The 72089-nt window shown below is 39.5% G+C and overlaps 1 pseudogene across 1 annotated transcript; it reads right to left on the bottom strand.

The window, feature by feature from the left end:
- Positions 1-31000: 31000 nt before the first annotated feature.
- Positions 31001-65465, bottom strand: LOC309858776 (peptidyl-prolyl cis-trans isomerase A-like; annotated as a pseudogene). Its single transcript has 4 exons — positions 65460-65465; positions 58186-58354; positions 55929-56005; positions 31001-31469 (listed from the first exon to the last, which is right to left on the bottom strand). The product of its transcript is annotated as a peptidyl-prolyl cis-trans isomerase A-like (transcript).
- Positions 65466-72089: the final 6624 nt, after the last annotated feature.

Here is a 72089-nt window from a genome sequence, read left to right as displayed (position 1 = left end):
CTGTCCACGCAAAGGGAGCCGTCCAACTGCCCTAACTTGGAGACAGGTGTATCTGGTTCAAGAACAGAAAGATGTCCAGAGTGGCAGGAATTCATGGAATGGGTGAGTGGTAGGATTCCCCCCTCCCCCACGTACCGGCTGAATCCATTGAGAACTTTGAGTAACATTATCATGCAATGTTACTTATGCTTTACAAGGCTGGTTCTGGCTGTGTGGAGACAGGTATCAGGGGAAACGCAGAGGAGAAGAGCAGACACAGTGAGACAAAGTTGATACAGTGACCAGACTGGAGATGAGGTGTCCTAGAGTGTGGCAATGCAGGTGTTATAATCCCAAATAGTGATGTAGTGTTTGCCACACAAGTCATCAATAATTGCTAGTGAGTTATTATTACCTTTATTATCCGGTGTCTCAAAGCTCTACATCCCACAGAGTTCCAAGTTTGTTTCCTAGCTCTTAGGTTGGAAGGGGTAAGGTATTGCCCCATTTTTGGAAGGTGGCTTTTTCCTAGGTCCATGGGGTCCAGCCAAAGGGTCAGGGGTGCTGGGAGGGAGGGAAGGGTGTGTCAGAGAAGGCCTGGACACCCCAGTGTCCACCTGGCCACTCATCATGCACACAGGCCTAACCTAGGAGAAGAGTAGGGCTCTGAGGAACACACAGGAACTAACGAACCCATGTGGGACATGTTCTCTTGCAGGTTATTATTGTCCCTGCGTGGATGTGTATAATTGTCTATAAATAAACATTTTCCAGGGCTGTTACCATAGAATAAATCACTTTAATCCCCACTAAATCCTGTATCCTTTTGCATTTTAAATGAAAACCTGCATTTTTAAAACACCTTTTTTTTTTTTTTTTTAAATGTAGCTCAAAACCACATGGACAATTACCTTTAGCTTGGTTTCCCCTTGATTTTTTCTGCAACTGACTGAGTCCAAGGCTCCCTTCAGTAACAGATGTCCTTCTCCCACCAATTCTTCCACTGCGCGTCTGTGATAATGATGGGCCTTCGTTCCTGTGCCCCTTTTCATCTCCCTTTCCCACTTTATCTTCCTGTAGAGCAAGATGAGGAAAAAAAAAAAAAAAACTAGACTCTTCTAACCAACACGACATTGGTCATTGCTCATTTCCTCCAAGAACATTTTAGCCCTGTTGACACTATGTCTCTTTGACATAAGGATTATTTTTAGGCTGATTACTTTCAGGAGGCAGCAGACACAGGAAAAACTCTGAATACCGAGTAGAAGTTACTTCTTTAGTAAGACATGTTTACATTTGTAAGAGAAACCTCTTTCCTCAGGGTATCTTCCTCTCTGTACCAGAACCAGAAGGATGACTAAATCTGGAGAAACTCATCAGTGAGGATGGCATTGACCTAAATCTGCATAACAAATTTTCCCCTTTTACTGTGCTTTCCCCAATAGCTTCCCCTAAGTGGCTCCCCTGCACCCTGAAAGAGATTCCTTTATCTTTCGCTGAAGGTGGTAATTAAGGTGGTGGCTTGGACCATTTAGGGGAGTTACTCTGTTTTCCTGGGTCTGTCCCATGTATACAGAAAGTATCCGTTTCTTTGTCAGGAGCAAGAATTCCTGTCCTCTCGAAGGTCCTTCTAGTTGGGCTAAGAATCACAGTAACACAAGACAGACTAACAGGAGAATATCAAATTTAGTAGACTTATGCAAGGGGCCTCTACACAGACATGGAAGTTGCAAAGACAGTCACGCAACATGAGGTGTATCTGTCCTTTGGAACTATAGATAAGGGGGTAGGGGTCTGGAACTTCAGAGGAAACTGAAATGTGGTGTCTTTTCTGACTGAATGGGGGCCCCTCAAATGTAGGGCAATGATGGGGTGGTGGGTGGAAGGAGTCACCTGGGACAGAAAAAAGGAGATAGAGGTTTATTGAACACACTGCAAAGGAGCAGGGAGCAGGACAGGAGAGGAGGGGCTGTCTGCAACCAGGCGGGGAGTGGGGATTGTTTTTAAAGGGGGAAGATGTGGAGGGATGGCAAATTACAGAATTTTCCCTTTTTTGGTAACTGGGCCTCATTGGAATAGCCCATTGGTTAGTTAGGGCCTGTGGATATTTTGAGATGGGATAAACCTTCGACTTGCTACCTGGCGACCTGGCCAGCCTGTTCCTCATGTTTGCTACCTGTAACTTCTCCACAACTATCTAGCTCTCTCTAGACTGCTTTTACAGGTGAAAAGGTGGCTGCATGGCTTGGTACTGGACCAGTCTTATCCACCTGGGACCATGGCTTGAACCCATACACAAAGATAAACTCAAAATGGATGGAAGACCTCACCATGAGACAGGAATCCATCAGAATCCTAGAGGAGAACATAGGCAGTAACCTCTTTGACATCAGCCACAGCAACTTCTTTCAAGTCATGTCTCCAAAGGCAAAGGAAACGAAAGTGAAAATGAACTTTTGGGACTTCATCAAGATAAAAATCTTCTGCAAAGCAAAGGAAACAGTCCACAAAACAAAGACACAACCCACGGAATGGGAGGTGATATTCACAAACGACACTACAGACAAAGGGCTGATATCCAAGATCTATAAAGAATTCCTCAAACTCAACACCCCCAAAACACATAATCATGCCAGTTTTTTTTAGAGATCATAATTAAACTTTTAACTGACTTACTGTTACAAAGAAGATAAGTGTAGCAAACAAATGGTTCTGAAATTGAACGGGGGAAGAGAGTTTACATTATAAAGCCTTTTCAAAACCAGTGAGAAGTCTATGGGTAACAAACTGAGGGTTGCTGGATGGGGAGGTGAATAGGGTAACTGGGTGATGGGCCTGATGGAGGGCACATGATGTGATGAGCACTGGGTGTGACATGCAACTGATGAATTATTGAACTATACATCTGAAACTAATGACGTACTACATGTTGGCTAATTGGATTTAAATAAAAAAGGTGAAAAGTCTAAAATATGGTACTTTAAAATGTATTATAATAATTTTATTACTTCCTAATATCTAGAATCAAAGCTTTGAGATATAGTTCACTTATACAATTCACTCATTTTAAAGTATTCATGGGTGCTCTGTCTGTTTACAGAATGGTGCAATCATAACTACAGTCAATTTTTTTAAAGTGTTCATTTATTTATTTGAGATAGAGAGAGAGTGGGAGAGAGCAGGAGTTGGGGAACAGAGAGAGAGAGAAGCAGGATCCCCACTGAACAGGAAGCCCAATGCAGGGCTCAATCCCAGGACCCTGGGTTCATGACCTGAGTTGAAGGCAGATGTTTAACTGACTGAACCACCCAGGCCCCCCAACTCAATTTTATAACATTTTCATCAGCTCAGAAAGAGTCTCCATACCCTTAAGCTGTCACCTACCTACTTCGCATGCCCCAGCCTCCCAAGCTCTAAGCAACTTTCTGATTCTACAGATTTCTCTGTTTTGGACTTTGATATCAATAGACTCCTACAGCAGGCACTCAGTTTCCATCTTATTTAAGAATATATATTATTCTTTCACCTCTCTAGTGACAGAAGCTGCGCAGGCTCTATCAACACAGCAATGCCCCATGTGGTAGCTGCTTTCAGCATGGTGGCCAGAACAACTCCGAGTCACTGTCACCTGGCTAGCAAGGCACTGGGGGTTCTGACTCTAGTGGCACAAAGCAATTTTCGGGGCCATGCTGCAAATTTCTAAACAGAGATAAAACATAAAATATCAGTAAGAGGTGTTTTTCATTTCTACTCTAGAACACAATTTTATTGGTGTGAGTGGAACAAATGTAATTTTCTCCAGTTCTAGAGGTTCTAGGTGAAAATGTGAGCTAACTGGCATCAGTTCTGATTTATTTCAGTTCTGTTTTCATGCCCTTGGAGATTAATGCTCCAGTGACAGTCTCCTTATTCCAGCTCAGTTTGTGCTTAGCTTTCCCTTTTTCTTTTTTAAAATTTCTTTTCAGTGTCCCAGAATTCATTGTTTATGTACCACACCCAGTGCCCCATACAATCCGTGCCCTCCATAATACCCACCACCAGGCTCACCCAACCTCACACCCCCTACCCCTCCAAAACCCTCAGATTGTTTTTCAGAGTCCATAGTCTCTCATGGTTCATCTCCCCTTCCCTTCTCCTCTCCATCTCCCCATGCCCTCCGTGTTATTCTTTATGCTCCATAAGTAAGAAAAATCATATGATAATAGACTCTCTCTGCTTGACTTATTTCACTCAGCATAATCTCTTCTACTCCTGTCTATGTTGATACAAAAGTTGGGTATGAAGAGGAAGAAATACATGGTCCTCTCAATTGATGCAGAAAAAGCATCTGTTTCTGATTAAAACGATTCAAAGTATAGTGTGCTTAGCTTTTTCTATCAGCTTGACTATCCTCTTGTTGAACTTCATGTTCTTGCAGTACCCAATTTCTTATTATTTCCCAACATACTTTGTTCTTTTATGCTGCAGGGCAATGGGAGTCATTAAAAAGCTTTAATCGATAAGGTGACATGGTCAGATTTGCACTTTTGAAAGATGGTTCTAACCACCTATGGTGGATCATTTGGAAGGGCATAAAACCAGGGACACAGGGAGATCAGTGCTTGGTGGACCAGTGTGGTTCAGTGGACCAGCGCCTTACTCCATGAAACAGGAGGTTGGTAGCCAGAGCAAAGATAATAGCAGTAGAGAGGAGAGTTGACATTTTTAAGAGTAGAAATTGATAACTTCTGCCAGAGGGAAGGTGGCTGGGGAGATGGGCAAAATAGATAAAGGATTAGGAGGTACAGACTTCCAGTTATAAAATAAACAAGTCAGAAGATAGAATGTATTGGATAAGAAATATAACTGATACTATTGTAGTAACATTGTATAGTGGCTACACTCATTGCCTGAGCTTTGAGTAGTGTATAGAGTTGGCAAATCAGTATGTCGTGTACCTGAAACTAATGTAACATTGCATGTTAATTATGCTTCAATAATAAAAGGTATTTTTTTAAAAATTGATAGTTGTTGGTGACTGAATATATGTAAGAGGTTAAAAGGTCAAGTTGGCATGCGGGTCCTGGTAGATGGCATCTCCCTTCACTAAGATAGGATACACGGGGAAGAAACTCTTTAGGGTAGAAAATGGCTCATTTAGCCTGAGCTTAAAAGCCCTGAGAAACATCTAAGAAGTGCTGAGTTGTCAGGTGTATATATATGTCATAACTCAGGAGAAAGGTTCTGGTCAGATATAGGTTTGTTGGTATCCAGTATACCTAAGGTCATAACCACCCAGAGTGCTTATGGTCACAATCAGCATATTTATGGTGGCAGTCATCAGGCACATTTATGACTCACACATGTGGGAGACCTATCTGGGACTGAGGTTTAAGAGATGAGCAGAATAACAGGAAATTAAAAAAAAAAAAAAAAAGTCTGACAAAGGTTGGCCAGAAAGCTGGAGAAACCTCTAGAAGGATGTGGTGTCAGGGAAACCAATGGAAAAAGTTATTTCAAGAAGGAGGACCATGGTTGTATAAGTTAAAGCAAAGAATGAAGAATCCAATGCTCATTGGATTTCTGGCAAGGAGGTCACTGGTGACCTTGGTTAGCACCATGTAAGTGGAAGGTGGGCTTGATGTAAAGTTTCAGTGGCCTGAAGGATTTCAGGGAGGTGAGAAAGTGCTAAGAGTAAATATCAGTAAATTGGCTTTATAGGTCAGCAGCTTGGGGATAATATGGAGTAAGATAAAGTATTTGTGAGTTGGGAGGAAATACCCATAACATCATATACGGGCCTCTGCCATTGAACTTACCACATATTTGTGTCTACTTCTGCAACATTTATCCTTGAACTTCTTAAGAACTGTTTTGTCCATCTTAGAATCTCCAGTTCCCTGACATATCCCTGAAAATATTTAATAGCAAGAAGATTGTTAATTTAACAATATTTACTTAACATTGTTAAGCCTTATTTAACATTATGTTAAAATAAAATAAATTGTTTTAAAATAAAAATAATTTAACAGTATTTTGTCAAAGGCTGCTTAACACTAGAATGAATAAGAGGGAAATATCTAGGGTATTCTTGGGTCAAGATCTGCCATTTAGTTTAAAAGGAATAGCTATCAAAAAGCAAAGGAGATTGCCCAAGATGTTCTTAGCTGGAATTTGATGTCTTTAGAGCAAGAGCAATGTGTTTTCATGTCTTTATGTTCAGTGCTTAGCACAATGTCCAGGGTGTACTAGGTAATCTCTGAAGGCTTCTTTTTTAAAACTTATTTTTATTTTATTTAAATTCAGTTAATTAACATACAGTGTATTATTTGTTTCAGAGGTAGTGTTTAGTGATTCATCAGTTGCATTTATAACCTGGTGCTCCTTGATCAAATGCCTTCCTTCAGGTGCATCACCTAGTTATCCCACCTCCCCCAACTCCCCTCCCCTCCAGCAACCCTCAGTTTGTTCCTTAGAATTCAATGTCTCTCACGGTGCTTGAGGGCTTTTCACTGTAAATAGCAGTGAAGTGACCTGCGGGAGGATGGATGGAGAGTATATACAGAGCCTGAATCAGACCTGGGGAAGAGAAGATTCCGGAGCTTGCATTGCTTTCTTTGAGCATTGGAGGGCCTGTTGGGTACCGTGGTACATGAAGCGTGGGTGTCTTTTCCATGACTCCAAAGAATGGAAGTAGAACAAAAGCAGAAGTCAGCAAAATACCAGCCCGCAACTGAATTCAATTGTCATTGCTCTCATCTACGGACCCTGTTGATGGACCATCAACATTGAGATTCATAATTTATAAATATGTATGTTTCTTCCATGAAATTTATTTTCCTTGACTCCATTTCAACAAAATAATTCTTTATGTTCTTATAATAAAAATTTTCATGTTATTAGTGTTCTGTTGACAAAAATGCATTATAAGATTAAAATGTGAAATAGAGTTCTATTCAAAGTCTACAAAATTAGAGTGTGTTTCCAGAAAATGTAAGCTAAATGCAAGCTCAAATGTAAATTACATTTCCATAAACTGTACACGTTTAACATTATTTTGCATATGTTTCTAAAACGTTGCCTTATAAAATATTCCATGTTGCTTTTTAAAATTAAAGTGGAAAATATAATTAAAATTGATTAGTATCAAAAATTCTCAGCAAAATTATCCAAATACAGCTAGTTATTTTTAAATGTGTTTAGATTTTATTAAATAATGTGTAAGAAAACAGAATTGTCACATTTTTTGCATCCAGTGCCTGTCAGGTTGTCAATATAAAATATTAGGATAATGTTCTGTGCATGCTACATCTAAGTTTAAGAATACACAATTTTAGGCAGGAGGTGCATTGTTTAATATTGCAAAATGTTTTTCCATTAACATGTGCAATTACTTCAAATACTCAGGTAATTCTGGGTATCTCTGAAAACATACGTTGGAGTACAAAGAGATTCCCCCAAAATGAATGTTTGGCATTCTTGAGAAACTGATGCTTGATTATGACCAAGGACTATTGCATTCAAATATTGATGTGCTTAATTTATCTTTTGCTTTCCTGTGGCATTTTCACCCCTCGGGTCCTTTGTGCAAATTTGCGTCCACCTCCGTTTACAAATCTTCATGGAATTTGGACTTGGCCTCTCTCATTTCAAGAATATATGGCAAGAGAAACATTCCCATGGGTCCTGAGCAGTGTTAGACATGACAGCTAATGACTGAGTTTATGGGTTGTGCTGTGTGGTTGCTGAGTATCAGATCTCAAGAGACAAGGGTGCACACATTGCACTTTAATATATTTCCTTTTTATGTGTATTTGTGATATGCAGGATCCTCTAAAAATAGGGTTCAGGGCAAGGTCACCTCATGCCAGGGCCTTTGGGAGGTATTAGTGGATATGGTAGGTCAACCCTCAACCTCCCTCCAACCTTCCCCAGTATACTTTCATTTATTTATATATTTTTTGTAAAATTGGTCATTTATAAATTATATTTCCCCAACTCCCTTTAAGTAGGGTTAAGCTAAATTTAGTTTCTGCCAGAGTGGTTGTGCTCCTATGAGATTTGGAAGACAGGTGTGAATCAGAAGTCAGCTTTCTGCTGCAGCCGGCAAGCCCCATCAAGGATTTATTTCTTGCAGCAGCTTTCAGGTTGCTCAGAACCTGGCCTTGGATTGTCCCAGTGCAGAGCTGGTGTATGTGGAATGACCCAGTAAAGCCTCTGCCTCTTGGTCCCTGGAGCACAGACAAGGGGGTGTCTTCCTGGAGCCAGCAGGCACAAAGGCAGCCTCCCCACCTTTCGCTTTTGCCTCTGGCAGAAGTAGAAGCCCTCAGAATGCTAACTGGTGCTTCTGACTTCTGTCCTGTAAAGGCAGCAGTGACAAAAGGCTTGAGCAGATACAGCTTGCTTGAGAATGCATGGTGTAAATGCCATTATTATTGCTGAAAGACTTGGTGGGGGCTTGCTTTCTGGGTCCTCTACCACACCCTTGAATTTCCGGCTGTACCTCATTGAACATCACCTCAATCCTGTTTTTTAGGTTGGTGGGCGAAGTCAAACAGTTCACATGGATTGCAGTCCAATGATGAGTAGTTCCTGTCCAGTTGCTTCCAAAATTATCTTCTCAGTGAGTCCTCACAGCAAAGCTTGGAATATTGATCTTCATTTTACAAATAAGGAAATTGAAGCTTAGCAAGATTAAGATCACATGGTCAGCAAGTGGCAGAGGTGATTTGGGACTTCTGATTACCAATTCCAACTTCAGAACCCTGTCTCCTTCTATCCCACGAGGGACAGAGATGCAGTTAAAGCATGTGAATGGTTCCGTTGGCTCTTGTAGGCTACTGGGGTAATGCGTATCCATCTTCTGCAAATCCACAGTGTGTACCCTTTGCCCATAAAATGTACTTGTTGATCGGCCTTTATAAAAATTGGTTATTGATTTTTTTCTTGTTGTGAAATCTATTTGCAATAATTTAGACCGTACATGCAAGCATGGAAAAAGACATAACTGTCCTGAATCCCACTTCCTCCTAATGACCACTCTATTCTTTTAGTTGTGCATCCATCCTTCTAGGCTTTTATTTTTTTCTGTGTAAATGAGTGTACACCATCACGGTTGTTCAGCTCATACTCCTTAATAACCTGCTCATTTCACTGAACAAGTGCTCATAATGACTTCTTGTATCATGATTTTTTCCTTGATCATCCATCTAACAACTACCCGCTATTCCTTCTTATTGATGTACCTTCATTTATTTCACTGCTATTGTATTTCTGAACATTTCTTTCCCCATTGTCACATGCTTTGGCTGTCATAAACAATTGTACACCCTGATATTTCTTCATGTGCATTATTAATTATTTAGAAATAGGATTTAGGGGTCAACCTACATTTATGGAGGTTCATATACAGGACCTTGTCACCTTTCAAAAAGATACACAGTTTCATCAATATTTTGTAAGAATGACCTTCCTGCATCTCTCCGTCTCTGTGATTATTGGTTTTAATCATAAAAATACTTAGCATCTTAAAGAGAAAGTTACTGCTAATTAAGTTGAAACCATGTTAATATTGAGTAGTGTGTAGCTCAGGGGAAACACTGATTTTTCTCATCATTTCACCCAATCCCCATGGAACTTGGAAAAGAGATCACCTCTCTCATTTATATTCCCTGTCGAAACTTCATGTCAAGACTTGTCCCCTCCTCACACCCCAAGCGAGGTTTATCTCCACCATCAGGATGCGATAGCTATTCTGTCTGGCGTGCTTCAGGACAGGCTTCCTGGCACCCAGACCTCTTTGCACGGGGCAATAAATGTTTGATCAGTCTAAAAGAAGAGATAAAATAATCCCTAAATATATGAAATAGATCAGCAGATTCTTCGAACTGGCTTTAGTGTGTCTGTTTCTACAAATCAGTTTTTGCGCCTAGCACTTTATGTTCTTTTCCAAATTCCTTTTGCTATGATCAAAATCAGTGTTGATTGAGGTACATGGCAGAGCTCCAGGATGCTTCTGGGAGGACTTTGCCTGATCATATACATAGGGTAGGGGGAAAGAAAAGTATACGTAGGATGTGAGGTTTGGAAGGGAAACAGAATGCCACCTGGTCCAATCTCTCTTCTGACAAAGCATTCCTCAATATTAGTGGTATTTACATCATGCACTCTCAAGCATGCAACTATACAGTACCTCATGTGTTCTTGCATAGTGACCTGACAAAGTGGGCCAATGATTATTTCCATTTTACAAAGGAAGATCAGGAGACACAGAGAGATTAATTACCTTGCTTATGTCACATAGCTCTAAAGGCAGAGCCAGGTGCAAACTCAAGGAGACCACACCCCCAGCCACTTTGCTTTTTATCCCTGGTGGTGGAGAGTTAGCTGTGTTTCGAGCCAATCAGGCAGACTCAAGTTGGATCCCAGATCATGATCTCTATCCTTGATCTGCCCTCCAAGCTGTGTTGTGCTCTGGAATGCATGGATTGGTAGGATGGTGCAGAGAAAGAGGGAGGACTTAGAAAAGTGTCTAAGAAACAGATGGCTAGTGAGTTTTCTCCTTCTTCTTTTTCTTCTCCTTCTCCTCCTCCTCCTTCTCCTCCTCCTCTTCCTCCTCCTTCTCCTTCTTCTTCTTCTCCTTCTCGTCCTTCTTCTTCTTTTTGTCATGAAAGTACCTCCAATATCCCTCAGCTCAGTCTTATTTTGCCTTTGCTAAACAATCTTAGCTCCATTAGCTTTTAATAAAAAAACTAAATATTTACATCAGCTTTACATAAATCATCCATATAGTTCTCACTGCGGTTCCGGGGCAATGACAGTAATGATAATGTTGTCTACAGTTTATGGAGGAGAGGATGGAGGCTCAGGAAGATCAGAGGACCAGTCCAGTGTTGTAGCAGCTCCACATGACTGAATCTGTGTCTTGAAAACAGGTCATCTGACACCAGAGGAAGAATGTTTCCACCACAGCTTCCTTCCTTCCACTTCTCACATGACATATTTTCCACCCTTTCCCTTACTCCTCTGATTTCTTTCTTCTGGGTCACAGCAGTTGTCAATGACCCCGAGGAGGAGGCTCGCACTGAGTGCAGTACTTCTGATGGGCATTTTAGCCTGTTCCTGTCATGATGCTTGCGAGAATGGGTCTAAGTTCTATCCCTGATGTGCTGGGTGACTTAAAATTGCTTTAGCTCTCTAGTTCTGTGCTTCCTCAGTTGAAGAAGAGAGGATTTATTTATATAAAATAAAAGAAGAAAGCCTTCTATATTGTTGGCTTTCAGTAAGTCTTGCTTACTGAATGGATGAATGGCTAGATGGTTTCTTCAGTCCTCATACCTCTGAATTTTAAAAGCAGATATTCAATAATAAGCACAGCTCTATCTATATGATTATTTAATTTCTTTTGAAACACTCTAAAATGATATGATTCTTTTTGGAGGCAAATCTCCTTCCTCCTTGGCTTCATTTTCGTGTAGAAAGTGCTTCATGTAGAGTAACATTCTGACATCTTTCTCCATCTCCAACCTCAAGAAAAAAAAAAAGAATAATTGAATAGATTGGTTAGTTGTTCATTTATAGTCCATCGTAGCTCTTTTGGGGGACATATTCCTGCCTATGAAGAGGAAGCCTCTAGTCCATGCTCTCCATGATGCCCCGGTTTGAGTGGGACAGTCTTCATATGTCAAAAGGGGAAATAGTGTCTTGTGAGTAAGTTCAGTTTAGAGGGTGTTAGCAAGACCATTGGCCAAATGTGGAAGCCATGCCAATAAATACATCCTCTGCCAATTATGAAGCTGATATTCTGGTCTCTGTCTCTCTAATCCTGAGCTCATATCTCGCTGGGCTCCATGATTAGAAAAGAGTGAGTTGTTATGTATTGACTAAAAAATTCCTGTAATTTGATAAAAGCAGATGATCTTGAACCACAGATAAGAAGTGACACTTGGAGGCAAAATAAGAGGTGTTGCAATAGAAGGTTTGTTGGCCAGGGACACAGCTCTGGGTGCAGAACTCTGGATCATGGTGCCAGTGGAGATTCTGACTGGTTTGCATTGACTTGTGTTGTACTATGGGGATGGTTTCAGTTTTATGCTTGTGCAGTTGACCTTCTGGAGGCTTTTTCTACAGTCACAGACAGACTTCTGAATATGCTGGCTATTTAGATCTTTATTTTGGGCTGCTGTAAGTTAACCTTAAACCACACACATAGCCCTTGCATTATAATCTCAGAGCAGCTGAGACAGACACTACAACTTTTTGGTCTTGATAAATTGCACATAATTTCTGCTTTTCCTGAGGTCTGCAGCCAAGTGTCAGGTCTGTAAGTGGTCACTTTAAACTGTAAAGGCAGTGACATTCTACATAGATTATGGAACCTAATGTGTAAAACTTTCACTTTAAAATGTTATAGCAGGGGCGCCTGGGTGGCTCAGTGGGTTAAGCCGCTGCCTTCGGCTCAGGTCATGATCTCAGGGTCCTGGGATCGAGTCCCGCATTGGGCTCTCTGCTCAGCGGGGAGCCTGCTTCCTCCTCTCTCTCTGCCTGCCTCTCTGCCTACTTGTGATCTCTCTCTGTCAAATAAATAAATAAAATCTTTAAAAAAATGTTATAGCAGGCCTAGGTAATACCACTAAACTTGCCACCCTAAATTCTCTGCTGCACCAGGGCTACGTGGAGGAACCCAGAATCCTAAGCCCTGTTAAACACCAGTTTGTTGGCAGGTTCTAGAAAGTTGCTCTCCACTATATAGTCTTAAGTTTGTTCATTTTGTGGTTCTGACCAGATCTTCAGTTTCTCAAGACAAAAAATTGTGGCTTTATGCATGGAACAGTGATAGACCTTATTAGTAAATTGGTAAAATGAAAGGAAAGAAAAGGAAAGGAAAGGCAATTGGAAAGGAAAATAAGCTCTTCCCTTGGAGGAAATTCATAAAAATCCAGAGCTTAGGAAGGCAATTACAAAGATCACCTGCACCTTGTGCAGGTGGATTTTTACGAATTTCCTCCAAGGGAAAATCATGGATGGAACTAGAGCGTATCATGCTTAGTGAAATAAGTCAAGCAGAGAAAGACAACTATCATATGATCTCCCTGATATGAGGAAGTGGTGATGCAACATGGGGGCTTAAGTGGGTAGGAAAAGAATCAATGAAACAAGATGGGATTGGGAGGGAGACAAACCATAAGTGACTCTTAATCTCACAAAACAAACTGAGGGTTGCTGGGGGGAGGGGGTTTGGGAGAAGGGGGTGGGATTATGGACATTGGGGAGGGTATGTGCTTTGGTGAGTGCTATGAAGTGTGTAAACCTGGTGATTCACAGACCTGTACCCCTGGGGATAAAAATATATGTGTATAAAAAATAAAAATTAAAAAAAAACAACAACAACAGCAACAGAAATAAAACAGGAAGAAACTGTCACAAAAAAAAAAAAAAAGAAATCACCTGCACCTGGAATATTTGGCATCTAGAAATAATTTTATTTCAGAAACCAAGGAGGAAGTTGAATATCTCAACTAGCTTGCTTTAGTCTTACAGTCTCAATAGGAGCAGTGGAAGAACAAAAATCAAGCACAGGAAACTCCATTAAAGCTGAGAGACAGCTCCTTAGGAACAATGTTAACATCTTAGCGGAACATTCAGGCAGCTATGAAAGGGAAATGAGATATTAAGGGCTTGATAAGCAGATATAAAAGGTAAAAGTAGCTGCATCTAGGTGTAATTGCTTTAAAAGAGGGCATTAGGAAATAAGCCATTTTAGTTGTTATTAGATCAGAAAATGTGACAGGTGTACAAAGAAATATAACAGAGGGAAAGAGGCAAAATCTTGGAAGGCAGCCTGGAATGAATGCGCCAGCATGCCCGGGATCCCTGAAGGCGACCATAAAAAGAACTGACACCAGAAAACATCCCCTGAAGACTAGGAGAGACATGTAAGTGATTCAAAAAACTTAGACAAGAGAAATCAGTAGGATACACTCAAGAGAACTTCTGGATCAATTTCACAGTGACATGAATGTTACAGGTGGGCTGGCAGCTGTTGTCGAAACCATTAGGAAACATGTTTGGTATATTTCTCAATTTAGGATTCTAAAGCTACCATCCACAGCTAACTCTCTGCATTTAAGTGATTAGATTAATCACAGGATAGTATAGATAATCTTTATTTTGATTAACGCAATGTCAACTGATGAGTAACATTAATTATATCTTCAGAAAGTCTTTGCCATGTAGTGCAACATTAATCACCAGTGTGAGATCATATTTATAGTCTCAGGGATTAGGGTGTGATACCTGGGGATTTTTTTTTTTTTTCCTTTAAAGATTCATTCATTCATTCATTCTTTCTTTCTTTCATATATTTAACCAGTCTCTACTCACAACCCCACGGTCAAGAATCACATGCTCCACCGCCTGAACCAGCCAGACATCCCATCTGGGGACTGTTTCTGGATTCTACATACCACAGCACATACTAAAGGGAATCTAAGCAAAATAATGATAGATTTAATCCAGCCTGGGTGAGATACAGACTGATTTGAAACTGTCCTCCGGGTGAGATGGTTTAACTTAGGAAATGATAACTGACAAGATTTATTGTGTTAGAAGCTTTCTGCAGACCCAGAAATTATTAATTTCATATCTCTCATTGTGTGGGACTATATGAGATAACATTTAAAGGGTGGTGTTGGATGAATACATATCTTAGCCAGAAAGCAGAGAAAAAATTCAAAGGAAAGAAGAAAGGAATTCAATTCCAGTAAGTAGCAGGATGTCACTGTTGGAGAAGGAAAGTGGCCAAGCTACGAAGCAGATTAAGTAGTTAGAAACTCAGTTGTGCATTTACATGATACTCGGCAAAAACAGAGAGTAAAGAATCATCAGAAACACCAGATGCATAATTTGCTTCTGTACGAGGTTACTGCAGAAAGAAATGTTATTCAAGACCAGGATTACTCAGGCTGAGCTAAGCCTGGTTTGAAGGTCCCATGGCAGAGGTGGTGGTACTCACTAGGTCCCCAGAACAAACATTTCTGATGCATCAGCAGCAACCACGGTTCTGAACTATGTTGAAGGTGATTATTGAACTGAAACAAATGTTTGCATGAGGAGAAATAGAGGATCCAGATTTCTAAAGGCCTAAGGAACTCCAGAGTAAGGAACAAGAACCACCACTTCAGAAATGAAAATACTTGCTCACAGAGATGATGTAAAGGCTGTGATATCAGTTCCATTCAGGGTGTCAAATATTGAGTTCAACATGGGCAAAACAATCAAGAGCATCTGAAGAGGGTCTGAATTAAGAGGAGCTTCTACCAGTGGGTATTAATATACTTTGGAAGAAGGCAAGAGTTTCATAAATGCAGCCTTTGAAGAAGGTGGGTTGTACAGATTGGTGGGACTTTTAACCCCTCCCCCCACTGCTTGTAACAGAAAATATGCCATTAACACTTGATGGGAGATTTCTCCTGAATGAGTTGTAGACTCTGGAGAGCTTAAATAGATTGACTCACCTCACTGTGAACCTGCTGCTCATGCTTCTCAGAGTCTCTGCTATCCCGTGGGGCAATGAAACAACTGGAAGAAAAGTAAGCGACTTAGAGACTAGAGATTTATGCTTTCTAAATTTTATGGGTGTGTTACAGGTGGTAAAATAATATTTTCATCCTTATTAAGTCTTTAGGTTCCTTATAAGGGAATGCTTATGAAAGATTTGGGATTGGACTTGCACAAGTATTGAGACCCTAACAGAAATACACTAATTGCAACAGAAGAACCTACATGTAGATGCTAAAGGAATCCTTCCCTTCTCCAGGCATCAAGATTTTGTGAAGACCAAGAAATGAGAAAGTGCTTCAGTTTATTTGGATTTAACTTAAAACGTTTTGGACTTTGAACTTTATTCTAAAATGACAAACACTTTGTTTCAGGAATTAATTCATTTGGACTTTAACCTGCAAGAATACTTGATCTTTGAACACTGGTTTCTTGTTGTAGACATGGAGGATCATTTAAGTCATTGTCTGATCTTATTGCAAAACTTCTGATGATCTCTCATAGACAAGGAAACTGGATATCATTGAGTAGAATAGGGGGTGAATTTTTCAGTTTTAAGTACAATAAGGCCTTGGAGCTAATTCCAGTACTGTCTGACACATTCTAGGGCTATCTGACCCATATTGGAAGCAAAATATTTATAGGTTACCCATAGGATACCCATAAGTATAATGGTTCGCATTTTTTTAAAAAACATTTTATTTATTTGACAGAGAGAGGACAGCAAGAGAGGGAACACAAGCAGGGAGAGTGGGAGAGGGAAAGCAGGCTTCCCGCTGAGCAGGGAGCACGATGTGGGGTTCAATCCCAGGATGCTGGGATCATGACCCAAGCTGAAGGCAGCTGCTCAACTGACTAAGACACCCAGGTACTCCTAATGGTTTGTATTAGTGGTTAGTATTGAAGCAGTGGCTTCATGAAGAAAGGAGTCAAGAATTGATTGATAGATTGATGGTCTTCTCTCCTAAGGGGTTGACTATATTTTGGGAATCCTGGATTAATGTTTAAGCTCTATGAGTTAGATTAAAAAAAAAAAAGTCATTTTGAATGTTAAGGAGGGGTGTTCCTCCTTTATCCTGTCCTTTTGTTTTCTATGAAAAGATCTTCATTAGAATAAGTTCTTGGCATCTTGTCCCACCTACCATTGCTCCCCATCTCCACGACAATGAGGAGGGCTGACCTATCTGACTGATGAATTTGGGAGGAGTTTGGAACAAATGGCTTATCTTACTCTGGCTTTCCTTTGGGGGACCTGCATGTTTTTCCCTTAAGGAAGCCTTCTGACCTTTTCTTTCTACCAGCTAGTTACCTTAACATAACAGATTCTACCCCCGCTGCAAAGAAAGTCTGCAGTTCTAGGAACTAAATTCATTTCAAAGCAATGTTACTAAGCCCATTTGACTACTCATCTTCAAATGTAGCTTTAATCCATGATGCAGCTAACATGGTTCTCTATAGTTATTGCCTGCTCTGAAGTTTCTTTCTATGCACTGACTGAAACCCAGGGAGTATAAAAGCCTTCAACAAGGAGCAGAGGTCTGGGTGCTATATCTAGCCCTGACAGTGCCATGTTGTGGGGTGCTGGGGAGATCACGTCAATTTTCTGGTCTTGAATTGTCTTAGTTGGACAATGCAGAGGTAGGACAAGATGGTCTCTGAGGCTTCTTCTAGTTTTGATATAGTGCGGTGATAATGAGAGAATGCAAACAAGGGGGCGGGGTGGGAGAAGTTTACATTTGCCATCTGTGTTTGCCTTTGAACATCATAGTTGTTATCTAGGTATTGTTGATGGATTTGGGGAATTGGGTTCCCAAACAGTGGTACCACATATATGGCTAACTAATCACTGCTATTAGGGTCAGCCTAGCTAGAGCTAATGGAATGCAAAATAGAACAGAGCCTTTTTTGGTCTCTTGGCAGTCTCATGTTTAGATACTTCTGATAATTAAGATTTTGATAACAGAGACTTTTTTTCAGAGCAAGAATAAAAATAGTGCCAAAACCTCCAAGTGGGTTTTGTTTGAGTTTGGCTGGATTTATGAAGGATGTCTACAAGTTTAAATTATCTCTTTCCCTTAAGAATTATTTTAGGGCTGATACTCCCGCCTCCAGTCCTCATGATTTTGTGTTTTTCTTCCTGGCTCTCTCTTTCAGCCATACTCTCTCTCTGGAATTGCTGTCACTTAACCCCTTTATATTTCCAAGCACCAAGGGACTTTCTGCTTTTTATTTTAGCATGATACAGAGTGAGGAGAGCAGGTGAAAATTCAATACAAGTATATCACGAGCCTCTGTATGTAGTTTTGAAATATTTGGAGAAGCCGGAAGTTGAAGGTAAAATAGCCAGGATATTGAGGATTTTTTTTTCTTTTTCCATATGATCTTTCTATGGAATGGAGTCTATCACACCTACATAGACATAGAACCTCAGGTTCTTTGCATATTCTGTTCCCTTTTCAGAGCTCCTTCCTCTAATTTTGCTTTAGACATAGACATAGAACATAGACATAGACATAGAACCTTAGACATAGACATAGAACCTCAGGTTCTTTACATATTCTGTTCCCTTTTCAGAACTCCCTCCTCTAATTTTGCTCTTCACTCCCATGTCTCCACTCTTCCTGTTTTCTTCACCTCCCTAAAACTCTTTGTTCATCAAGTCCCACCCAAAATGTCACTTCTGCAGGAAGCTTTCCTGGGCCTCTCAATCTGGCTGCCTCCACAGCTCCCTAGTGATGGAGACGTTTGCCATCAGGTCTTACAACTCCACACTATAAGGCTCCTGGACACTCTGTTCATGTCTGTATCTCAAGTTCTGCATGATACTTGGGACAAAATTGGTGATGAATAATTATTTACTTTGTAATTTAGTAACAAACTAATGAAGGAAGGTGTTTGTTGTAGACAACCTTGCTGCTCCTGATATTTCCTTCCATCAGAAGAGAATTTTCATGGCAGTGACCTTCAAGCCATGTCTTTACCCTTCTGCTTCTCCTCCTCATAGGAAGAAGAGTGGCTTGTTGAATGTCGGAGAAGAAAGAACATGTATCCACAGCTCAGCTTCCCTCCTGGGAGCTCTATGTCCACAATACAGACAATTTATTGCTTTCCTCCTGCCCTGCTCTGCATTTCAAAAGGGTATTAGCCCATGTTTAGAATTAGCTACTTCCTAATTCATTTTCTAACAGCAATAAAGCTGCTTTAAATCCCTACCTGTTTTACTGTTTGTCTAATGCTTTAACTGGTTCAGAACATGAATGGAGAGGAGAAATGATTATTTATCAGACCCCTCCAATCCCAACAGAAGGCATAAGATCTCAGTTCTTAAAGGGAACATGGATTTTTAAAAAGTTAGAAGCAGTGCTATAGTTAATGTGAGGCCTTTGAAAAATATTGTGTCATGAACTAACATGACTCGTTTAAGCAACCTGGCAAACATTTGTTGGGGATCTGTTCAGTGCAAAGGGCTGCACTGACACTGTGGTGGATATGGAGATGAGTAAGAGCTCTTCTGGACCTGTTCAGAGCTCACAGTCTATCAGTGAAGACAGACTTATACATAAATATCGTTGATTCAAACACAGATCATGATAAGTGCTGTCAGAGGGTAATACACAGCATGCTATGGAGTTTGGGGGAGGGAGAAACTAACTCAAAATAAGGGTATTGGGAGTATTTGTGGGAGAGAGAGGAATTTGACCTGAGCCTCGAAGAAATGTGTTGGAATGTGTTCAACCTAGGGCTCAAGGTGGGACTGGGGGGGATCGGAGGACCCCTTGATCCCAATCCTCAGCACAGAACAGGAAAGGTTTTAGATTGTGGTCAGTTGAGGCAGGAGAAAGGTTTTAGATTGTGGTCAGTTGAGGGGTTATACCCAAACCAAAGGTGCTGAAGTGAGAAGAACCTCAACAGAAGCTCAATTGGTTGAAAGGTAAGTAAGTTGCATGGGGTGAATTGGTGGGCTCATTTAACAACCTGGATTGAAGAGTCTTTGTCTTTTAATGTTTTCTGAGGCTGTTCCTTCATAACCAAGTGTTTCACTCTCCTATCCTTTCACTTAGACCAGGATAGAGTGTTTTACTTGTAACCCCAGACAGCTGACCTGTGCATAGATTTTCCTCTGACGATTAATTGATCTAAGTAGAATGTAGTTCCACTCAGAGGCAGAAGTGTGTGTGTGTGTGTGTGTGTGTGTGTGTGTGTTCCATATATGGAGATGGGAAAATATATTTCCTTGGTTCACCATCACCTATGACCTTTCTCACATGTACCAGAGCATAAGAAAGAGACTAAGCATGGGATATACAAGTGATCAGAACCACCCCAAATTCCCAAGAGTCAGGCCTCCACACATGCCTTGTGTTCTGAATCCTCTAGATTCCTTTATCCTGGTGGACGTCTGTTGTTTTTACTACCAAGCATCTAGTATTTTTCCCTTCTTACAGTGTGCTGATTTTTCTGGTGGTATATTTCTTTCCCTGGTCACAGTGATTAATTCAGGGATAGGGATAGGGTCTCAGGCATTTCATTGAGAAAAAATTCTAATAGGCTGAAACTTGATGCAACTGTTATGAAAGAGACCCTCTCCTCTAGAGTCACCGAACTGGTAGGATAGGAGCTTAGAGCTGTGTTCTCCCGGGCAGGAGAAAGCCTGTCCGGGAGAACACAGGTAAGAGCAGAACCTATCTACAGAGGTAGAAAGACACCAAAGGACATTATTGTATACTTATATTCAACCAAACATGGAACCAAGTATTATCCCTGAATTTTTAAGTGACATGAGCTAAATCTTTGCTTTTATGGCTCAGACTGGTTGGAGTTAGATCTCTAGCAATTGTAACCGAAGAGTACACATTAACTCATTCAGATGGAGAGATGTGTCTGAGATCTCTTCTTCATGTCTTTTCATCTTACAACATGCTTCTCTTTCATCATTTTACGATCCCACTTTCATCTTTAGATGCCAGGATGTCCTTACTTGACTACTTTCTGAACTTTCTATCCAGACAAAGTGTGACTCTGGGCAGTGCACCTTGCTCTGGATCCTAGGAATCAAGTGAGTGCTGGAAGTGGGCTTGGCCTGGCCTGTGAGCTTCTGAGTATAGAGTCAAGGTAAACATTGGCAACCAGCACCTGGGCTCAAGTGGACTCAGACCCAAGGCTTTAAGTAGCCCAGGCACTGTGATGAGAACCAGAACCATAAAGACAATTTGATCTGGGATGACAAATCTGAGGGTTGGGGTCTGTTTCAGGAACAGGAAATGGTGACTCAGTAGAATATTCTTGGGGGATATTTCAGGAAATAGCCTGGAGTGGTAACTAAGAGTCAATTTTGCAGAGATTTGAAGGCTAGACTGAATAGTCTGAAATTTATACTTAAAGAAATGGAGCTTCATGACTATAATTTTGGAGACAAATTGTGAGAGACTAGTGACAAGGAAATCCATTACAAGGCTCCATTCTGACGTTAGGGGCTCCGCGGCTCTAGCTTTGAGCCTGGGTGACTGGAGAGAGCTGGCATCATACCTGAGAATATGGGGTTCCACACGGGAAGCTGGTTTGACAGGGTAAAGGAAGGAGATGTGTTAGATTTCAGATGTGTAGAATTTAATACGCCAGCGAGTGAAGATAGTGTGGAGCACACTGACGTGAAGATACAGAGTTAGGGGTCATTTCCTTGGAAAAGACAAAATGAGTCCATGCATATGACTTACATCTCTAAGGAAAAGTGCTGAGGAAATCTGCCTCTTGGTTCACTTGCTTTGTAGAAGGGGAGTGGTCATCCATCTGATAGACTGCACATAAACTTCAAAAATATATGGTGAACATATATTTTTATTTTGAAGGGGTGGGGCGTGGGAGTTTGGGGTACTAGGTGGTGGGTATTATAAAGGGCACAAATTGCATGGAGCACTGGGTGTGGTGAAAAATAATGAATACTGTTATGCTGAAAATAAAAAATAAATTAAAAAAAAATATATATATATGGTGATTCAGGAGTAAACAGGGAAGCCTAGAATAGGATCTAATAGGCTGCACCGAATGATTCCCTTTGGAGAGGGTGTTCAGAGATTTGTTCCTGCTGGTGACAAGAAAGCTGGTCTCCTCCAGAAGACCACCCACACACTTGGGCTTTAGAAACAATTGGGAAGGGGCGCCTGGGTGGCTCGGTGGGTTAAGCCTCTGCCTTTGGCTCAGGTCATGATCTCAGGGTCCTGGGATTGAGCCCCGCTCTCTTCTCAGTGGGGAGCCTGTTTCCCCCTCTCTCTGTCTTTGCCTGCCTCTCTGCCTGCTTGTGATCTCTATCAAATAAATAAATAACATCTTAAAAAAAAAAGAAACAACTGGGAAGACTATAAAAAAGGCAACTACCATACAGAAGACATCGTTCACATTTTTATCTTTTATTTGCAACTCCGTGGCAGAAAGCCTTCTTGCAGGAAATCATGGCTGACAGATTATATCGGGCTTTTAAGGAATGCGTGGATCACTTACTGATGTCAAGGAAAGAAATGTTGTGTTGGAAGGCAGAAGCAACCTCTGTCGAGGATTATTCATCATCGACCCTTCCTTTTCCCTCGTCCCCGTATCTGTTATTCATCTCTGACTGTATTTTTTCTCTAATGTCTCTCAGAGCAGTTTGTCAACCCAAATGTATCATGAACCTACTATGTGCCAATTATAACAGACATTTGAGAGAGGGAGAGAGAGAAAGAGAAAAAGAAATGGTTTCTGACTTTAGGTGACTCAGAGACAAATAAGAGAACCGAAAAAACACCACTGCCTTGCTGGTGCCTCCAATAAACCATTGCTATGTTAGAGGTGATGATGGAGAGAGATACCTCTCATCTTGGTTGACAGAAAAGATTTCTCCCAGGAAGTGATATTTCACATGTGATTTGTGATATGACAAAAAAAAAATAATTAGGAATTTTCTAGTTAAAGAAATATGGGAAAAGGGCATTCCAGGTAAGGGGATAACATGACTATTATTTCTTTCTTAACCCATTCAGCCTACCAAAACTTATTAATGTCCTAGACCTGGCATCAGGCACTGGTATTTATAGAGAAATAAAGGAAATGTACACAAAGCAGTGATTGTTATTTTTAGAATCCTTTTTCTGTGCCCCAAGATACTGGTCTTACACGTTTCTCTTTGTCTCTCTTAGATCCTAGTTTCTATTGATACTTAAAAAAAAAAAAAAAAAAAAAAAAAGGATAGATCATTCTAGTATCTGTGAGCCCCTTTATAACACAAGCACACCATATCACAATAAAGGCATTGTTTTGTAGGAAGTTTAATTCATTTTTTGAAACCTCAGTGTTTTCTGTCTAGGGGACTAATGATCTCTCTTTTGCAGGCAGCTGGGGCTAGCTGGGATGGTTGCTGTAACTTTGGATACCCAGAACAATTAGAAGTCCTCCTGTTCTGCTGCCTGGAGAGATGTTCTGATTTCAGTGCTGTCACATATAATCCTGCCTTGGTCAAGATGAAGTGGTGTTTGAAATGACAACATAAGCCCTCTGCCCCATGTGGTGGATGTAAAAATAGACCCATTGCTGCAGGGAGTGCAATGGATGTCACCTTTGAGTTTCTTAGATTTTCCGCTTTTCTTTTTCTAACTCCCTTCCTCCTACATACCCTGAGAGCCTTCAATGCCATAAATAAAATCAGTCCTGAGAAATAGACATGCTCTGTGCTGCCCAGGAGTCCTGTGCCATTGTTGTCATGACTCAGTTTATCCTTTTCCAACAGCCAGATTGGTTAAGTTTGGGCAAGGAGAAATCATGAGGAAGTGCAGAGCTCATCCTATCAGTCTTTCCCTTCCGCAGGGAGGGTTTGACTGAATTTTAGAGCAGACTGACCAGAAGTTGTGACATTGTATTGATGCTGTCCCATATGACTCTGTGGCCACCCAGGGAGGACGGAAGCACCTCCTGTCCTTTGGTGGTCAACCTCACAGCCTCTTCCTAGTGTAGAGACTGGTACAGATGTGTCTTCTGGCCTTGATCTTCCTTGTTAGTTGGTTCCATCTTTTTCCTAGCTGGGTAGGCTTCATTTCTCTAAACTCAACCTCTATTCAGTTTTCAACCTCTATTGATTCTTTCTTTGCCCTTTCTCTCCTACCCAACCCTGCTTTCCATTCCCACTCTCTCTACTAAACCTAGTCATTTGTTGCCTTAGATTGAGATCATGTTGCCCATCTGCCTCCAGATACTATCCCCCAATCTACACTTATCATGGCCTCTACAGGGTTTCTATCTTTCTTATTAAAAATGGCCCATGGCTCCCATAAATGCCAAATCTTCAAAATGATTCAAGAGCCCACTGCTCTGCCTTCCTCCATCCACCTGGTGACTCTGATTCTACATGTTGGGCCTGTTTCGTCTCTACCAGGGAAGGACTGCCTTCCCTGTCCAAAGTCATCTGTCTGGTTGCCTCTGTCCTGTTTTTATGGTGCCCTTGACATCAGCCTTGAGGGACTGCCAGACCAAGTGCCCTCCGCGTTAAGAAGAGGCCTCTCCCCATCAATCTGGTAGAGGCTGCCTGACTTCATGTGTCATATGTCATTGTCCTAAGCATCCTAAGATGACATTGATGCCACTGGCATTTCCTGGATCCAGATGCAGATTCCTAAAACTTAGAGGAACAAAGTAGCTTGGGTTGGGGAGGGCGACAGAAATCTCAGTGAGAACTATTTCAAGAAGCAAGAGAAAGTTAACTTCATTCAGTAAATCACACCTACCACCGATTTTCCACTTCCCAGGACTCTGATTCAAAGGCTTATTTGGGGGAAATCTGACTGTAATAAAAAGCAAAAGAAATCTTTACTAAGAAAATAAATTGTGGAAAGATCTTAGGGAAAGATACCATGAAATCTAAAAGATCTCAGAGGTAAGAATATGGCATTAGGAGATGGGCATTAAAGAGGGCACAAGACATTGTGAGTACTGGGTATTATACTCAACTAACGAATCGTTGAAAATTATATCAAAAACTAATGATGTATTACAACTTGGTTAATTAAATTTAAATAAAAAAAACAAGTTTAAAAATAAAAGATATCTGCCTTATTTTAAACAGTAATTACTGCAAGATGTCTAACATATTATCTCATTAAATCATCATGCTGACCCTACTGAGTACATAATGTTGTGCCCTTGTTCTAGACAAGAAAACTGAGGCTCAGAGCTTAACCAAATGCAGCCAGATTATGAATAAAGAAGTTGGGATTAAAACAAGATTGATATAATTTCCCTATTATATAATTTCCAATGCTACCTTCATGACCATCAGTGACAGCCCCATCCCACCATCCGCTGAACAAATGTAACACGTAGCTATTGAGTACCTCTGATGTCACCAGGTCAAGTGTTAGGGATCCACCATGCAGTAGTGAGTAAGACATATTTGTAGGCATCAAGAATGTTAAGGTTCTCAGGATGAAACAGAAGGAAGGGATAGATGAGCAATTAGAATCCAGGATGACAATTATTATGACAAAGGAAGCATGGAGCATGTCACCTATAAAAGTGCTCCATGTGGGCTTTTTGGGAGAAATGGTGTCGCAGTGGATACTTGAAGGATGAATAAAAGTGACTAAAATGAAGGACTAATAGAGATCTCGAAGAGACACAGTTTTAAAAGCACAGTCCCATGAGAATAACTAGAATACAAATATACTGACAGGGGCTCATAGAAACCCAAGATTCAAAGAAGTGACCCAAAGTAGGCAGCTTTTGTACCTTCCAGAGAAACAATACATTTGTAAAGAATCAGCAGGACAAAGAAGTTTGGGCTTGGAGTAGCAAATTAGTGAGGGAAGTAACAAGGTTTTCTTACATAGACTGTTTGGTCCTAAATTCCCTGTCTCTGGAGATAAGGACATCTCTCTCTCTCTCTCTTTCTCTCTTTTTTCTCTCTCTCTCTCCTGATACAGGGATGGCACCTTCCACATGGGAAACTTGTTTCCTGCTTTTAGGAGGATAAAAGAGGGTCACTGTGTCCTTCTTGCACCAGGTGCTTTTTGAGTAACCTTAATTTAAAAGAATCAATGAAACAATATGGGATTGGGAGGGAGACAAACCATAAGTGACTCTTAATCTCACAAAACAAACTGAGGGTTGCTGGGGGGAGGGGGTTTGGGAGAAGGGGGTGGGATTATGGACATTGGGGAGGGTATGTGCTTTGGTGAGTGCTGTGAAGTGTGTAAACCTGGTGATTCACAGACCTGTACCCCTGGGGATAAAAATATATGTTTATAAAAAAATTAAAATAATCAATATGCCAAAGTGGGATCTTTGGGAGCAGCCTGTCCTGAACCCCATCATAGACAAGTGCTGATATGATCTGGAGTAGAATAGTTGTTCTGGAGAGAAGTAGAGAGATTTAGAAGTTGTAGGAGGCAGATTTGATGACAGGTGCCCCAGAGAGGTGCCTGAAAGAGTAACCAAGTAGGATGCGGCCTTACTCCTCTTGTGAAGCTTCTAGATTAGACCTTTAGGTCTCAGAGCAGGAGGCAGCCTGGTCACTGTCCTCCATGAGATGCTCAGAATTCATTTTCTTGCCCACCTCTGCCCCTGGAGAAGTCCAAACCTGTCTTCTCTGTCATACATACGCTGAGCTCCTATACCCTGGCTGGTTGGTGCAGTACTTCATTCTCCCCCACCCTTTTCCAACTCAATTCTTCAAATCATTCCACTGTGTCCTCTGAGGTTCCCAAACCATGAGAAACCCATTCTTTATCCTTTCCCTCACCTCAGGATATCCATGAAATAACTATTTTTCTAATCATTTTCCATGGCATCTAGCATGATTCCTGAAACACTGTGTGTGCTTAATAGATATTTGTTGAACAGATGGATTTGAAGTTGAAGGTGGAAGCATCTAGAGGTTTCCAAATTCTAGTGTCTTACTCAGGCTGTGAGCCTGTAACTGAAACAAACCAGGAGAACGAATGTGTCATCTACCAGGTGGGAAACGCAGGATGGTGGGGAGACACATTTCAACGGAATGTGTTATGGGTAGGGGGATGGTTGTATTTTGGACATTATCCATGTGAAGGACCTGCAGCCTCTCAAATATAAGTGGAGGTTGCTGGTGTTTACTGTCCTAGAATGTGGAATGAAGGTCTGGATTGAAGTGAAGATTTGGGAGTCTGCCATATAGGTGGTAACTTAAGCACAAGTGATGCCATCTAGAATTTTCCCTTTCAATGTCAAATCATGGTCCTTCCCTCCTCCACTGACACAAGTTCTCCTTTCAAATATTTGCATTCGGAAATTAAAAAATAAACCCAGGGGCAGGGAACACGTGCTGTTTTTAATATTCTGAAATCCCTCAGTCAGTGGTTGGAGCTGGGGGTGGGGGATGGGTATTAATTTTTTTTCAGAGCTTGAATTCTACTTATGTATTTGTAAGAAACTGCAAAACATTTGAGGATGCTTTCCCTAATACTTGATCTCTTCCTGGCCTTGTTTCCCCCTCTGCCTGAGCTGAAATGGTAAAGGTATTGACTTTTAGAAGTTCAGAATTTGAGGGGAACTTAGAGATGTTCTTGTATAAATGCTTATTTATTTATTTATGGAGTGGGAGAGGGACAGAAAGATTGGGAGAGAGAGAGAAAATCCCAAGAAGGCTCCATGCCCAGTGTTGAGCTTAGTGAGGGGTTTGATCTCACAACCCTGAAGTCATGAAATCAAGAGTCTTGTGCCCAACTGACTGAGCCACCAGGAAACCCTATGATTGCTATTTTAAAGAGGAAGCTGAGTCCCAGAGAGGAAGAATGACCTTCCTAAGATCATAAAACTACACATTAGCAGAGTCTCCTAATGCCTGTTTAGGATTTTGTTTTTGGAGAGCATAACTAGTACCTTTGCTTTGGCTGCTCCCTTCTTGGTGTGAAACCCATGGTCCTCCTATCTTGCCCCATGTCCTCCCAATTTCTCTCTCTAGTCTAGTCTTGCTAACCTAGTCTTCTGACATTTTTCAGGTACACTGGCTTTCTTCCTGTTTCTGAAACACACCAAGCACCCTTGCCTCCAAGCCTATGCTCTTGTTACTGCTTTTTTCTAGAACTGAATCTGCAGGGTTTGCTCCATCAGCCCCTTGAGTCTCTGTCCAGATAGCAGCATGTCACTAAGTCCTTTCCTGTTTAACGTATTCAAACTAGCTACCCTTTGAAATAGTTGATGAGGATCAAGGAGCACACTTGTCATGATGAGCACCAGGGATGCATGGAAGTGTTGAATCACTATATTCTACACCTGAAAGTATAACACTGTGTGCCAACCATACCTGCCCAACATTAAATAATAAATATAAAAAATAATAATACATACAATAACCACCCCTGCCCCCAGAACTCCTCATTTATAATTCCCTGCTTTTTACAATATTACAGCATATTAGACTTGTTTTGGTGTGTTGTATGTCTTCACCTGAAAGGAGGCAGACTCCATGAGGGCAGGATTTTTGTCTGGCCTCGTCTTTGTTACGTGAGCAGTGGCTATAAAAGTGCCTGGCACATACAGCTCTCAAGATTTATTCAATGTGTGAATGAATGAATGAGTGCCAGGTTTCTTCTGTTACACTGTAATGTCTTTTAGTGTCCTCAGTGGCCCTACACTCAGAGACTTTTCTTTTATTAAAAAGGCTCCTGCTTAGTCAGTTTTCATATCTGCTGACATCACCCCGGATTTGATAGAATTCCATTATCAGGCTGCACAAATGGTGAGAAAAATGCCCAACCTTCTCTCCCATTTATTTCTCTGCCAGTGATTCAGAAGAACATTGACCTGGATGTCAGAAGCTCTGCGTTCCAGCACACAGCTCTCTGATCATGTAAATTCCTTCTATTCCTTGGGCTTTGCTTCATTTCTCCAGAGAGTGTGCTTTCCCGGCTTAACACACTTAGTTGGGGAACATTAGTATCAGGAAGTCTTTACATCAGCAAACATGGCCCCAGCTTGGGGAGATTTGAGCTGTTATAAAAAAGAGCATATAAAAAAGGTCTCAGTTATGGGAATAGAGTAGGGTCCCAATTATTCAGAATCAGCATGGAGTGAGGACTTGGTTAGGAGGACAGAAGGTGAGACCAGTGACTAAATCACAAGAAAAGAGTCAGGCCTCACAAATGTAGTTGGAGCTCCCACATTAGCTCCTGTAAGTCTCCCAGCTGAGAGGGTTGGTAAAGGAGGTTGGATGGGGTCTGGGTACCGTGAGTCCAGGTTGTTGCACCAAGACACCGGGGCAATGGAAGGATCCAGACATTCATGCCATCAATCAGGTTGTTGGGCTGCGTACTTCCTCTGCCCTCATGGTCCCCATGAAAAAGCCTTTTCCTGGATATGTCTAGATGATGGTCTACTCTTTACTCATCCACTAGCAGGGAGGGAAGAGTTACCTGATCAGTGGGCTTCCAAAAGAAGCTGGGCACAATGGGCCAGCCCCTTCTTCCTGCCTCCTGTAGGGACTATACTGTAGCTTCATCCTGGCAGGCCTGTGGTTCTGCACTCTTGTCTGTGGAAGACTGAGTAAATGTACCTGATTGTGGGGTTCAGTCTTAGTTCAGTCTAAGCCCATTTGCCCTAAACACATAAAGTGACTTGTTCAATATCACCTTAACACTAATCAAGGTGTTTTGGCCTCCATGAACTTTATTCCCTTGTCTTGTTCTTTGTTTGGTTTAGAACTTGGTTGAGAAAGAAGAGTGTTGTTTCCTGGGTCCCTTCAACTCCCCCCCTCCCACCATGAATGTATTTGTCAGACAACAGCACCTACTAAATACCTACTATGCTTCCAGCACTATGGCAGTAAAGAAAGTTGTTAGGAAACTATTTGTAGAGAATGTGTTAAGTAGCAGGTATATTTGAGATGCATTTCACATGTTTTTACTTAAACCATATAATAAGGCAAGATTATTATTCCCATACGCATGAGACAACTGTGGCTCAAAAATGCAAAACAGGGATGCCTGGGTGGCTCAGCCTGTTAAGCATCTGACTCTTGATCTCAGTGTAAATCTTGATGTTAGGGTCGTGAGTTCAAGCCCTATTTTGGGCTCCACTCTGGGCATGGGGCCTACTTAAACAAACAAACAAACAAACAAACAAACAAAAACAGGCAAAAACTTGTGCCTGGTAAGCATAGGTAGTAAATGTTGGAATCAGAGTATGTACTTTGCTATGTCTGATGCCAAAAGTTATATCATTAGATGTAGTTTTTACTCTCCAACTTATAGCCTACTAGTAGGAATAATTAAATAAATCCCAACATCTTCCAGACTGTGGTTCCTGTTAGTTACAAACATGCTACAGTGGGGAAAAAAAAAAGGACTATCTACTCAGACTGATGGGGGCAGAGTTATATAGACTTTCCAGCTGGGTGATCATGAAGTGGAATTTTGCAATTTGGGCATGAATCAGACACTTATGAATTATTATCTTACCATTTACTATCTGTATGTATTAAATAAGTTATGTAACCTGTTTGAGTCTTGGTTCTTCCATTTATAAAATAGAGGTAGTACAGCAGTCCATGGATCTATGGGGTGAATGAAATCATGGGACAGTTGTAAAGTTCTCAGCACATTTTTTGGCCCTGGGTAAATGTTCTGTGGTATTGGTTCTCTCCACAAGGAGAACTGGAGTAATCAGAGCTGTAGGGATGAGAAATTAGTTTTTCCTGGAAAGATGTGATTCAGCCAGGCACATATTTGACCTCAGGTCATGGGCTGCTTCAAGAGTAGTTTTCACAGGTGACTTCTGGAAATTCAGACTTAATGTAACTTCGTTACAGGACCACTGTTACCACCCTAAGGCCTGAAATAAAAACATCCTTAGTCTTCTTTATCTGATGCTCACAAACTCTTTAAAGAGTAGATAGAAACCCGATGTTCAGGGAACTTTTTATTGTTTATCCTACAGTTTATACAACTCTGATTAGACCATTGCAATCCAAATGTCCCCATGCTTGCCCCAGGAAAACAGGAGGCAATTATCATTTCTGATATGCAGAAATGCACTTTGAAACATTTTCATCACCAAAATATAAAAGGGAGGTAATTTTCATTTTATTTGTTGAGTTCTTACTTGTTTTTTCCTCTCTTTTTGGTGTATGGGGAGGTTGGGATTGGGAAGGAGACTGTTACATACTGCATTTGGCTTGGTATGAAAACAAAACTGTGGCCTCAACTTGTTTTCTAAAGACCATCATTATGCTGCTTCCTGGAGTGGGTGATGCAAGGGCCAAGGTCGTAAGTGACTTTAAAGTAAAAATTAACTAATAAGATCTGGTTTTGTTGTTGTTTAGTTTTTATTTTGAGATCATAAACTTAACTCTGCAATCCAGCTGGACTTGGAAGGAAGTAAGGAAAATATGGAACCCAGAGAATGGCACCAAGAGCACCAAGATTATAGGATATTTCAAGCAGATGTGGTTGATGGGATGCTCTCCTGAGCTACAGAAGGAACAGTCTGGTAGTTAAGATAAAACACTAGTCAGATTTGTTAGATCTATCCAGTCAGCAATGGTGATCTTTTTGCTGTTCTTGCCATTCCTGGACCCAGACTGCTCCATGGATCCCACAATATTCCTGTCCTCTTTTGCCTTGCCAAAGACCACCTGCTTGCCATCCAACCACTCAGGCTTGGTGGTGCAGATGAAGAGCTGAGAACCATTCATTTTGAGTCCAACTTTTGCCAGGATGAAGTTCTCATCAGCTTTCTCACCATAGACAGACTAGCTGTTATTGTCATTATGGTGTATGATGTCACCATCCTGACGCAGAAATCCCAAAATAATCCTGTGAATGCAGGAACCTTTATAACCAAGTCCTTTCTCCCCAGAGCTCAGAGCATGAAAGTTTTCTGCTGTCTTTGGATCTTTGCAAATGGCTCAAGGGCTCACCATCCACGTGGATATCAAAGAACTCAGTGGGGTTGTGTTGACTCTAGTGGGGCGGTGCAGGTGGCTTTGGACCAGCAGCATTTGCAAAGCCAAGATCTCATTTTTTAAACTCTTGTTTCTGAGTAAGATAAAATGCAAATAATAAAATAAAGCAATTTGGAAAAGTCCAACATGGATTTCAAATCTCCCTGTCTGGACATTCCAAAGCTGCTGTTCTTGGAAGGGAACCTAAGCAATGCTGGAAGTGCCTCGAATGCCGTATAGTATGCCCTTAGCTTTGGAATGGACCGAGCTTTGGTCTTGTCCCCAGTGAGAATGAAACATCTACATCTGGAGAACCTGTTCATGCGTCACAATGAAGAACTGTGGTACAACACCAAGTAGACTCTGCATTAGTAACCCTGGGGATGCTATCTGGGTGTCCTATTTTTTCCCCCTTAAATATGCTCCTCTAGGTATTCTTATTCACACTGAAGTTTGAAAAGCTCTGGCATGAAATCTGTGTGAAAGCACAGAGTAGAAGACTCAACTTTCAGACTCAACTGGACTAGAATCTAATTTGGTTCACTTTGGAAAAGAAAAGCCCTCCCACCATTAAAAAATATAACAAATCAAATACATTTTATAAGAAGGCTGCTCATCTCAAAACCTCCCTCATCTCCTGCTTTTCCTCTGTGTGGCGTTCTCTCTCTAAGGGTTACAAAGTGTTCCAAACGCTTGCAGTGATTTTGAGCATATCCCCTGAGATCATATCTCTTCCAAGCTCTGGGGAGAAAAAAGAGGCCAGAAGTTAGTTTCCAAGGTGGGAGCTAGCCATGCAAGGACACAGCTCTCTCACTCTGGCCTTGGCCTCCCTTTCTAATGAAACAACTCCTTCCTGGATTGTTGGCTTGTTTTAGTCTTTACCCACATACCTTCAATGCTCCCAGCTGGAATCAGTCTCTCCCCCCCTAGCCTGTCAAGCCTTTTCTAATATGCTTCACTTATTCCTGTCTGCCTTGTGATGAAATAAAGCAAATGAAGTATCATTCACATAGTGCTCTCCAAAGCATTTCAAGTACATGACCCCATCAATCTTCACAATATACCCTAGGTAGACACTAGAATGTTTGCTCCTTGGTTTAAGAAAAGATGCTGAGTCTCCAAAGGTTAAGTGATTTTAGACTTTCCCAAGAGGAAGAAACTAGTTAGCACTAGAGGCAGGATATCTTTCTATAACACTATCCTTTTTTTTTTTTTTTAATTGTAGGTGTATTCTTGTGCTTATTTCAACAAACTACAAAATTTTTAAAATTAAGCAGCTATAGGTACCGGAAGCATACTAGATAATTTGGAATATAAGAGAGTCAGCATAGCCTGAATAGCTCAGGTGTTTAAGCATCCAACTCTTGATTTTGGCTCCGGTTGTGATCTCAGGGTCAGGAGATCAAGCCCCACATTAGGCTCCACAATCATTAGGGAGTCTTCTTTAGATTCTCCCTCTTCCTCTGCCCTTCCCCATGTCACTCATACACTCTTTCTCTCTGTCTCTCAAATATCTCTCTCTAAAATAAATAAATCTTAAAAAAATTATAGTCTAGTTAGATGGCAAATCAGGCTCACAAATAATTTTCACCCTCGCTTTGGTCTGAGTGTTTATGTCCCCCCTTAAACTCATATGCTAAAATCCTAATGTCCAATTTGATGGTATTAGGAGGTGGAACCTTTGGGGAAGGATTAAATCATGAGTTCAAGGTCTTCATGAAAAGATTTGTTCCCTTTTAAAAGGGTCCTCAGAGAGCTCCTTTCCCCATTCTTCCATGATGACGCAATGAGAAGTCTACAGTCAGAGCCTTCACCCAACCACGCTGGCACTCTGATCTTGGACTTCCATCCTCCAGAACAATTTCTATTGTTTATAAGCCATCTAGTGTGTGGTATTATGTGATAGCAACACACACAGACTAAGACAACCCTCTATTATTGTTTTTCTTCTCTCCTTTGATGTTTTGAGCCTCCACATATTAGATACTACACGAGGAACAACACATACTTGAAAAAAAATCATAGTACAGCACAACAAAGTAACTGCCATTGAGAATTTAAGTGCAGAGCAGAGACTGGCTGACTAAATGAGTCAAAGAGTATGTTACATTGTGGTTAAAAGCTTATTCACTGGACATAGACTACTTGAATTCATTTCTTATCTTCACCACTTAATACCTCTATAACCTTGGGCACAAACTTCGTGTTACTCCCTGAAGACTAAATAAGTGTATAAAGGACTTAAAACAAGTCCCAGAACAGACAAAATGCCTAATAAATATCAGTAATAACAACAATAATAAATAATTCAATGTTATAATTACTACTTAAGTTTAAGTCTTTGGCTACATTTGGGAAGATATTAGCCATCCTCTCTCTCTTTTTAAAATTATTTTTATTAACATATAATGTATTATTTTCCCCAGGGGTACAGGTCTGTAAATCATCAGGCTTACACATTTCACAGCACTCCTCATAGCCCATACTCTCCCCTATGTCCAACCACCCTATTCCCTAGCCCCTACCCACCAGAAACCCTCAGTTTGTTTTGTGAGATTAAAAGTCTCTTATGGTTTTTCTCTCTCCCAGTCCCATCTTGTTTCATTTTTTCCTTCCCTACCCCCCACAACACCCTGCCCTGCCTCTCAAATTCCTCATATCAGAGATCAATGCTAATTGTCTTTCTCTGATTGACTTATTTCACTCAGCATAATACCCTCTAGTTCCATCCACATCATTACAAATGGCAAGCTTTCATTTCTTGTGATGGCTGCAACCAATATCTATATATCTATATAGATATATAATATCTATATCACATCTTCTTTATCCATTCACCTGTTGATGGACTTCTAGGTTCTTTCCACAGTTTAGCTATTGTGAACATTGCAGCTATGAGCATTCAGGTGCACACCCTCTTTGGATCACTATGTTTGTATCTTTAGGGTAAATACCCAGTAGTGAAATTGCTGGGTCATAGGGTAGCTCTCTTTTCAACTTTTTGAGGAACCCCCATACTGTTTTCCAGAGTGGTTGCACCAGCTTGCATTCCCACCAACAGTATAGGAGGGGTCCCCTTTCTCCACATCCTTGCCAACATCTGTTGTTTCCTGACTTATTAATTTTAGCCATTCTGACTGGTGTGAGATGGTATCTCATTGTGGTTTTGATTTGTATTTCCTTGATGCCAAGTGATGTGGAGTACTTTTTCATGTTTCTGTTGGCCATCTGGATGTATTCTTTGCAGAAATGTCTGTTCATGTCTTCTGCCCATTTCTTGATTGGGTTATTTGTTGTTTGGGAGTTGAGTTTGATAAGTACTTTATAGATTTTGGATACTAGCCCTTTATCCAATATGTCATTTGCAAATATCTTCTCCCATTCTGTCAGTTTTCTTTTGGTTTTGTTGACTGTGTCCTTTGCTGTGCAGAAGCTTTTGATGTTGGTGAAGTCCCAATAGGTCATTTTTTCCCTTGCTTCCCTTTGGCAATGTTTCTAAGGAGAAGTTGCTGCTAGCTATTAACGCTTTAAGAGATTTTTCTTCCCCACACTTTTTCTCTTTTTCCTCAGGAGCTATCATGACATAACTCTTAGCCTTTTTGGTGTTGTGTCACCAGTCCTAAGGCTCTATTCCTTTTTCAATCATTTTCCTTCCCTGTTGTTTAAACTTGATCATTTTTATTGATGTATCATCAAGTTTACTGACTTTTTCCTCTTTTTTTTTTTAAGATTTTATTTATTTATTTGACAGACAGAGATCACAAGTAGGCAGAGAGGCAGGCGGAGAGAGAGGGCGAAGCAGGCTCCCTGTGGAGCAGAGAGTCCGATCCGGGGCTCGATCCCAGGACTCTGGGATCATGACCTGAGCTGAAGGCAGAGGCTTTAACCCACTGAGCCACCCAGGCACCCCACTTTTTCCTCTTTCATCTCTATTGTGCTATTGAGCCCATTCAGTGAAAAATGTTATTTTTCAGTTCGGCATTTTCCAGTTGATTCTTTGTTATAACTTTTATTTCTCTAATGATGTGTTTTCTTTCCTTTCCTTTTTTCCTTCCTTCTTTCCTCCCTTCCTTCCTTCCTTCCTTCCTTCCTTCTTTCTTTTATAGCCTCCATGCTGAGCTTGGAGCCAAATATGGGTCTTGAACTTGGGACTCTGAGCTTAAGACCTGAGGTGAGATCAAGAGTCAAACACTTAACTGACTGAGCCACCCAAGCATCCCAATTTCTTTTATTTCTAAAGTGTTTACCCTTACTTCACAGAGCATGGTTAAATTAATTGCTTTAAAGCCTTTGCCTATAATAATTCCAACATCTCTATCAGCTAGGGTTAATATCTGTTGATGACACTCTTTTCTTACAAAATATTATGGTTTCCTCATTCTTCCTGTTTATAATTTTGGGTAGTATCTTGGACATATTGAATATTTCAAGGGTCTGAGCCTTATTTAAATCCTATAGGGAATATTTTTTGTTTCTTTCAGCAGGAAATTATCCTAGTGTAAGGCCTCAAATTTCTACTGGCCTTCTCTCTGGGTTGTGGTTCTAATGGAGGCTTAATTTTCAAAGACTTTGGTGGCTCACTTAGATCTGTCCCATTTGTGTATCATGTGGCAGCTAGTCTGGGGCTTGGGTGGGGATTTACCTAATAGTTCAATTCTCAAAGACTTTTGTATGCAATTTAGGACCAAGCTCCATGAATGCACAGTTTGAAGGTGAGACCAAGAGTTCATAGACTTTATGGGACCCCTTTTTTTCCCTTTGGTGATTTTCCTGGTAAGTTCTGGCTCCCAACATCCAACCTATCCAAGCATTCAGCCCACCCCACCCCCACATTTGTTTTCTATCTAAGAAATGATACTGTAGGTTTGCAGCTCTGCTATGTAATTCCTGAGAATGAGTCTATATTGGGGCCAAAAAGCCAAGGTATATGGAATGATAAGGAATATCTCCCACTCTTAGTGCCACAGTTTTCTGGTCCATATGGTTTATTGTCCCTTAGAGGTGTAGGTACCTGCCTGTCATGGCTGCCAGTCTTCCCCCTACTATTTGCTAGAGGATTGCCTGGAGATTGGAGTGGGAGAGAAGGAAAAACAAGACAAAACCAAAAGCAGGGGACTCTATCATTCTGTCTGACCCATGGGAACCTTCTTTCTTGCTCCTTGGACCAGAAAGAAAAGATGTTATTTTTTGTTGTTTGTTTTCTAAATCTTGTTATGGGTTGCATTTTACCTCCATCCTCAATTCCTATGTCAGAATTCTAACCTTCACACATCAGAACATGACTTTATTTGAAAATAGGACCATTGCAGATGTAATTAGTTCTGCTATGATAAGGCCACACTGAAGTAGGATCTCTGCTAATCCAACATGACTGGCATCCTCAAAAAAAGGGAAGTTTGAGAGACTGTAGACTCTGAGAAACAAAATGAGGGTTTTAGAGGGGAGGGATATGGGGGGATGGGTAAGCCTGGTGGTGGGTATTAAGGAGGGCAAGTATTGTTTGGAGCACTGGGTGTTGTACATAAACAATGAGTCTTGGAACACTGCATCAAAGACTAATAATGTATTTTATGGAGATTATCATAACACGATTAAAAAAAAGGGGGGGAGGGGAGGCTTGGACAGTAGTACATATAGAGGGAGGATGATATGAAAAGACAGCCACCCAAAAGCTAAAGGAAAACTTTAAAGAAGTCCTTCCCTTGCAACCCTTAGAAGGAGCCCACACTGCTGACATCTTGGTTTTGAACATCTATCCTCCAGAGCTGTGAGAAAATAAATCTCTGTGGTGTTTGTTTGTTTGTTTGCTTGTTTAAAGGCACCCAGTGTGTGGTACTGTGTTCTGGAAGCTCTAGCAAACTAATACAGGTTCACATCTGGTGTATATTTAGGAGTTTTAAGCTGTCTTTGAATCCAGGCTAAGAAATACCAGAGGAGAAAAAGAGGAAAGTCATCCTTGGTTTGGTGTTATTTCGAGTTCTGGTTTCCTTCCCTGTCTGCCTGTTACCAATTTTATTTTATTTTTATAAATATTCTTCAGATAGCTACTCTGTGCATTCTGTCCAGGATTTTTCGTCGCATGGAGTGGGAGAGACAGGACGAAGTGTGCTTACTCAATCTTGGCCAGAACCAAAACTAACAGTTTTGGGTTTGCTGCTTCCCTCTTCTTGCTTAGATTTTACAGGGTTGATTTGAGGAAAAGGATCTTATGTTATTCTATCATCTTGTCAAGATGTTGAAACAAGGAGCTCTCAATCTTCTTTTTTTCCAAGATTAATTTCCTCCAGGCTCAGTTTAGAGATGTTAACATCTTTTTGGTTACCATTTAAATTTCTGAGTTCATTCTGCTCATTATTTTTCAGGGCTGAGAACCTTTTGGACTTTGGAGAAAAAAAAAAATATATCCCTCTTCACCATTAAGGATGAAGAAATAGGTACCCAGTGGCAAGGCATTCTTAAGAAACCTACTTCTGATTCATCTGACTTTTATCCAATTCAATTAATAAACATTTGTTGATCTCTCTCTCCTTCCTCCCTTCCTTTCTTCTCACCCTTCCTCCCTCTTTTCCTTTTTTGCTTCCTTTCTCCCTTCCTTCCTTCCACTTTCTTTTTAAAATTTACAAGCAAAACTAAAAGGATAAATTAGACAGGATTTTTTTCCTCAAGAAATTCAGGCAAACTATGTCCCAGAGACTTGATAGCCTCAGTTTATAGAATAGGAATAATTATACTCAGCATACAGATGTTGTGTGCATACTTAAGGGAAAAAAGGCAAGAAAAAAGCATCTTACAAACATAGTGTAATGCAAATGAAGGATTATGATATTTTATTTGCCCTAAATGTGCCTTCTGTCAAGGTTTAATAGGAGCCTGAAAAATAGGATGTTGGATTTTACTGAGTAATACTATGTTTATTTTCTCCAAATCACTTCAGATTTTGTTCCCACCTCTTCTCAACCTAATATTTCAAGGCAAAACAATCCTGATATTTTTAGTCTGGAATTGTACAGCAGCCTCTACTGGCCCTTGCCCTTTTTTAGAACTATCCCAAGCATCAATAAGTCTTTTTTGAAAGAACAAGTACCAGATATTGCACACAATCTTCCACCAACAGCACACAATATTCCACCAACAGACACCTGGGTCTTATAAAGCAGGAGAATATGTCATATTCAGATTTAAGAGAAAAATGTGAGATTTGAAAGTACATAACACCTTATGTTGATATTCAACTTGTCTTGACTCTCAAAGGTACCCTCAATCTCTAATATCTTTTTTCTTCCCATTTCTCAACCTGTCAAAATAGGACTCATTTATTCAGCAAGTAATTTTGAGCCATATTGTTTTGGTTTGGCAGTGAACAAGATAGGGGAGCTTCATATTTTCAAGGGGTTTGCCTTCTGATGGCAGAGGGTAGAAAGAAGAAGGAAGGGAGAGAGGGAGGGAAGGAGGACATAGAGAGGGGGAGGGAGAGAGAGATCAGATAATGATACATGCTGGGAAGAGAATTACAACAGAGCAAGATAATAGAGAACAATGAAGTGTCAGGAAAAGGCTCTCTGAGACACTTGAAGGTCAGGAGCAAGAGCATTCCAGGCAAAGGAAACAGCTATTTCAAGGAACTTACCATACTCTTGGCTCAACTGAGTTATTGACAAAGGGTCAGCGACCTGAATGTTATGACAAAGGATGGGGGAGGGGGGCAAGATGAGATCATAGGGGTGGTCCCAAACCAGATACTCAGGCTTTGCAAGTCAGTGCAGGTAGCAGTTTAGATTGCATTACAAGAGTGATGGAAACATCAGTGGTTTTTAAGCTGGGAGTAATAAGTTCTGATTTACTTTTAAAAATTTTCACTCAATCAGTTATATAGTTGTCCTTCAGGACCAATTTGAAATGTTTCTTTCATCGCATGTCAAACGTTCTTCCCTCAAATCCCGAGGCAAAATCAATCCTTCCTTCATCTTGGGCTTGAGTGCAGATCTGTCATTTGGATTTTGGTGACTAATCCAACTTAACTGAACCTGGGTGTTTCCCTTCTGTAAATATAAGGGTGGTATATAATTAATAAGTACACAAAATGGCTGTGGCAGTTAGTAGGCTTTTAGTAAGTTCTGGTCTACTATAAATCCTTAGCACTTTGAACCTTAAATTTAGCATTAGTTTTATCTTAAATTCTAATTGGTCATTTGTATGTTTGGTTCATCCCAATGACTGACTTTCTTTAAGACAGATATTTATTATATTGGTACCCCCTTCACCCAGTAGAATTATAAGAAGGTCATGAAATGGCAGATTGCTGTGTATTCACCGAAGTCCATTTCTTTCTCATCCTATGTAAATAGTTAAACAAAATTTCCCAACCTCCAGTTAAGTATGATCATGTGACTGAATTAACTGGTTTGGATGGGAAATGATAAACATGATTTGCAATCCTTGCCCTTAAAAGTCTTCCATGGGTGATTCTTCCTGTCCCTTTTCTTGTTTGCTAGCAGAGTGAAGAATTATGAGATACTCAGGAAAGCTGTGTAGAAAGAAGCCAGGAACCCTGGATCAGTGTAAGTCATTTTCACCAGAGGGAAGAATAAATCTTACTTTGATAAGTTATTAAGCTACCAGAGTTTCTTTTACACTGCTAGTGTTACTCTAACTAGTGTAATGTACCATCGTATGTGTAGAATTTGTGTGTTCTTTCATATACTTTGTCTCCTTTACTCTTTTCCATTATGAGGGATGCAAGGCAAGGGAATCTAATTTTTCCCATTTTTATGGAGGAATACTCTGGGGAAAGTTGCGGTGATTTTACCTGATGGTTAAGGTAAGAACCAAGCTTTAAGCTCATTATACCACTTTAGGAAAAACAAATGAGTAAATATTATAGGTGATAAAGAATGGATTAGAAAGAATAAGGGCATCTGGGTGGCTCAGTCAGTTAAGCAGTTAAGCATATGACTCTTGGTTTCAGCTCAGATCATGATTTCATGGATTGTAGGATCGCGCCCCACATCTGCTTCATGCTCAAATTCTCTGCCTCTGATCCTCCCCCCACACATGCTCTTTCACTCTCTCTCTCTCTTGCAAGTAAGTAAATAAATCTTTAAAAAAAATTAAAAAAATAAAAAGGAAAGGAGTAAAGCAAGGTTCTGAGAGACCAGGAAGAGACAGTCATAATAATAAGGGGGGGCAAGCGATGAGACTCTGACAATGAAAGGGAAGGAGGGTGGTAAGAAGCAGATGGGAGTCCCAGAGCCCTGCGTTTTGTACCATGCTCTGCTCCATCTTCACCTCCTCACTGAAGTCTCCACTTTATAATATTGGGAAACCAAATGACTTGTTCCACTTTAATAAAGCACATCAGATTTCAAGGTGAATGGGATTTTTTTTTTTTTTTTTTTTTGAGCAGGGGTTGTGGTTAAGGAAAAAAAAAAAAACAAAAAACAGATGGTGCAAAAAAACAGATGATGCAAAAGACCCTTGAAACGGAGGGGAGAAATTCAGTCATTATTGTTATTTTAAAAAGTGTAAGTTGTGCCACACAGAGCAAAATTTAATTCACTTGGGTTATCTTTTGACGTATTTCAAAACTCAGCACGCGAGGAGAATAAATGCTTTGGGGTCATCTACTCTTGATTTTCAACTTCCAGGTGGGAACTGACTGGGACATGACTTTCAAGTTCTTATTTCTAGCCTAGGCTTTCTACTAGAGCTTACATCCATATATTTATTTGGAAAAACCTGAGTCTTGTTAAATTGTTCCCTCTTTCAATTTAATCTATCACCAGTCCCTGCAGAACTGGCCTCTTAACATCTCTTGAAATGACTTCTCACTTTAATTTTAAAATGGATTCTAGCTATCACTCCTTGCTGCAGTTACTTCCAATTTTTCACTAAAAATATCTAAGAAAATGCATTTAAAAAAGATAAAACTCATCAACAGCATCAAATTTTAAAACTGTTAAAAATTACTGGAATTTAAATCACTTTTAACAAATTACCAGAGATTAAAATAATAGAAAATTTTTTTTAACAAGTCCCTATATAGTCAATAGAAGCACATCAAATTTACCCTTCTACAAAAAAAACTAAAGAACATTCTTTAGTTTATGGTTTGTGGTTCTGAAATGTAAAGTTTAAACCAACAAAGAAAGGAGCTCTCTCTTTTATGTAGAATATTCTATTAAAAGCAGTCACAATAAAATTATCATTCCCATCATTTCTATTTTGTTTTTCTTAATCTACAGTTAGATTTCCCTAATATAGGTGGGACATGTCACATTTGTATGTTTTTAATAGCTGGATCTTAGATAAATTATGGACCCATGGAGGGCAGAGATTTTGTCTATTGTGTTCATGGTGTGTTCAATATCTAACAGAAAGCCTAGGAGACAGTAATGTGCTCAATATTGCTTTGTTCCAGAACTACACCTTTCCCTCACTCAATAAAAACAAACAAACAAAACCACAAAAAAACAAGGATGGCTAAAAAACAAAAAGACAATTGGCAGTGATATACAGTATTTGGTAGATGAAGCATTTAATTTAAGACCATAGGTGAGGGCGCCTAGCTGGCTCCGTGGGTTAAAGCCTCTGCCTTCGGCTCAGGTCATGATTCCGGGTCCTGGGATCGAGCGCTGCATCGGACTCTCTCCTCTGCAGGGAGCCTGCTTCCTCCTCTCTCTCTCTATTCCTGCCTCTCTGCCTACTTGTGATCTCTGTCGTCAAATAAATAAATAAAAATAAAATCTTTATAAAAAAAAAAAAAAGACTCATGGGTGAGAACAGAAAAAGAGACTTGTTAGCAGGGTTATTCTGTGATTTTTGTCCCCACTGCAATCCAGTGATTCAAAGGACAATGAACCAGACAATGGGCACAAGAAAAACTGCAGTCTCTGTTGAGCACATCTACAGGTGGTTTTAGAGGTGCATAATCTCCATTTCTTCTTTGAGAATGGCATTTAACCATCTCCCAAATGAACATTGCCTGGAAACTGGGGCTGGCAAACACTTAGCATATAGATACACAGTATGGCAACACACCATAGATAAATCTTATCACACTTGAAAGTGAATAAAGTGGAAAATAAACATGAAATGTACTGCAGAACAAGTGAAAAAATATCCTGAACATCAAGAATATCTTCACACATACAAATTATATATACACACACACAGGAAAGTATTAGGAAACTAAATGCTTTGATGGAATGCAGGAAGTGATGACCTCTATAAAGCAGGATCAGAAAGGCTTAAGCAGAGAACTAGTTGACATAAAAGACAGCAGACTGGAAAGAGAAGAGAGCTGAGACAGGAAGGGCTGCAAAGAAACCAACAATTCAACAGCAGAGCTAAAATCCCTATTGGAGATAGTGAAGGGAAAAAGTGACAATAACACACAAAATGTGGGAGGCAGCCTTGAAGAGGTCTACCAAAATGCAAGGGAAAGATAACTGCTATTAGCGAAAAACAAAACAAAACAAAACAAACGAACAACAACAACAACAAAAAACAGCTATAGAGGAGGAAGTACACAGACAACAATGCTATGTGTGTACCTAATGTTACTTTTAAAGATTTATTTATTTACTTTAGAGTGAGGGAGAGAGAGAAAGAGAGAATGACTAGAGAGAGGTAGACAGTGGTGGGGAGCAGCAATGGAAGAGTATCTCCAGCAGACTTTGCTGAGTATGGAGCCTAATGCAGGTCTCAATCCCAAGACCCTGAGGTTATGATCTGAGCCAAAATCAAGAGTTGGATACTTAACCAACTGAGCCCCCCAGGTGCCCCTTTAATGTTACTTTTAATAGTAAGCCTTTTCTATTTTCACCTTATAGTTCTATAAAAGTTGATTTTATTAATATGATCTCCATGAAAAATCATCCTGGATGATTTTACAAGGAAATTCATTTAGTGTAGGGACATATCTTTAAATGGTTAAAATCATTTAAAAGGGCATTTCAGTATAAGAATCAATAACACATATAACATTGTGAAAACATAAATAATAAAACTAACTTAGTACTTAGTAATTATTACTAAAAATAAAAGAAAACCCTTTGATGGCTGCATAGTATCAATGAAACAAGATGGGATTGGGAGGAAGACAAACCATAAGTGACTCTTAATCTCACAAAACGAACTGAGGGTTGCTGAGGGGGGTGGGGTTATGGACATTGGGGAGGGTATGTGCTTTGGTGAGTGCTGTGAAGTGTGTAAACCTGGTGATTCACAGACCTCTACCCCTGGGGTTAAAAATATATGTTTATAAAAAATAAAAAAATTAAAAAAAAATAAAAGAAAACCTGACATTAAAGCCGCCATTATAGAAACACTTGAAGAAAATCCAAGAAATCATAAATCTAGTGGGAAGTTTGAGTGTAAAACTATATAGCCTTGAGATGAATGACTTGAGTATGTGTTTATGTTTAATTTATAGACATGTACAAACTGATAAAAATTTTTATTCTTTTTAAGAAAAAATTCATTCTTATTTAAAAAATAAAAACCCAACAGGAATTCTTTTGTTTAATTATTTATTACACAAAATATTTGTGGAGAATCTACTACTTAGCAGATATTGTACAGTGTTCTGGGTATCATAAAGGTGAACAAAACAACCCTGAATCTGTCACCACTGTCTTTAGCCTAATGTAGCATGCCAGTAATCAATCAGCCAATCACGAAATAACCTGTAAATGTTATGATGGGGGTATAAGGGCCTGTTGGGCCTGAGGAGAGGTGCCTCTCCAATCCTGGGGTCCTGGGGAATTAGAGACTATTTTAAGTCAGGTCATCACCAACACGAAGGCCAGGGGGAGAGAGATCCTGATGAGTTGGAGGTTTGAGGAGTTCTTTGTGTTTGACTTTTAGAATTAAGGAAGGAGAATGAAAAGAGGCACAGAGAAAAGTAAGCTTGAAGAGAACGACGGCTTGAAGACATTGGGTAGGATCCTAGGTGTGTCTTGGTTTTTCAGACACAGGGTTCAAACAAACTCTTAACTTCCTTTGTACTTATATCACTATACTTGTATAGTACTTTGTTCTTTAAAGGATATGTACCCTTCAAACCCCCTCTATGTGTCAGGTATTTCAAATATATTATTTCATTGAATTTCTACTGGAATTTCATGAGGTAAATATGATTAGCCTTATTTTATTTCATTTAAAAATTTAAAATTTAAATTGAATTTAGTTAACATATAGTGTATTATTAGTTTCAGGTGCAGAATTTAGTGATTCACCAGTGTTCAGTACATGAAGTACCCTCTTTATTGCCCATTATCCAGTTATCCCATCTCCTCACTCACCTCCCCAAATCCAGCAGCCTTCAGTTTGTTTCCTATAGTTGAGACCTTTAATGGTTTGCCTCCCTCCCTGTTTTTATCTGATTTTATTTTTTCTTCCCTTCCCCTATGTTCACCAGACACACACAAAACAGATAAGCATATCAAAAAATGGGCAGAAGATATGAACAGAGACTTCTCCAATGAAGACATACAAATGGCTGTCAGACACATGAAAAAATGTTCATCATCACTAGCCATCAGGGAGTTTCAAATTAAAACCACCTTTTGGTTTTTGGGATATCACCTTACACCAGTTAGAATGGCCAAAATAAGCAAGATGGGAAAGAACATGTGTTGGAGGGGATGTGGAGAAAGGGGAACCCTCTTACACTGTTGGTGGGAATGCAAGTTGGTGCAGCCTCTTTGGAGAACAGTGTGGACATTCCTCAAGAAATTAAAAATAGAACTTCCCTATGACCCTGCAATTGCACTCCTGGGTATTTACCCCAAAGATACTGATGTAGTGAAAAGAAGGGCCATCTGTACCCCAATGTTTATAGCAGCAATGGCCACAGTCACCAAACTGTGGAAAGAACCAAGATGCCCTTCAACGGACGAATGGATAAGGAAGATGTGGTGCATATACACTATGGAGTATTATGCCTCCATCAGAAAGGATGAATACCCAACTTTTGTAGCAACATGGATGGGACTGGAAAAGATTATGCTGAGTGAAATAAGTCAAGCAGAGAGAGTCAGTCATCATATGGTTTCACTTATTTGTGGAGCATAGCAAATAGCATGGAGGACATGGGGAGTTAGAGAGGAGAAGGGAGTTGGGGGAAATTGGAAGGGGAGGTGAACCATGAGAGACTATGGACTCTGAAAAACAATCTGAGGGGTTTGAATTGGTGGGTGGGTGGGAGGTTGGGGTACCAGGTGGTGGTATTTTAGAGGGCACGGATTGCATGGAGCACTGGGTGTGGTGAAAAAATTAATGAATACTGTTATGCTGAAAATAAATGAAAAATAAATTAAAAAACAAAAACCAAAATACTCCACATATAAGTGAAATAATATGGTTTTTGTTTTTCTCTGACTGACTTATTTCACTTAGCATAATCCCTCTAGTTCCATCCATGTCATTGCAAATGGCAAGATTTCATTCTTTTTGATGCCTGAATAATATACCACTATGCATTGTATATATTCTTTTCCCATTCATCTGTTGATGGACATCTGGATTCTTTCCATATTTTGGCTATTGAGGACATTGTTATGAACATTAGGGTGAAGGTGCCCCTTCGAATCACTATGTTTGTATCCTTTAGATAAATACTTTGTAGTACAATTGCAGGGTCATAGCTGTTTCTATTTTTAATTTTTCAAGGAACCTCCATACTGTTTTCAAGATGGATATTGTGGCACAGAGAAATAGATCAACCTGCTAAAGGTTAACCAGGAAGTGGAAATGGTGGAATTCAAATATAACTATCTAAATCTGCTGGACCGGATGATGAGGATGAGGATGAAGATGTTGACAATGAAGATGAAAAGAGTACCTCCACCAACACTGTAAGAGCATTAAATACTTGCTGAGTTCCAGGCACTAGTCTTAGAAGGTTACATTCATTTATTTTTGCAAAAATGCTAGCATCGTCTTAGCTTATAGATAAAGAAATGGAGGTTTAGAGAGGTTTAATGAATTCTGGGCATAATTAAGAATCTTCATCAAATTACCTGCTCCTTTGAGATCAACCTCCAGTGGCACTCAAGCTTGTTCCTCTGTGTGTGCTGCCCTCCCTTTGCTGGTGCCTTCTTTGTCTGATTAACCTCCACACCAAATTTTAATTAATTAATTAATTATCTATTTTTATATGTAGCTCAGGCATCACCCGTGTCAAGGTTTTCCCTCCACCGCCCCACTCCCAGCTGCCATCTGATCAGATACCACTACTCTTGATCCCATTGACTACTTATGCCTAGCATCCTCCTTGCCTTCTGCCCATGGTTTTATCTTTGTCTATGTTTTTACCTCTCCCAGTCTTCCACGAACTCTTTGAGGAGAAAGATAGGCACTCTCTAGCTGTGCCTCACAACTACTTACCACACTGTTTGAGACATCCTGGGTTTTCTAACTTCTAACAATTCTCTGAGAGGTGAGCTGAGTGATTGTAAATTGTGTATAATTTAAAATAGAGTTAAAGACTATATTATTATATTTAAACGTATACAAGTTCACTTGTGATAGATGTGCATTCTGAGGGGCACCTGGGTGGCTCAGTGGGTTAAAGCCTCTGCCTTTGGCTCAGGTCATGATCCCAGGGTTCTGGGATCGAGCCCCACATCAGACTCTCTGCTCTGCAGGGAGCCTGCTTCCCCCCCACCGCCCCCGCCTGCTTCTCTGCCTACTTGTGATCTCTGTCTGTCAAATAAATAAATAAAATCTAAAAAAAAAAAAAAAAAAGAAGTGCATTCTGGGGTCAAGTGAACCAATGCTTCTCTGTAGAGAAACTGTTTTGTCTTGTTTTTTCCCTCCTAAGTGCCTGAAGGACATTTTTCTTATTTATACTTGGAACTTAAGAAGAATCAGGACAAGATGTGTTTTGGGCTTAGTGTCCTTTTGTAAATATTGTCCTCTGCATACTTCTCATGGGCAAGCCTTGTATTTTTCTTTAAGCTGGGGAGGTTCTTTGTCACTATTATTATTTTATCATTAAAATTATTTACTTTCTTCTGTATACTGTGAATTCCATCTTGGCTTTATTTCTGAATTTGAATTCCGATATAATTTGTGTGTACTTGTTCTCTCTTTCAGTCCAAACTAATGTTTACTAATTTCATTCTTCTTTTACTATGATAAATATGCTTTTCACCTCCTTTAGTCTTTCCTGAAATGAAATTATTTTCTTTTTTATGACTGCAAGCTCTTATTTTAAAGATTTAAAGACCTCTTGACTCCCTTTTTTTTTTTTAAATTTTAAATAAAGAAAGAGAGAAGTTATGAGTGGGGGGTGGGGCAGAGGGAGAGGTAGGGAAACAATCCTCAAGGAGACTTACTGCTAAGCATGGTGCCTGTTGTGGGGCTCAATCCCAGGACCCTGAAATCATGACTTGAGCCAAAACCAAGAGGTCAGATGCTTACCCAAGTGAACCACCCAGGTACCACTAAAGTCCTCTTGACTCTTGAAAAAATTAATCTGTACCCCAATGTTTATAGCAGCAATGGCCACAGTCGCCAAACTGTGGAGAGAACCAAGATGCTCTTCAACGGACGAATGGTTAAGGAAGATGTGGTCCATATACACTATGGAGTATTATGCCTCCATCAGAAAAGATGAATACCCAACTTTTGTAGCAACAAGGACGGGACTGGAAGAGATTATGCTGAGTGAAATAAGTCAAGCAGAGAGAGTCAATTATCATATGGTTTCACTTATTTGTGGAGCATAGCAAATAGCATGGAGGACATGGGGAGTTAGAGAGGAGAAGGGAGTTGGGGGAAATTGGAAAAGGAGATGGATCATGAGAGACTATGGACTCTGAAAAACAATCTGAGGGTTTTGAAGGGGCGGGGGGTGGAAGGTCAGGGTACCAGGTGGTGGGTATTATAGAGGGCACGGATTGCATGGAGCACTGGGTGTGGTGCAAAAATAATGATTACTGTTATGGTGAAAATAAAAATAAATTAAAAAAAAGAAAAAAAAAGATGTGAGAAGTTCGTCCTTTTTCTCCTTATCATCCATTTTCAGAATATTTTGGATATCGTATTTTCCCTCATGTCCCTGATTTTTCTTTGTTTCCCTCTCTGCCACTGAGGGTTTTAAGTTTTCCATGAAGGGAATGATAGAGGACTTCTCTCAGAGATCATGTGGATGCCTGTTTGCAATTCCTAAGCATCTTGTTTCTTGAGATATGGCAAAGTATTGGTCCTGTTGAGACTTCCTTCAATCCAACCTAGTTTTTTCTTTATCTTACAAGTGCTCAATGCTTTTGGTATGTGGATACTATTATTTATGAAATTCTACTAAAAATAAAGGTTTTCTTACTTTAAATCTTGTTGGTCATTGTACTGTAATTCTGGAAGTCTCCTGTATCCTGTTTACACAAAAAAATTTCACATTATTTTTATTTTTTTAATATATTTTTTAAAGATTTTATTTATTTATTATACAGAGATCACAAGTAGGCAGAAAGGCAGGCAGAGAGACGGAGAAGCAAGCTCCCCGCTGAGCAGAGAGCCTGATGTGGGGCTTGATCCTGGGACCCTGGGATCATGACCTGAGCTGAAGGCAGAGGCTTAATCCACTGAGTCACTCAGGTGTCCCTCACATTACTTTTAAAAGCAAATTTAAAAATGCTAACCAACTTATTTATTATTTTCTTTATTCCTATAATATGTGTATATTATTCATATAATGAGGAAAAAAAATAAAAAAGTTATAGTGTTCATTTATATTATATTATTGATATTGTGTCTGTAGGTAATCACCTCAGATATATAAAAATGATTAATACAAATGTAACATTGAGTGAGTTTAAGGTGTATAACATGTTCATCGATGCACTTAGGTACTGCAAAATGATTACCAAAAATATATCTCAATAAAGCTAAAAAACTAATAGAAGTCACATACCTGCATTATCAGGGACATGGCCAGGGGTCCAGATGGAAGCCTTGGGATCTCTCATTTCTTCTCAAGGCACCCCTTCTCTAGAAATGTGAAAGTGCTCTTGTTACTTGTTCTTCCAATGGTTCATGCTGGTTTCCTTCTTTAATTGCAGTCCTTCTTCTTCTTCCTCTTCTTCTTCTTCTTCCTCCTCTTCTTCTTCTTCTTCTTCTTCTTCTTCTTCTTCTTCTTCTTCTTCTTCTTCTTCTTCTTCTTCTTCTTCTTCTTCTTCTTCTTCTTCTTCCTCCTCCCCTCCTCCTCCTCTTCCTCCTTGTCATCTTCTTCTTCTTCTTCTTCTTTTTTATATAAAAGCCAAGAATGTGCTCATGAGAGCAAGTCTGTCAAGACATTTTGAAAAATTTTCTGAGCTGTAATTTGGAATCACTACAATTCCATGTTGCCGCCCCATTGTCCTGGAGCAGACATACATGTTCCCACTCTCTTTTCCTTCCAGACAAATTATATTCCATGGTGCCTCTTGGTTCTTCAGCAAATAGCTCCCTCCCAGGTCTTCCTATAGTCCCTGAGCTGTCTTTAGGTGTGTCTTGATATAAATCTTAGAGTTAATATGGGTTACTAAGCTGGAACTCCACCACTCATATGACTGGGCTTTAATTTGATGAAACTTATTGTGGGCATGTCTATGGTTTGCACATTCCTGATTCCTGGAAAGCGTGAAGTACAAGGTATTGCACCAGTATTGCACTGTGACTCGCATAAGACTCTGAATAATGTTGGGACAATGTAGCACTTAGTTGACTTGCTTCCATACAATGCAGTATCTCTATAGGAGTCTGCCATCCTTCATCCACTAAATTCACTAGAACTCAAATGAGCTCAGTTTTGAGGCAGTCTTAGCTTTTAAAATGGAGAAAAACCAGGCCTGAAAGCTTTGGGATTATAAATAGTTTTGATTTATGGCACATGAATGGCTCAGTCAGTTAAGCAGCTCCCTTCAACTCTGGTCATGATCTCTGGGTCCTGGGCTCAAGTCTTGTGTCAGGCTCAGTGCTCAGCTGGGAGTCTGCTTCTCACTCTCCTAGTGCCACTCCTCCCCACTTGTGCTCTTTCTCTCAAATAAATAATCAAAATCTTTAAAAAAATAAATAGCTTTCATTTATTTTTCAAAGGGTAATCTGTATAATATCAATAGTAGCAATAATTCTAATACTGATACCAACATCAGCTCTTAGATATTGAATATTTATTCTCTTTGTGAAGAAATTTACCTACAGTATCACATCTACTCTTTACTGTGTGATCCTTAACAAAATAAGGATGTGGGGTGCATGGGTGGCTCAGTCTGTTAAGCGGCCAACTCTTGGTTTTGACTCAGGTCATGATCTAATGGGTCATGGGATCAAGCCCCAAGTCAGGCTTTGTGCACAGTGGGAAATCTGCTTAAAGATTCTCTCTCCCTCTGCCCCTGCCCCACCTTCCACTTGTGTGAGCACTCTCTCTTAAACAAATAAAGAAATCTTTTTTAAAAAGGAGGGATATGAATAATTGGAGAGGTCAAGCGGCTTGCCACAGGTAACATAAAAGTGATAGGAACTTCTCTGTTTCTCTCCATATCCTGTTATTTTAATCACTCTACATTAATACTGGCAACTATGCTCTCAGATATTGGTGAGATTGTACTCACATCACTACAAAGTCTTAATTTGGAGATACTTATTCACTGGCAGCAGATTCTAGCTATGGCTATAGGTAGGAAGATGGAAAAAAAAAAAAAAAAAAAAAAAAAAAAAAACAGGTCCCATGTATGAAGGAAGCAAAATAGGCTGAGGATTGGAAAGTAGAATGCTAGATAGAAAACTGAGGCGGAAGTCCAATTGAATGAATAGGGAAGTGAATTCAAGGAATGAGAAATTGTCCAGTCCATATACAGAATGAGGGATTGTCCAGAACTGGACCCAGCCCAAGAACCCTGGAATGTTTGGTCGATAAGCCTCGATCTACAGTCAAAGGTGCTGCCTTGGTTAGCATAGCTCAGGAAATGGTCACTAGATGGGCCAGCAGAAGTCCCTATCCTTTAATGCATCTCCTCTATCCCAGGTCCACAAAGAAGCTTAATGAGGAAACTTCACAGTCTAGATAGTCTGTTCACCTCTCAAATGTTGGTAGAGTCAGGTTAACCTTAGTAATTGTCTTTACTAGCTCATCATCTTTGATCCATAGGAAGCTGTCTTCCTTCTTTTCACCAGGACAGATTTAGTTATGAAGATTCTCACATCTCTTGGCTGCAACAGTGAAAGAAACACGTTCCGGAATGTTTTAATTTTCCATTCACGGTGGAAAGCAGACCAAGTGGAATAAAGTGAAAACAGGCACAACAAAGCAAACTTTCCTAATCCTCTAGGGAAAGAGGACGGGCTCAAAACACTTCTAGTTATAATCTTAATCAAAGATTCTTTCAGTTAGGTGAAATATAGATATATAGATGACCCATTCCACTTCTCTGGGGTACCGACTTTGTTCAACATAAAGGAAAGCCTTACAATAGTCAGAGTGGCCCCAAGAAGGAATGATCTGTATCAAGAGAGGATCTACATATCAAAGAAGACGAGCTGCTAGTCACAATCTAGCAAAGGCCAGATAAGCTTGGAGATGGGGCTCTGATATCATGTGAGAGATTGGATTAGAGTTTTAAGTTTCTGTATTAGTTAGCAATTGCTGTATAACAAACCATCTCAAAACTCAGTGGCTTAAAGCAATAAGTGCAGTAAGTATGTATTATTGTTCACATTGTCTAGGGGACAGTTGAAGGGTTCTTTCAGCCTTAGCTGGGCTTCCTCATGTGTCTGCTGTCAGCTAATCTGGATGCAAGTGGTTTTGCTGACCTGGGCTTAACACTGCCATATATTTGGGACTGATTGTCTATAGTCTGGCTAAGGATGGCAATGGCTGGGACAAATGGGTTCTCATCCATGAGGCCTTTATTTTTTAATTTATTTTAAATTAACATATAATGTATTATTTGTTTCAAGGTCATGATGTCTTTAATACTCTACTGAGCTAGCTCAGATTTGTTTATATAGTCATATAGGGGTGCAAGAGAGGAAGAAACTGATGGCCTCTTGAGTCCTAGTCTTAAAATGGAAATTTGACTGCATCTCTTTGAACAAAATAAGATCACAAGGCCAGTCAAGATTTGAGGGATGGGTGGGGAAATGACTCTGACTCTTCAGTAGGAGGAACTTCAGACTCTTATTGCAAGGGTGGGGATAGTGGAAAAGTGGAAAATACAGGCCACTCTTTTTAAAAAATTTTTTATAAAAATATAATATATTTTTATCCCCAGGGGTACAGGTCTGTGAATCGCCAGGTTTGCACACTTCACGGCCACTTTTTATAATGGCCACACTCTTGCTTCCACCCCACAGAGCCTGATTCCGGTAGGCTTGTGGGCCTAACTTATTTATTTACAAAGGCATTTGTGACTTCTATTTATTTTTCTTCTATTAATATATAGTCTGTTTTAGACTTGAAGGATTTATGGTTCTAATTGTGACAACCTAGAAAGATCGTCTATGGTCCCTTGAATAATTTATAAATATAGGTGGAATGCTGTCTTGTCTTCTGTTTATAGTATTCTTATGGCAATAGCCAAAATAGCAACAGCCACCACAGCCACCACCACAACAGCCCAATGACGTTAGGATTTTCACCATTATATTCAGAACTTATAAAAACATGATTATATGTGACCTATGCAATTAACTTTGGAAGCAGGCAGAGTATCCATTTAAAGGAAATCAGACTTAAAGAGCTTAAAGATCTTCCCCAAGGTCACCCAATACATTATTCCCAAGATCAGTGTCTTGGACTATTTCACATTTCTTAGGTTTTGTCCTAGGAAGATGATAGCTTTTATTTATTTATTTTTTTAAGATTTTGTTTATTTATTTTACAAAGATCACAAGTAGCCAGACAGGCAGGCAGAGAGAGGGGGAGAAGCAGGCTCCCTGCTGAGCAGAGAGCCCGATGTGGGGCTTGATCCCAGAGTCCTGGGATCATGACCTGAGCCAAAGGCAGAGGCTTTAACCCACTGAGCCACCCAGGTGCCCCAGATGATAGCTTTTTGCCTTATACCGTTAGGAGATCATTTTTAAGTATTAAGAAATCAGGTTCTTTTTTTTATAACTTTCAGTTCACATTCCTCTCCACAATAAGTAATCTACTCCTGGAGGTAGGAGAGTAAGATTCTTATAAATGAGATTATAGCATTAGTTCTCCATTCTGCCTCCCTTGTCTTACATTTAACATCTACCTTATCTTACATTATATTGCTTTTTATTTACATTTAACACTTTATAAAAAATAATACTTAATCTTCAGTGGTTGTGTGGGCCTCACACCATTATAGGCCATCAAATAGTACATCCAACAGCTCCAAGAAATGGTGTTGGGATATTGTGAAAAATAAGGCTGGGAGGTGTTAAATGACTTACAAGGTCGCATAGTTCATTGAGATGAATCTAGAATTTGGACCTAAGTTTGACTCCAAATTTTATAATCATTCTACTGCATACAAACTTTCTTATTGTCTAATTTCCTGAAATAGATGATAAAATCCTGTATCTTGATGGTATTCTGATATTCCTATCATTTATAACTTCACTTGTTCCTTAAAAGTTTGGCAACATCAAGAATACTCTATCCAGAAAAGCTTTCTTTTAGCAAAGAAGGAGAGAGAGAGAGGGTTTCCTAGAAAAACAAAAGTTAAAAGCAAAACCAGCCATGTCCCTGTCACACATGATACCGTCGGGCTGTGTGTCCCATATTTACAGTCTAGCCACCCTCCTGCCCGAGTCAGCATGCATGTCCTGCCACCTGCTCAGTGCCAAGTCAACACACCTTCACCACAGATTCACAGGGGCTCAAATTGATACTCTTTCCCTCAAATTCCAGCCCCTGTGCCCAGGTTTGTACACAAAAGTGGGCATAATTATAACAACAGAATGATCTTGGCAAGATCCTATCAAATCAGTGACACTAATTCCGTGGAACACATAATGCATAGAAAGAGTGTGCTAGGCTGAGAACATCACCAACAAGCACATCAAAGAGCAATGCATACAGCATGATACTGGTTAGTAAAAGAAAGCTGAAAAAATAAAACAAGATGAAATCAGAGAGGGAAACAAACCATAAGAGACTCCTAAGCATAGGAAGTAAACTGAGGGTTGCTGGAGGGCAGGTGGGCAGGGGGATGGGGTAGTTGGGTGATGGGCATTAAGGGGGTACTTGATGGAATGAGTACTGGAGCAACTGATGAACCACTGTACCTCTGAATCTAATAATATACTATATGTTAATTAATTGAATTTAAATTAAAAAAGGGAAACCCAATAAAATAAAATGTAAAAAAAAAAAAAAAGTTTGGCAACATCTACTAGTCAATGTAAGAATTCCTGTTTCTCTATGTAGAGATACTGGAGAGCAGAATGGAAAATTGACTTGCTCAGAGTTACAAAGCTTTTTGGTGCTGGAAATGGGACTGAATATTAGATCTGTCTTGAATTCTGAAGTGGTTTCTCCTTCAAATATCTTTCAAGGTTATCTGTTAGTAGGACCTCTGCCTTCTCTTTATATGTTCACTTAAAGTTTATAGTCCCCATTTAAAATTTTTTATTGGAGGGTTGGCATCTGGGTGGCTCTGTCCATTAAACATCTGACTCTTGATTTTGGCTCAGGTCATGAGATCAGGGTAGTGAGATTGAGCCCTGTATCAAGCTTTGTGCTGCGTGTGCAGCCTGCTTAAGGTTCTCTCTTCCCCTCTCCCTCCGCCCCTCTTCCCACTTGTGCTCTCCCTTTCACTCCACCACCCAAAAAATTTAATGGGAAAAAACACTCTTGTATTTTACATTTTAATTTGATGATAGATACCTCTTCTTTATACTTGTCTGTAGGTGAGATCTTTATTATAGGTCCAGAGGGTATTTTCAATGGAATAATATATGTGTTTCTTCACCCTCCTGGAGGAAGACCAGAGAGAGTAGTTAAAGCATATTCCCCTGGGAAGCATTGCCAGGAGGAATGGAAGAATAATAAATATTAATGAGGTTTCGTTAGATATTTACCCTCTCCTCCAGCAGTCTTACTGATGTAGCATAAAGCCCAATACGATAGGTAAATGAGAAACAATGTATCAGTTTTCATGAATCTGGGCAAGTTTATGATAAATACGAAATTAGATTGGAGAATATCTCCAACTATAAATCAAGACTGTACAAATAGACATGTCTGGAGCGGGTGGGGATGTTGGACCTACAGAGTTTTCTCAATCCATCTATTAAACTAGGTACATGCATGAGGACTCTCTACCTGCATCCTCCTTCCAGTTACAGGTGGAAAATGAAGGCATCTAAGAAGATTCACAGAATTCCCTCTATGTGGTCTTCAAACTTTACCACCTGTAGAGCTCTTGGTACTCAGACTGTCAGTCCTACCTCAGAATTTCTCATTCAAGAGATCAGATACAGGACTAAGAATTTGATTTTTTAACTTTCTAACAAGTACCTGATGATGTTGGTGCTGCTGACCCAGAGACTGCACTCTGGGAACTGCTGCTCTAAAAGGAAAGCCTGCCATGGGCACTGGGAATAAAATAACACCAAAAACGCTGATGTTTATGAAGCTCTTGCCACATGCATGGTGCTGTTCTAGAGTGTCATATGAAATACTTCGTTTAGGGATGTCTGAGTGCCTCAGTTGGTTAGCATCTGCCTTTGGCTCAGGTCATGATCCTGGGGTCCTGGATTGAGCCCCACATTGTTGGGCTCTCTGCTCAGTGGGGAGTCTGATTCTCCCTCTGCCTCCCCTTTCCCAGCTCATGCTCTCTCACTCTTGCTCTCTCTCAAATAAATAAAAATAAAATCTTGAAAAAAGGAATACTTCATTTAAGCTTCCTAGAAGTGTATGAATAGGGAGATTAACTTTATCTCCAGTTTGCAGATGAATTTAAATTTATGTGTCCAAAGTCACAAAGCTAATAGGAGTAGGAGCTGGGATTTGAACTGAAGGAGAGTGACTCCAGGGACCGAAACACTGTACTTATCCTCTTTGATCTTAAAGTGCCCCATCTGCGAAATGGAACTCAGAATTCTTAGAAGAGCTTGCAGGAATTGGTATGTCTTCCTCTCATTTCTATTTGACCTTCAGCTTCACCGTTTACTGACAGTGGCTTTTGAGTTTCTGGACTTTATATGTGCTTTGAATCAACTCATATAATCTGTAAAATGGAAAGATCAGACCTGTCCCAAGTCTCCTGATTTACCTGAAATCCTTCTAAATAAGAGCTGAAATAGTGCTTTGAGGGGTACCTGGTGGCTTAGTAGGTTAAGCTTCTGCCTTCAGCACACGTCATGATTCCAGGTTCCTGTGTTGGAGCCCCAAGATAGGCTACCTGCTCAGTGGGGAGTCTGCTTCTCCCTCTCCCTCTGCCCCTGTTCCTCTGCTCTGTCCCCAACTTGTACTCTATCACTCTCTCAAGTAAATAAATAAATAAAATCTTTAAAAAATGCTTTGAAATACAAGAAGAAGTAAAAAGCAATCTTATATCATCTTTGCTATCATTGATTCCTCCTTTTGATGTTCACAAATGTTCTAAAAGTTACCTGAGAATGCATTGCTATTTATAAAGTTATAGAACTCAATCATTATAACAACCATTATAATTTGGATAATAGGCTTCTTTGGAATTTTGATCCAGAAGTAGAAAAAACGTTGACATTTAATGAGTGGTTATTATTTGCTGGTTTTCTCCTAAGAACTTGTCATCTCATTTAAATTTCATCAAAGCTCCGTGAGATTTGAGGTTACTTTGTGATCATTGAGGTTTGGAGAAGCTGAATAAACTAGTCAAGATCAGTTAGTAAATCTGTGGTTGAGTCAAAAATGCACCAGGCTAGAGTCCCTAGCTTGACTTTGTAAGCAGCATTTTCTGAGTTAGTTTCTCTCAATTTGGGTAAATCAAAATCAAATAAAATCTCTTTTCCTTTTTTTCCCACTTAAGCTGTTACTTTTTAAAAGACTTCTTAATTTTTTGAGAGAAAGAATGAGTGAGTATGAGCAGAGGCAGGGGCAGAGGCAGAGGGAGAAAGAGAATCTCAAGTTGACTCCCTGCCAAGTATGGAGCCCATTGTGTGACTTGATCCCAGGACCCTGAGATCACAACCTGAGCTGAAAGAAACCAAATCAACCACTTAACCAACTGAGCCACACAGACACCCCTACACTTATATTGTTCTTTTATCTTTGGTATTTTCTACCCTTTGTCTCTTTTGGGGTTGTGTGTGGCAAATGCAGGGAGAAATAGTCTTATTCTTTAATATCAGGGAACTTCTTAGACAATTTGTCATTTTGGGCACTACAACCAAGTCTGTCTGCAGTGAGGTCACATTTTATCCAGTTCACATATCTGTCTACGATGCCTTGAGGGTTTCTTTAACCCCAGAGTTTATAAAAAGTAACTAAGATTTTACTGTTTATGTTGAAGGCTCAATATATCTTCTTCTGTGGTTCATGTAGGCAAATAAATATGTTCCATATCTTAAGGTTTCATAAGACAATGTGCTGTAAATGTTAAGAGCTACATCTCCTTAAGGAATTAGCAGAGGATTGATTTCTCAAGATAGTCACCTTGACATCTTCCAGGTACAATGAATCAGCTCTTTGTGTTTGAATTTCACCCTGCCCTTGCTGGTCTATTCTGGAAAGTCTCTTCTTCAGGATACACCGAGCCCTGTCTCCACTTGCCCACTTGGGCAATGCTCACCTTTAATTGGCTTTGTGACTGTTGTGTCACTTCTTCCAATAACTCTAGTGAATGCCTGACTCTTGGTTGCACTTTGATGCAGACTGGCTGGGTTCAAGGACCCAGAGGGGGTCCTGCAGGAGCAATCAAGAGGTCCTTGGCTTCCCATGGGATTGAAATCAAACACAAGCTAAGAGAAAGTGGGAGAGGGTCTATTAAGAGAAAGTGCAGATATAGATAGAGCATTTGGGAGACTCAGAAAAGAAAGGAGACAGAATCTTCTTTTTGCTTAGGGTCCAGAGTTTTTACTGAAGATGGCACTCTAACGGACATGTCCTGTCAGGCACCCAGGAGCTTGTTGAAACAAGAACAAGTGCTCAGATGCCCTCCATAAGTCACTTGTGCCCTGGAGCCAGGGGTCTCAGCATCAAGGTCAGTGGTCTGGACAAACGTTCATGATGACCTCAACTGGTCATTCCTTAGAGGCTCTGTACAATGCAGGAAGACTCCAAAGATATCATTAACCCCATGACCTTGACAAGGAAGCCATACATTAAGGCATGTTTAAGGTGCAGTTACCAGTCCTAGGAAGATAAGAAGTACGAAAGGAGAAAAATCCCAGCTTCCCTCCACCGCCATGGGGTCCCTTCAGTTTCTCTGTCCTACTTTCACTGAGAAATGCTTTTCCCCTCAAGGTAAATTTATTGCTACACCTGTCCCTCCATAATCTTAGCTCTTGACCCCTTCTTTCTATTTACTGCTCTCTCTCCCTTGGAGTATGTGTGGGGAGAGAGTGTAACTTGGTGCAGGCAACATACATCTTGAATTTGGGCCCAAATTCTTTCATTAGGAATTCAAAGTGGATTCAATGTTATTTAACAGATATTTATTGAGTACTGATGACCTTTGAGTCTGGAGCTTCCACAAAGCACAGAGCTTATATTCAAGACGATTTTTGGTAGAAGGGCAGTTTTTGATGAGTTTGTTTTAACTGGTGTTTTAAATAATTATATTCAACTTTTCCCTTTAAATATTTACTTGGGAGGTGGGTGAGGGATGGGGTAGCTGAGTGATGGGCATTAAGGAAGACACTTGATGTAATGAGCACTGGGTATTGTATGCTACTGATGAACCACTAAATTCTACCCCTGAAACTAATAATACACTCTAAGTTAAGTAAATTGAATTTAAATAAGAATTAAAATATATCTATATATCTATTTATATATCTATATATAAATATATATATAATATATCTATATATCTATTTATCTATCTATCTATAATCTGTCATATTTACTTAAGCCCTGGTTTTACAGATATTAGTACTTAGGACCAAGAAAATGCAAGCCTGAGGTGCTTATACAGACCCCCAGCACCACCAAGGCTACCTGGTTAACTTGAGGAAATGACCAGTACGGGGGTGTTGATGAGTGTTGAATGAATCAACACTCAATGAATGAATTGTTTGAGAAAACCTGACATAGACACATGGATGTCAAGACATAGTGTATGGGACACTGTTAAGCCTCCCTCTTCTGTCCCCCATGGTGGTTTGTGGAGTCTCCTATTTACCCTTTCATGGTCGCTCAGATTATCTAGACCCAAAACTATGTCATACCAATTGGCTCACTGTGTGACCTTGGGGCCAATAACTTACCTTTCTGTGCCCCAGTCTCATCAGTAACATGAGGGACTGAGAATACCTACCTCTCTGAGAATGCCTACTGAGAATACGGACGCTCTTGAAAAGATTAAATGAGAGAATAAATTACACAGAAATGACAACATGTTGCAAATGAAATAAGTCTGGCAGAGAGAGACACCAGCATTTATCCTTATATGTGGAATATACATAGATAGAGATACAGATTGAATTAATAAAAACAGTAGGAACGTGGTTGCCAGGGGCTGGGGGATAAAAGGGTGCAAAGTTTTACTCTTATTAAAGGTAAAAGAAAAAGGATCTGAGGATCTAATGTATAACATGGTAACCATAGTTGAAAGCACTGTACTAAGTGTATGGTTGAAACTTGCTTGGGGAGGAACTTCAACATTCTCAGAAAAACCGAACCCAAACCAAACTCCTGGTAGCTATGTGAGTAGTTGATGTGTTAATTAGCTGAACGGGATTGCCCTTTTATCCATTATATGCATATCAAATTACCATGTGGTATCTTTAAATATCTTTTAACATACCATCTTACTTGTCAATTATACCTCAGTAAAATTGAGAAAAAATGAGAAAATACACTTATTTAGCCTAATATTTAGCATCCTGTGAGGGTTTAATCAGTGCTAAAATTATCTTTATAGGGAAAAATATGTATGAAGTTATTTTATGTTTAATAAACCAAAATTTCAGGGTGTCTGACTTCCAAGTGTCCTTCCAACAGACTTCTCCAAGTGGAGGCTGAGGGAAGTTAATTAAGTTAGTTATTCATGATCCTAGAGGTCCCCAGAGCCCAGGAGCCAGCCACCGTCTTCTGATGTGTCCAGAGCTCTTTCTCTCATCCTAGTCCTCTTCTGAATCAAACCTATGTGCTTGTTCTTCTGCTAATCTGATTCCTATCCAATTCACAAACATTGTATGCTCCAACCCAGAAGCTCTTACAAAAAATCTGATTGTAACACTTCCAAGAACCACAACAGGCCAAGTCAAAGGTAGAATCCTGGGTTGCCTCACCCTTGTTTGCCACACCTCAGAAGTACATTGTACAAATGGCTTTGAAAAAAGAAAAGGAACCAGGGACATTTCCTTTCCTTCCAAGGTAATAAAAAAAAAATAAAAGAACCTTTTATAAATGTCACAGTGCTGCTTTTTATCAAGGCCATGAGCTTCACAATACATTGCCTTATTTATTTTTTCTTTTTTTCTGGCCTGAGGGTCCTATTGGCATATCCAATAAGGGGTAAGAACATGCATATCTGTTCTTTACATAGAATCAGACTGATTGTTGCCATTATATTCTTCCCAGGGTGTTCCTTGCAGTCAGTTTTTAAAATGGAAAGATTTATTTACACCCTGCACAGTTTGAAACACGTTTCTGGTCAAGACTTTGGGTTCTCAAATATTAGGAGCACTGTTCACAAAGGTCCCAAATTTTGTGCAAAAGAGGGTAAGGGACATGAACAAAAGACTGGATTTTCTTTCTTTCTTTCTTCCTTTCTTTTCTTTACTTTCTTTCTTTTTTTTTTTTCTTTTTTAAAAGATTTTATTTATTTATTTATTTATTTATTTATTTATTTAGACAGAGAGGCGCACAAGCAAGGAGAGGAGTAGAGGGAGAGGGAGAAGCAGACTCTCCCCTGAGCAGGAAGCCTGGAGCAGAGCTCAATCCCAAGACTGTGAGATCATGGCCTGAGCCAAAGGCAGATACTTAACTGACTGAGCCACCCAGTTGCCCCATGATTGGGGTTTCTAAGATGGATTAAAACAGGATCCTTAGGCAGAGACATCAAGGCATTGACAAGCTAAGCCACATGCAACAGAAAAAGCTGAAAGCCCTAGATTTTTATTTTTTTTTTGGACTGCTCACAAATGGTCATAGAGTTAATATACAGCACAGTCATTAGCTTTCATTTTTCAGAAGAGGAAAACAAAGTTCACATAAAGAAAAGAGCTTGTCTATTTCCTTTGCTGTACAGAAGTTTTTGTCTTGAAGTCCCAACAGTTCATTTTTGCTTTTGTTTCCTTTGCTTTTGTAGTCAACAAAACAAAGAGGCAACCCACAGAATAGGAAAAGATATTCGTAAATGTCACTATAGACAAAGGGCTGATATCCAAGATCTATAAAGAACTCCTCAAACTCAACACACACAAAACAAATAATCATGTCAAAAAATGGGCAGAAGGCATGAACAGACACTTCTCCAAAGAAGACATACAAATAGCTAACAGACATGTGAAAAAATGTTCATCATCACTAGCCATCAGGGAGATTCAAATCAAAACCACATTGAGATACCACTTTACACCAGTTAGAATGGCCAAAATTAACAAGAGAGTAAACAACATGTGTTGGAGAGGATGTGGAAAAAGGGGAACCCTCTTACACTATTGGCGGGAAGGCAAGTTGGTGCAGCCACTTTGGAAAACAGTGTGGGGATCCCTTAAGAAATGAAAATAGAGCTTCCCTATGACCCTGCAATTGCACTACAGGGTATCTACCCCAAAGATACCAATATAGTGAAAAGGAGGATATGTACCCCAATGTTCATAGCAGCAAGGACCACAATCACCAAACTGTGGAAAGAACCAAGATGCCCTTCAACAGGCAAATGGATAAAGAAAATATGGTCCATATATACAATGGAATATTATGCCTCCATCAGAAAGGATGAATACCCAACTTTTGTGTCAACATGGGCAGGACTGTAGGAGATTATGTTGAGAGAAATAAGTTAAGCAGAGAGAGTCAATTATTACATGGTTTCACTTACTTGTGGAGATTAAGGAATAACATGGAGGGCATTAGGAGAAGGAAAGGAAAGGTGAATTGGGGGGAAATCTGAGGGGCAGAAGAATCATGGAAGACTGTGGACTCTGAGAAACAGAGTTTTAGAGGGGTGAAGAGATAGGAGATCCTGGTGGTAGGTATTAAGGAGGGTATGTATTGCAAGGAGCACTGGGTGTGGAGCATAAACAATTAATCTTGGAACACAGAAAAAATAAGATAATTTTTTTTTTTAAAAGGGTTTGTCCAAGTTCACCCACTTACAGTGTTTTGCCAGGTTCTCCGGGGTCAATGTTCTTTTAGTAGCATCTCACCGCCATATTTTATCAGCATGACAAACATGAACAAGTAAGTAAAGCAATCTCATACTCAGTTTTTTCACCTAAAAAAATGGGACAATAGAACCTACCTTAGAGAGTTGCTCGGTGTGGTTACATAAACTTCTTTTGGTGATATATATCAGGCAATGCCTGGCATTGAGTGGTTGCTTAAAAAATTCTATTTGAACCAGTACTTTACTCTTAGCAGTCAGGTTTGTTCATGTTCTTATTAGAAAAATGTCTATTATAGTTCTTGAATACAGAACACTCATGAAAGAAATTGAAGAAGACACAAAAACATGGAAGACCATTCCATCCTCTTGGATCGGAAGAATAAACATTGTTAAAATGTCTATACTGCCTAGAGCAATCTATACTTTTAATGCCATTCCGATCAAAATTCCATGTTATTCTTCAAAGAACTGGAGCAAATAATCCAAAAATTTGTATGGAATCAGAAGAGACCCCAACTCGCTAAGGAAATGTTGAAAAACAAAAATAAAACTGGGGGCATCACGTTACCTGATTTCAAGCTTTATTACAAAGCTGTGATCACCAAGACAGCATGGTACTGGCATAAAAACAGACACATAGACCCCTGGAACAGAGTAGAGAGCCCAGATATGGACCGTCAAAATCTATGGTCAATTAATCTTTAACAAAACAGGAAAAAATATATAGTGGAAAAAAGACAGTCTCTTTAATAAATGGTGCTGGGAAAACTGGACAGCTATATGTAGAAAAATGAAACTCGACCATTCTTTTACACCGTACACAATGATAAACTCAAAATGGATAAAAGATCTCAACGTGAGACAGGAATCCATCAGAATCCTAGAGGAGAACATAAGCAGTAATCTCTTCGATATCAGCCAGAGCAACTTCTTTCAAGATATGTCTCCAAAGGCAAAGGAAACAAAAGCGAAAATGAACTTTTGGGACTTCATCAAAATCAAAAGCTTCTGCACAGCAAAGGAAATAGTCAAGAAAACAAAGAGGCAACCCATGGAATGGGAGAAGATATTTGCAAATGACAGTACAGACAAAAGGTTGATATCCAGGATCTATAAAGAACTCCTCAAATTCAACACACACAAAACTGACAATCATATCAAAAAAATGGGCAGAAGATATGAACAGACACTTCCCCAAAGAAGACATACAAATGGCTATCAGACGCATTAAACAATGTTTATCATCACTAGCCATCAGGGAGTTTCAAATTAAAACCACCTTTTGGTTTTTGGGATATCACCTTACACCAGTTAGAATGGCCAAAATTAGCAAGACAGGAAAGAACATGTGTTGGAGGGGATGTGGAGAAAGGGGAACCCTCTTACACTGTTGGTGGGAATGCAAGTTGGTGCAGCCTCTTTGGAGAACAGTGTGGACATTCCTCAAGAAATTAAAAATAGAACTTCCCTATGACCCTGCCATTGCACTACTGGGTATTTACCCCAAAGATACAGATGGGGTGAAAAGAAGGGCCATCTGTACCCCAATGTTTATAGCAGCAATGGCCACGGTCACCAAACTGGAAAGAACCAAGATGCCCTTTAATGGATGAATGGATAAGGAAGATGTGGTCCATATACACTATGGAGTATTATGCCTCCATCAGAAAGGATGAAGACCCAACTTTTGTAGCAACATGGGTGGGACTGGAAGAGATTATGCTGAGTGAAATAAGTCAAGCAGAGAGAGTCAATTATCATATGGTTTCACTTATTTGTGGAGCATAACAAATAGCATGGAGGACATGGGGAGTTAGAGAGGAGAAGGGAGTTGGGGGAAATTGAAAGAGGAGGTCAACCATGAGAGACTATGGACTCTGAAAAACAATCTGAGGGGTTTGAAGTGGTGGGGGGGTGGGAAGTTGGGGTACCAGGTGGTGGGTATTATAGAAGGCACAGATTGCATGGAGCACTGGGTGAGGTGAAAAAATAATGAATACTGTTATGCTGAAAATAAATAAAAAATAAATTAAAAAAAGAGAAGAATGTGTACTGAGCAAATACTCTGTGCCAGTTTCTGTTCAAAAGTATTTAGGCAGGAGTGGCACTCAAATTTCAAAAGAAGAGATGATCAATACTGAAGTTATATGACAAAAGAGGCGAATGCTCTTACAATGGCACAGTATTGGCAGGATTTTGTTTTGTTTTGTTTTACATTTTAAGGTACGTAATATAAGATGAATTTTTAAATAACAGAAGGACTATGTTAATATTTCAACCAAAGTATTTAAGAATTCATATAGAATAACATCATCACTTTGTTATCTTCCTTACTTTTAATTTATGTTAGTATTTGGGAGTAGGGCTGACAGTTCTGCCTCTATCCGTTCATTTCTTCTCCCCTTGTAATAGAATTTTTATCTGGCACATTGCATCCCAGAATTGAAACTCCATTTCCTAACATTTCCTGCAACTTTGTGATGCCATGTAACTAATTTCTGGCTAGCGAGTGTTAAAAGTACAAGTTTTTAATTGTATGAAGACTGATTTTTAAAAAAACTTACCGTCATGGTTTTCCAAAGGAACAGGTTTTACATTGAGGTCTATGACCTATATTGAGTTATTTTTCATATATGGCACAAAATATGAATCGTTTCATATTCCTCCATATGGATATCTAATTGTTTGAGAACCATTTATTCATTTTTTTAAAGATTTTATTTATTTATCTGACAGAGAGAGATCACAAGTAGGCAGAGAGGCAGGCAAAGAGAGAGAGGAGGAAGCAGTCTCCCTGTCAAGCAGAGAGCCTGACACGGGACTTGATCCCAGGACCCTGAGATCATGACCTGAGCCGAAGGCAGAGCCTTAACCCACTGAGCCACTCAGGCACCCAAGAACCATTTATTAAGAAGACTGTCCTTCAGTTATCATATGATCTCCCTGATATGAAGAATTTGAGAGGCAAAGTGGAGGGTTTGGGAGTAGGGAAGGAAAAAATGAAACAAGATGGGATCAGGAGGGAGAAAAACCATAAGAGACTCTTAATCTCACAAAACAAACTGAAGGTGGGTGGGGTAGAAGTAGGGAGGGATAGGGAGTTGGGGTTATGGACATTAAGGAAGGTATGTGCTATGGTGAGTGCTGGGAAGTGTAAGCCTGATGATTCACAGACCTGTACCCCTGGGGTTAATAATACATTATATGTTAATAAAAAATAAATTAATTAAAATCCTTATAAAAAAGTTAATCAATATAATTCACCAGATGACATAAATGATATAATAATTGAAAAAAGAAAAGAAGACTGTCCTTTCTGCATTGAATTACATTTGCATCTTTGGTGAAAATTAGTTGTGTATACATGTGTGGGTTTATTTCTGGACTTTCCACTTTCTTTCATTGATGTATTTGTCTGTCTTGATATCAGAACCACACTCTCTTGATGATTGTAGTTCTATAATTCATCTCGAAACCAAGAAGTGTTTGTACTCCCACTTTGTTTTTCTTTTTAAAGATGTTTTGGCTTTACTGACTCCTTTGCATTTTTATGTGGTTTTTAGAATCACATTACCAGTTCAAAAAAAAAGGACTCTTGAGTATGCCTCCAATGGAATTTTCATCCCATGAAAATGTAACGAGGAATAAGCATTCCCAAGATAAATAATAATTGATACCTCTTGAGTTTGTTATGATAAACAAATAGTAACTCATTATTTTATTTTATTTTCATATGTTGCAAAGATCTAGGTCAGTTTTACAGATTAAAATATATACCTTTTGGGGTGCCTGGGTTGTTCAGTCAGTTAAGCATCTGACTCGATTTTAGCTCAGGTCATGATCTCAGGGTCATGAGATCAAGCCACATGTCAGGCTCTGTGCTCAGTAGAGAGTATTCTCCAGATTCTCTCTCTCCCTTTCCCTCTGCCCCTTCCACTGCTTGTGCTCACTCGTGCATGCACTCTCTCTTAAATAAATAAATACGTAAATAAATCCTTAAAAATAAAATAAAATAAAATAATAAAATATATACCTTTCATCTATTACTATGTAGCTCTATCTGAGCATATTTCTATATTTTGAACTGGTAATAATTTGCTACAAAGGAATAATACATATAAGGATGTATAGCATGGAATAAGCACTTAATAAAAATTAGTGTCTTCCCTGACTTTTCTCGAGATGGTAGATGGTATTCCTGTAGGAACTGGACTAGCAGAGCCTAAGATTGTCTCTCTGTTTAACATCTCTGTGATTTTATTCTTTTAAGTACCAAGTGTATAATTGGATTAAGGATGTAATAATAAGAACACAAATGCACTAATTTGTTATCATTGATGGGCAACAGTTAGAATATATGAAGTCAAATTTCTTACCCAACATTATCATAAATACAATATTCTGAGCCAGTTTTCCTCAAAGCTACAATACAATGATAATTAATGTTCATCAAGCAACATTGAGGAAAAACACTGCAGTGTTTTCTGAATTGTCAAAAGGAATCAAATTCCCTTCAGTTAAGTTAAGTAGTAATCAGTCCCTTGCTTTCTTTAATATTGGTAAAAGCTTTAGCCCTAACTAGCAGTTTGACTTAAAAAAAATTACAAAGTCCTTGATTTTTGGTAAACTTCTGCTTATAGCTATGGCAGAGTTACTGGCATCAAATGTACTCATAAAAAAAAAAAATGTACTCATGACCTCCAATGACTGAAAAACTAAACAAGTGATGTGCAACACTTGTAGCCATATACTGGACAACAGCAGCACGGGATAGTAAACTCTAGGAGAAAAGAAACAAATAAAGTAAGTTCTATGATTATTCTGGCTCACTGCCTAGAGACAGGATCAAGGACACAGCTCAAACCCCTCAAAAGCCCCGAAGACTTCCTGCATTAAGCACAGAGAATTGGACATTTGGGGAAGCCAAGAAATCTAGGACTTTCTTGTAAAATTACAGGAGAGAAGAAACCTGAAATGAAAGAAGAGAATTACACAGAGAAACTCTGCAGATCTTGAAGGATCCTCCCACTTTTGGCAGAGAACCATAAAAGCATATTTGAGAAAGAAAACAAAACAAAACAAAACAAAACAATGTCTGAGAAAGAATCACTGGAAAAGAACAAGCAGAAAGCCCAAACCCCAAACTCACAGAGAAATAGTAGTTCATGTCCTTATCAACCAAACTAAGAAAAACTTATAACACAGAGGATAGCAAATGGACTATCAGAAGGGTACAATCTCAGTGAGACTTCAATAATCAGATAGAATTAGCCACAGGTTAAAGGACTAAGTCACTTAACAACCTTAGATCAAGCTTGAAACAATCAAATTGTTTCTAAGTAGTTTAATAAAGCACAAGAAAATAGCCCATTCCCTACCCAGGTAACATTAATGATATCTATCATCCAGTCAGTTATTTCCAGGCATGTGAAAAAGAAGGAAACATAACCTAAAATGAGAGTTAAAAAAAAAAATCAGTGGAAACACAAGAAGTAACACAGATGATATAATTAGTAAACAAGGATTTGAAACATTTTCATAAATGTTCGATATGTTTAAGAAAATAAAAGAAAGCTTGAGGCAAGGGAAACAAAAACAAAAATAAACCATTGGGACTATAACTAAATACAACTTGCTCACAGTGAAGGAAACAATCAACAAGGAAACCCACTGAATGGAAGAAAATATTTGCAAATGATGTATCCAATAAAAGATTAGTGTCCACAATATGTAAAAAAAACCCAACCAACCAAACAAACAAAAAATCTGATACAACCCAAAACTCCCCCAAAACGAATAACCCATTAAAAAATGGTCAGAAGAGAGCCTAAAAGTAATAAACCAGAAAGGAACAGAGGCAATATACAGTAATAGTCACCATACAGGCAATACAATGGCACTAAATCCATATCTCTCAATAGTTACCCCGAATGTAAATGAGCTCAATGCCCCAATCAAAAGACACAGGGTATCAGAATGGAAAGAAAAACAAAACCCGTCAATATACTGTCTGCAAGAAACTCATTTTAGACCCAAAGACACCTCCATATTTAAGTGAGGGGGTGGAAACAATTTACTGTGGTAATGGACATCAAAAGAAAGCTGGGGTGGCAATCCTTATATCAGATCAATAAGATTTTAAGCCAAAGACTATAATAAGAGATGAAGAAGGACACTATATCCTACTCAAAGGGTCTGTCCAACAGGAAGATCTAACAATTTTAAATATCTATGTCCCTCACATGGGAGCACCAAACTATATAAAACAACTAATAACAAAATCAAAGGAACACATCGACAATAATACAATAATAGTAGGGGATTTTAAACCTCTCCTCACTGAAATGGACAGATCATCCAAGCAAAAGATCAACAAGGAAATAAAGGCCTTAAATGACACACTGGACCAGATGGACATAACAGATCTATTCAGAATATTCCATCCCAAAGCAACAAAGTACACATTCTTCTCTAGTGCACATGGAACATTCTCCAGAATAGATCACTTCCTGGGTCACAAATCAGGTCTCAACTGGTATCAAAAGATTGGGATCATTCCCTGCATATATTCAGACCACAATGCTCTGAAGCTAGAACTTAACCACAAGAGGAAATTTGGAAAGAACGCAAATACATGGAGACTAAAGAGCATCCTCCTAAAGAATGAATGGGTCAATCAGGAAATTAAAGAAGAATTGAAAAAGTTCATGGAAACAAATGATAACAAAAACACAATCGTTCAAAATCTGTGGGACACAGCAAAGGCAGTCTTGAGAGGAAAATACATAGCGATACAAGCCTTTCTCAAGAAACGAGAAAGGTCTCAAATACACAACCTAACCCTACACCTAAAGGAGCTGGAGAAAGAACAAAAAAGAAAGCCTAAACCCAGCAGGAGATGAGAGATAATAAAGATCAGAGCAGAAATCAATGAAATAGAAACCAAAAACAAACAAACAAACAAACAAAAAAACTCCACAAAAAAACAAAAAACAAAAACAATAAAACAAACCAATGAAACTAAGAGCTTGTTCTTTGAAAGAATTTATAAGGTTGATAAACCCCTGGCCAGACTTATCAAAAAGAAAAGAGAAAGGACCCAAATAAATAAGATGTTTAATGAAAGAGGGTAGATCACAACCAACACCAAAGAAATACAAACACTTATAAGAACTTATTATGAGCAACTATACGCCAGCAAATTTGACAATCTGGAAGAAATAGATGCATTCCTAGAGACATATAAACTACCACAACTGAAACAGGAAGAAATAGAAAACCTAAACAGACCCATAACCAGTAAGGAGATTGAAGCAGTCCTCAAAAATCTCCAAACAAACAAGAGCCCAGGGCCAGACGGCTTCCCAGGGGAATTCTACCAAACCTTTAAAGAAGAATTAATTCCTATTCTCCTGAAACTGTTCCAAAAAATAGAAATGGAAGGAAAACTTCCAAACTCATTTTATGAGGCCAGCATTACCTTGATCTCAAGACCAGACAAGGATCTTATAAAAAAAGAGAATTACAGACCAACATCCTTGATGAACACAGAAGCAAAAATTCTCACCAAAATACTAGCCAATAGGATCTAACAGTATGTTAGAAGGATTGTACACCATGACCAAGTGGGATTTATTCCAGGGCTGCAAGGTTGGTTCAACATCCACAAATCAATCAATGTGATACAACACATTAATGAAAGAAAGAACAAGAACCATATGATACTCTCAATAGATGCTGAAAAAGCATTTGACAAAGTACAGCATCCTTTCCTGATCAAAACTCTGCAAAGTGTAGGGATAGAGGATACATACCTCAGTATCATCAAAGCCATCTATGGAAAACGCACCACAAATATCATTCTCAATGAAGAAAAACTGAGAGCTTTTCCGCTAAGGTCAGGAACATGGCAGGTTGCTATTCAACATAGTACTGCAAGTCCTAGCCTCAGCAATCCGACAACAAAAAGAAATTAAAAGCATTCAAATCGGGCAAGGAAGAAGTCAAACTATCACTCTTTGCAGATGATATGATACTATATATGGAAAACCCAAAAGACTCCGCTCCAAAACTGCTAGAACCTGTACTGGAATTCAGTAAAGTGTCAGGATATAAACTCAATGCACAGAAATCAGTTGCATTTCTTTACACTAACAACAAGACAGAAGAAAGAGAAATTAAGGAGTTAATCCCATTTACAATTGCACCCAAAGCCATAAGATACCTTGGAATAAACCTAACCAAAGAGGCAAAGAATCTATACTCAGGAAACTATGAAGTACTCATGAAAGAAATTGAGGAAGACACAAAGAAATGGAAAAATGTTCTATGCACATGGATTGGAAGAACAAATATTATGAAAATGTCTATGCTACCTAAAGCAATCTACACATTTAATGCAATCCCTATCAAAATTCCATTCATTTTTTCCAAAGAAATGGAACAAATAATCTTAAAATTTATATGGAACTAGAAAAGACTCCAAATAGCTAGAGGAATGTTGAAAAAGAAAACCAAAGTGGGCAGCATTACAATTCCAGACTTCAAGCTCTATTACAAAGCTGTCATCATCAAGACAGTATGGTACTGGCACAATAACAGATACAGAGATCAAGGGAACAGAATAGAGAGCCCAGAAATAGACCCTCAACTCTATCATCAACTAATCTTCAGCAAAGTGAGAAAGAATGTCCAATGGAAAAAAGACAGCCTCTTCAACAAATGGTGTTGGGAAAATTCGACAGCCACATGCAGAAAAATGAAACTGGACCATTTCCTTACACCACACCCAAAAATAGACTCAAAATGGATGGAGGACCTTAATGTCAGAAAGGAATCCATCAAAATCCTTGAGGAGATCATAGGCAACAACCTCTTCTACCTCAGCAGCAGCAACTTCTTCCTAGGAACATCGCCAAAGGCAAGGGAAGCAAGGGCAAAAATGAGCTATTGGGACTTCATCGTGATCAAAAGCTTTTGCACAGCAAAGGAAACAGTTAACAAAACTAAAAGATAACTGACGGAATGGGAGAAGATATTTGCAAATGAAATATCAAATAAAGGGCTAGTATCCAGTATCTATAAAGAACTTATCAAACTCAACACCCAAAGAACAAATAATCCAATCAAGAAATGGGCAGAGGACATGAACAGACATTTCTGCAAAGAAGACATCCAGATGGCCAACAGACACA

This window comes from Mustela nivalis (genome assembly GCF_964662115.1).
Source record: "Mustela nivalis genome assembly, chromosome: 2".
Classification (NCBI taxonomy): domain Eukaryota; kingdom Metazoa; phylum Chordata; class Mammalia; order Carnivora; family Mustelidae; genus Mustela; species Mustela nivalis.
Note: the sequence above shows the minus strand (reverse complement) of the source record. Positions and strands in the feature narration are given on the sequence as shown.